This window comes from Saccopteryx bilineata, chromosome 5 (assembly GCF_036850765.1).
Source record: "Saccopteryx bilineata isolate mSacBil1 chromosome 5, mSacBil1_pri_phased_curated, whole genome shotgun sequence".
NCBI classification, from domain to species: Eukaryota; Metazoa; Chordata; class Mammalia; order Chiroptera; family Emballonuridae; genus Saccopteryx; species Saccopteryx bilineata.
The window spans coordinates 146786259-146858347 of NC_089494.1; the positions used below are offsets into that span (position 1 = coordinate 146786259).

At 37.2% G+C, this 72089-nt stretch overlaps 1 pseudogene; it reads left to right on the top strand.

Moving 5' to 3' along the window:
• The first annotated feature begins 14190 nt into the window (after positions 1-14190).
• LOC136306565 (patched domain-containing protein 3-like) lies at positions 14191-41688 on the top strand (annotated as a pseudogene).
• Positions 41689-72089: the final 30401 nt, after the last annotated feature.

The following is a 72089-nucleotide window of genomic DNA, read 5'->3' on the forward strand; positions in this document are numbered from 1 at the left end:
CACATCAACAAAAGAAAAAACAAACAATATAAGCATATCAATTGATGCAAAAAAAAAAACATTCAATAAAGATACAATACCCCTTTATGTTTAAAACAATCAATGAAATGGGTATAGAAGGGAAGAACCTCAATATAATAAAGGTTATGTATGATAAAGCATCAGCTAATGCCATACTAAATAGTAAAACAGAAAGTTTTTTCTTTAAAATCAGGAACAAGGTTGCCTACTCTCTCCATTCCTATTTAACATAGTGCTGGAAGTTTGAGACAGAACAATCAGGCAAGGGAAAGAAATAAAAAGCATTTATATTGGGGGAAAAAGTAAAGGTATTACTTTTTGTAGATGACATAATCTTCTATATAAAAAACCCCCAAAGACTATACTGGAAAACTATTAAAAACAATAAGCTAATACAGTAAAGTCACAGGACACAAAAGCAATATACAAAAGTCTATTGCTTTTCTATACACCAATCATGGAACTTCAGAAAATGAACTCAAGGAAATAATTCCTTTTACAATTGCAACAAAAACAATTACATACCTAAGAATAAACTTAATAAAGGGTGTGAAGGATCTATATACTGAAAACTGCAAAGTACTAATAAAAGAAATTGAAAAAGATTCAATAAAATAGTAAAATATTCATGTTCACCAATTGGAAAGATTAATATAGTTAAAATGCCATATTACCTGAAGCAATATACAAATTTGTTGCAATCTGCATCAAAACACCAATGTCTTTTTTTTTAAAGAAATAGAACAAAAAAAAAATCACCAGGTTTGTGTGGAACCATAGAAAACCCCAAATAGCCAAAGCAATCCTGAGGAAATAAATGAAGCTGAAGGTATTAAACTACCTGACTTCAAATTATATAATAGAGCCACAATAATCAAAACAGCACGCTATTGGCAGAAATACAGACCAACGGAACAGAATTGAGAACCCAGAAATAAAACCGCATATATATGGACAAATAATCTTTGACAAAGGAGACAAAAACACACAATGGAAAAACAAACGTCTCTTCAATTAATGGTGCTGTGAGAATTGAAAAGCCATATTCAAAATAATAAAAATTAACTACACAAAAATTTATCCTCCTGAAGAAAAATTAACTCAAAATGGATCAAAGAGCTAAATATAAGATATGAAATAATAAATAACATAGAAGAAAGCATAGGTGCTAACCTCATGGATGATGGCCATAGAGAACAATTTATAAATTTGACCTCAAAAGCAAGAGAAGTAAAGGCAATGATAAAAGAATAAAAGAATGGGACTATATCAAACTAAAAAGTGTTTGCATGGCAAAAAAAAAAAAAACAACAACAAAAAAACTGACAACAAAACAAATAGGCAGCTTACTAAATGGGAGATGATATTTGCAAACAGCCCCAATAAGGGGTTAATATTCAAAGTACATCAAGAGCTCACAAAGCTCGGCAACAAACAAGCAAACAATCCAATTAAAAAAAAGGAAAGGACCTGAACAGACAATTCTCTCAAGAAGACATACAAATGGCCAAGAGATATATGAAAAGAGTCTCATCTTTACTAGCTATTGGAGAAATGCAAATGGAAACTACAATGAGATACCATCTCACACCTGTTAGATCAGCTATTATCAATAAGACAGGTAATAACAAGTGTTGAAGAGGCTGTGGAGAATAAAGAACCCTCATTCACTGCTGGTGTCCCTCAATAGAGGATTGGATAAAGAAGATGTGGTACATATATACAATGGAAGACTACTCAACCATAAGAAATGATGGCATGTTGCCATTTATGACAACATGGATGGAACTTGAGAATAGTATACTAAGTGAAATAAGTAAATCAGAAAAAGCTAAGAACTGTATGATTTCACACATAAGTGGGATATAAAACTGAAACTCATGAATATAGATAAAAGTGAAGTGGTTACCAGGGCAGGGGTCATAGGAAGAGGAGGTGGGGGGAAGTTAGTAAAGAGGAACAATATATGGGGATGAAAAATGATTTGACTTTGGGTGATGGGTACACAACATAAATCAACAGTTCAAGTGCTATAGAGATGTTTACCTGAATCCTATGTACTCATAGTGACCAATGTCACCCTGTTAAATTTAATTTTCTAAATTAAATATTTTTAAAAAGGAAAAAAATTCACATGCATTGTGATTAATGGTAAACAATTACAATGTTATGTAAACAGTCAGTAAATACATTTTTACTATTTCTTTTATAACATATAATTTTTCTTTATAATTTGTGCATATTCTTGTTTTGCTCTGAGGCAATCTTCATTTGAATCTAATAAAACTGTCTTGCACAATAAAATCTATAGCATTTATAATTAACATCAGCACCATCTGTCAAGAAAATGAAAGAACTATATTCTTTATCTTAAATAAATGTTAAGATGAAGAAAAACAATGACAATACACAACACAAGAATACTAGAAATATAGTTTGTCCGTGGTTTCACACTGAATTGCTATTGTGGCTGGGTCTCAGAGCTTCTGGTTTTCTCGTCCTTCATTCATTTTTTCAACAACCATGTGCTAAGGTTGTCTGACAAGCACAGGAGTTACAAGATGAAGATGACACACTCCACCCCTAAACAGCCATACACTATAAACTGAAAAGACAGGGGAACCAGCAATTTCTACTCAGAGTCATATGTACCATGACAGATATAAAATGGGGCACTGTTGGGATACACAGGATGGACATCCCAGTTTTGTGTCAATATTGTCAGTTTTTTGGTGAAGGTGACTTGTAAGTTGATACTTGAAGGACAAAAAAGGAGTATGCCTGGAAGAGAAATAAGCAGACACCCAGACTAGAGGTGAGGGGACATCTATGCTATAGAAGTAGTCCGGTGCAGTGAGATGCTAGAGCAGAGGGGAGAGGAGGAGAGGTAGCAGAGAGGAGGATGACTAATTTGGCAACAACTACATGGATTTCACTGGTTTTACTCCATGAGAAGGTGTTTGGAAGTTTTTCCTGGGTATTCAAGGCAAACCAATGACAAAGTCAATGACTATAGATTTAAACATTACCCCTCAGTTGACAGCTACAGGAATAATAACTGCCAGCCTAAGTGTAACTAGATGAGTCTGGTTATTAGGTCTGTGTCACTAGCAAGAACTCGGGAGGCAGTGGAGCCCAGTTTTCTGACCAGAGCTCCGTGTGCAGGTTTAGAGTTCGCAGGCGTGGTGGAGGGGAGGAGACAGCAGAAATGAAAAGAGATCCATGGACTTTTGAGATTTCTTTTAAAAGCTATGGAATATGATGAATAAATTCACAATAACTGTATCTTCCTTATGAATGTTTGTGCTTTCATATTTTTCATTTATTATGTGTAAGAAAGTATTTAATACCATATCTGTTATCCAACATGGAAATGGATACAATTTACTATCTAAAGTTTATATCAGAAATCATGCCCTCTAAATTTAATTTTTAAGTTATGGAAACATGCCTTCTTTTACTCTTCTAGTTAGAATTTTTTGAAATTCCTGCTGCATCTGAAGTTAAGTCAAATATCATTTGTGGTGTTTAAGTTAAACAAGAGACTTATTATAAGAATTAGATATGACTTATGAAATGTGTCATTTAAAAAACACTTTTATAGTCTAGACCTAACTTGAGAACTGTGTAAATAGAAAAAATAAAATAAAACAAAATCATTTCCTATTATATTAACTTTAGATAATAGAGAACATATACATGTAATGCTATTTAAAATAATTTGATAAAAAATACAATTAATATTGGTCTACTGAATAAACATACCTTCAGGAAAGTGATGTTTGATCCCCTGGTTCAAACAAGTTAAAACAAGTCAAGTCATATTTCACACCAAATGCATTGCTTTGCAATTATTAGACAAACTGCGCTATATAAAAGTTTAATTAGTTCTTTTACTTTAATAGAATTTTCCTTAAAATGAGCTTTCTATTGTTATACATTTAGAAAATTAAAATGTTAAGGTTTATTCAATGCTATTAATTTTTCAATCTAAAATAACAAAAGTGGCACTGTCAAAATGTCATGTGAAAATTCCATTGTCAAAAAAAATCTAAAACTATTTTGCTGTCTGTATTATGACTGAAACACTTCTTTGTTCATGTGGACACAAAGGTTTCAGAAAATCTTTGATTTGAGGAACAAAAAAACTGTAAGTCCTTAATTATAACTTTATTTGCTTTCTAGTAATTTAAACTAACTTTGGAAACAGTCAACTACTTACAATTACAGTCTACTTAATTATGAAACGTGGGAGTACTACAAGTTATATGGCAAGTGTCCTGATCTAGAGTGTTCTTACTTAAACCATTCTTATAAAAGGTATCCTCTTAAACACTGAGACAAGGTTTAAATAGTATACTAAACGCAAAATGCTGTGGTAATAATGATAATGTGACATCTAGTGTCTGCAAATTTTAGGTGTGAAGACAAACTTGTGGGATAACATGTTCCCCAGCATTTCCAGAGACTGCTCTCCGTAACACTTTTATAAACAATAGCATGACAGGCAGGCCTTATAAAATGAACAATGTGACAACAACGTTACAGGCAGGCCTTGTAAGATAAATAACTCAATATCAGATAAAGAGAGAGGCCTTTATTAAATCAACTTAATATTACAATTAACAAACAATATATATAAGGTCTACCAGAAAGTTCTGTCCGTTTCTATCACAAGTTTTGACACGTAAGTACGTTTTTTTGGCGCATGTGTGCCTCTCTATTTCTATCACTTAATGTATACATACTGACATAGCAAATTAACTAAAACAAAGTTGATTCATGTTAGTCTTATGTGTGAAGCGATAGTGTACCCATGGCTACTGATAAAGTTCATTTACGCCACTGTAATTTTTACGAATTTCAACAAGGAAGAAATGCTACAGAAGCATGTCTGTTGCATCCACCATATTCCCCGGACTTAGCACCCTCCAGCTATCACTTGTTTTTGTCCTTATAAAATTTTTTGAAGGGCAAAAAATTCAAAAATAAAGATACCAAACAAGCACGGGTTCAATTTTTCACATCAAAAGATAAAACATTTTTCAAAAATGGGATATACAAATTGCCCTCATGCTGGCAAGAAATCATTAATAATAATGGCAATTATATTATTTAATAAAATTTATTGACAGTAAGAAAAATTTGTATTTTGTTTTATTCCAAAAATGAACAGAACTTTCCGGTAGACCTTATATAAAGTAAATCACATTTTTATACAACTTGAATGAAGAAACTTCCAAAGTAACATTACTATCATTCTCCCCAAAAGCTCTTGTTCTAAATGTTTACTGCTGTGACTTTTATGTTATTTCTAGGAAAGGACTGTATTCAGTCAGTGGAAGTACCTTGAAATCTAACATTAATAAGGAGAATACACCTTCAGTTTTACTTATGTTCTTCCATTTATCAAAAATGTAAAAAGGTGAAAACATTATACACAAAAAAACAATGAATCAACAACTTTTAATTCAAAGGATTTATAATTAGAAAGATTTTCTCATCACTGGAAGTCTCCCAGCGGTGGCCCATGGGAACCCGTCTCCCCGGGGGACTCCTGCAGGATCCAAGGACTTCGGTCTCCATCGCCCCTGCAGCTAGGCAGCGCTGTTCGTCTCTGGTCTGTATAATACTGTTTCATGCAAAAATAAAAAATAAAAGTCTTCTCTTTGAAAATAAAATTTTAAGGTATGAAAATCACTAATTTAGTCCAAGCACCTAATTTTACATAAAAGGCATCAAAGGCTCAGAAAGATTACAGATTGCCTGAGGTCACAAAACCAGTGAGCTTGTAGGGCAGAAATGGGATTTATGTCTTCTTATTTCCCCACATTCAGAAAAAATACATAAATTTTTAACTATAAATCAGAGAACATGAGTATGTACAATTTTGTGATATGGCTCAATAATGTTTAGGCATAAGACACAAAATTAGTAGCTTTCTAACTAAATTATGTTTTAAAGTCATAAATAAAAATGAAGGGACAGAAATTAATATAACCCTTATCAGAAGGAGTTAATACACAATTTAGAAAGTACACATTCTTTGTAAACCACAGGACAAGAAACTTGGAGAAAATCTTTTAGTTAAGTAAGTTGAAATTGAGAAAATACTTCCTTAAAAGAACAATTCATTCCCTTCAAATAAAACGTGGTTTACCAAAATCAATCAACAAATGAATTATTTGAGATGTGGGTTATCTATAGCAACATTTAAAACATAAAACAGATTTCTTTTTACCTTTAGCATAATTCTTTCTGTCCAACCTCTCTCAGCCTTAGTTGGTGTGCACGAAAGACATGAGCTTAATTTTAGTTATGATTTAAACGCAATCAGAAGTTATAGGAGTACCTTCATTTCTCTGTCCTTCAGTTTCCACAGGAGGATTAGGCTGTCCGTACCTTCCTCAGGAGAGGAGAGGAGGTTTACCTGATGAGTGAATTTGAGAGAAGGAACTAAGAATGCTTACCAGGTTCCAAACCTCTCCTTTGAAAAGCCCACAGCACCGTGAATTCGGGTCTGCTTTCCTCTGTACAGTAAGCAGCCTGCCCCGGGACAGGGGCCAAGCATTTCTTTCCTCTGCTGACGACACCTGTGCACAGAAGTGCCTCCCTTGGGATAAGTGTTCGGAAGCCCACTGTGGCCGCACTTGTAAACCTCATCCTCTAATGCATCACAATGTGCTGATAACCAGGCTAGTAAGTTCATCTCCATCTGCCTGACTCCTGTGTTCTCATCTCAGAAGGGGAGGAGAGGAGTCATTTATCATCTACCCCACCCACCTAGGCTCCAACAAAAGAGAGACTGCATAACACTTACAGAAGCGCTTTCTCTTCCTTCCTGGTATACTTAATGTTTGTTGTTCAAAACAACCCCCACTTTTATGAGGGGAAAAGTTACATTTTAGAAAGAGAAATATAGTGAAGCCAATAACAACAGCAAAGCAAATACAAATATATGTTCATTCACTCAACACTCATTTATTGACAGGCTACCCTTAAATTATATTGGAGATTACGGGTTCAAAAATGATGTTGCCTTCTCTTTTCAACACCAATTGGATAAACACAAACTGCACAAACATACACTCTTTCAGATTTAATATATTTTCAGTAGCTATTGATAATTTCAAATTAAAGTTTAATACCATTCTTATTTTACATGTTATAGAAATAAATGTAATATAGAATATAATAAAATAAAGTACATTTTCCCACTTGAACCACTGTATCCAAGTGTAATTTATCCAAGTGTAAATAGGTTAAATGTTAGAAGAAAATACTTATCAGTTTGTAAATATTAAAAACATGTATTTTGCTGCAGAGAAACAAATCAAGGAAATAGTTGTTGGTCCAGGAGCTAAAAAGTTAAGACCAAAAAAATGAATGAAGAAAATTGTTGAGCAATTATCTGTATCCTTCAGAAGATAAAATGACTACAGGGCATTCGTCTAAGTGGACAAAGTGAAGTGGGGACATGAGGAATTATATAGAGCATATCATTGCTATAATAAACAAGTTTCATAAACTCTGTCTCCGCCTTAGGAGAAAGCAGCATACCAGCTGGGACAGTGAGATTCAAGTTAATATTCCGAGTAGAGAAGCACTGTCTTGGGGATGAAATGTGAGGCCGGCTTTCAGTCAGGAGGAAGTGTGACTCACCATTCTGTTGAGACACAATGTTCTGTCTGCCATGTACAGTTTCAAGTCTTAGGAATATTAACTGTTTTAGCTTTCATGTATTTGTGTAGAAACAGTTGCTAAACTGAATATTCATTTGAGAAATGTAAAAATAATACTGAAATAAATCCTTATCAATTTTCTGAAAAGAAATTGATAAAAAGTCCAAAATTAGTCAATGTCAAATTGAGTCTTCCTCTTCATTTAACACTGATTTAAAGGCATTAATTGAGAAAGTAGCATGTCATGCTTTGTTAGGAAGATGAATACTGAAACACACTTCAACATAAAAAATTTTGAAACCAGAGAAATTTCATCTGTTATAAAATTGTCTGGCACAAATTTCTAAAGTTTTCAGTTCTAAGAAAAAAAATCCTATGTGCAAGAAAATCTAGTGTTCTATCTGTTCAAGCCATTTTAACTTCTCTATTTTATGATAACATTATTAAATAACAGTTGAATAAAATGGTAAAGCTTCTTCTGATGTACAGGACAAACTTCCCAGATTTAAATTAGAATGAAAACTAAAGGTAAAAATTAGCAAAACAGGTATGTAGGAACCTACAGCATTACAATGGAATCAGTGGGAAAGGCTAAACTTCATGTCACAGTGAGAGAGGCAATAAATCTAAATAATCTGAAAGTGAAAAGAACTGATTAGATTAGATTAGATTAGATTTAACTATTAGATTAGAGCCATACTTTACTATAATCATTGTCCTTACGGTTAGAAAAGCAATGCTGAGGAAAGTCGACTTTCAGTTGGACAGGAATATTTGAACAGGAAGAGTTCAAAATGTTAAAATCTTGCAAATAAAGGGGATTAATGAACAAATTGAATATTAATGCTATCTTTAATGTTTTAGTCTCTAGAATCATAGTTTATAAATCTGTAGAATTCAGTTGTTCTGTAACGCCCCATCCCCAAACCTACCCCTTTCTACCTTTGTAAACAGCATGTTACCAATTCTCATAGAAATATTATACATTTTTCTAGTAGCCATAAGTAAATGCCTACAACTCTAAAAAAATGAAAATAAAATAAAATAAAAATTATATTTTATTTTAATAACCTAAGGTTATGTTAATAACACTAGAAGTCACCATCTTTCTGTAGGTCTAAGAATTCTGGAAACAACACCGCATAGTGAGTCTTTCCAGGCATTCTGTAGGGATTTGGGTGACTGTCTCTGGATCTTGACAGAGTGGTGCTCCTACTCTCTCTAAATAAGTCTAGCAGGATCTGTGAGCCAATACCCCACAGAGAACTGTGTATAAATTGGAACTACAACATTGTTTAAAATAAACTATTTTCTTTCAATTTATCTAGACATTCTAAAAAGTAAACACCTCATTCCTCTAAATAATATTAAAGAAAATATGTCCAGAGACATCTCCCCTTCTTTATTCTGTAAAATGAGATGGTACCTGATTTTTCTGGTGAGAACTAATGAGAACATTTCAAAGTTGACTCATGTTTAGCAATTTACAGTATTCTTGTGCCCAGTAGTCCAGCTTCGTGAATTTGAAGTACTTAGACCCTATTTGGCCAAAAGCACTGTCAAAAATCCTCAGCTTTGCTCTTCTATGGTGCTACAATGAAGCCAAATGAAAAAACAAAGCTAAACGGCTTATTTATCACACGCCTGTGCTGTTTTTCTCTGCATCAAGGAGACTAAAAACATTATCAAAGCCACAAACTGATGTGTGCTGACTGAAACAGGTATTTTAGTGAGTGGCGTCCGCATCATAGTGAAGTGGGACAGCCCTGCGTATCTCCCTCTAAATCAGTAACTAGTGAGATATCTAGAAGCCAACAAAGGTTCCTCTGCTCAACACACTAAAAGGTCCACACACCAGTAGTTGCAAAGGTGGATGTACTGGATTGTGCAGGAGAGGCAGGCTGGGGCAGAAAACAAGGACAGGCCCAGAGCTGCAGTTCTCCAAGGATGAGGCTGAACCTACAGCCCCAGCAGACCAGCAGCAGTGGAGGAGCCAGGGCGTAGTCCCCACACCACAGCGCAGCAGCGTCCCCTCCCCCAATCCAGATCCGTCCCCAGCTGCAGCAGTGCTCACACCAGCAGGGACCAGTAGCAGAAGCAGAGACAAGTCTCCAGCCTCCAGGACACACAGCACTGTGCTGCCAGGGGCCTTAGGCATGAGGGGCTCACGGACTGGCTTCCCTCAACTGGCCACACCCCCTACCACTGTGATGGTACCCTGAAACCCAGGCGACCCAGATACAGCACCAGTGCCCACCAACCTGGTCACCCAGGCCACCATTCCCTTGTCCAGGGCTAAGCCTCCCATACCTGCATTCATCCCTCTCCACCATCAAGCTTAAGTAGTAAAAGTAAGAGAAAGCAAATACTGTGCTACAGCACCACCTACTGGAAAGCAAAACAGAAACCTCAAATTATCAGCCTGAAGAATTTGAAAAGCAAAATGTCCCTAAATAAGAGACAAGTTCACTACTACAAATGTGTCAGCAGAGGAACAACCCATCGAGCAGCAGGGACCACCAAGGTAACACAGAAAGAAAATGACAATTCTCCAGAGAGAACTCAAAGTGACAGAAGATGATGTTCTAAACGACAGAGATATCAAAATGCCAGTCATGAAGATCAAAGAGACACAAGAAAACTCAAAAGGCAGTACAATAAGCTCAGAAATAAAATTAATGAACAGAGGGAGTGCTTTTACCAAGGAAATGAAAATTATAAAAAAGAACCAAAGAGCCTGACCAGGCAGTGGCACAGTGGATAGAACATCAGAATGGGATGCAGGACCCAGGTTCAAAACCTGGAGGTCACTGACTTGAGCGCAGGCTCACCAGCTTGAGCATGGGGTTGCTGGCTTGAGCGTGGGATCATAGATATGACCCCATGGTCACTGACTTTAGCCTAAAGGTTGCTAGCTTGAAGCCCAAGGTCACTGGCTTGAGCCTAAAGGTCACTGGCTTGAGCCTAAGGTTGCTGGCTTGAGCAAGGGGCCACTCGCTCTGCTGTAGCCCTCAGTCAAGGCACATATGAAAAAGCAAGTAATGAATTAAGGAGCCACAACAAAGAGCTGCAACAAAGAATTGATGCTTTTCATCTGTCTTCCTTCCTGTCTGTCTGTCCCTATCTGTCCTTCTTTCTTTCTCTCTCTCTGTAAAAAAAAAGAACCAAAGAGAAATTCTGGAGCTAAAAAACTCAATAAATAAGATGAGGGATGCATATTAATAACAATGATACACAATGAAAGATAGTTGCTATTTCAAGATTTCCCATCATTACCATCTTAGTCATCAATCATTCAAGTGCTGGCAAGACTAGTGACCTTCATTTTAAAAATAAAATATTAAAAAAATTGTTAACAATAAAAATTCAAATTTTTGCTTAATTTAACTATTTAGAAAACATACAATTGCTCAGCAAGATATTTTATAAAAATTGAAATAAAAATGCTGTAAATAATATAATTAAGAATGTTTTCTCATGTAAAAAGATAAAAATTTTCCAATAAAAACAGAAATTTATCCTTTAAGTGTTACAAGTTTTATTCATAAAAAGGATTTATCTTAGTTTCATTTAAATAACAAAGATGTCAATCATTCACTTATACTTAGGGGTGGAAAAATCAGCGTCGAGAAAAAATTTTAAATTGTTATGAACCACCACCAAACTAAAATCTATTAGAAAGCAAGCCAAAGCATCTCAAAGTATTCCATTGGTTATTAGAAATTATATATATTATATTCATTTTATTTTTATATTAACTATACATAACAAATACATATAGTACTTATCTGTTTAAGTTATAGTTATATAGTTTATATATTTAAACATATAATATATAACTATGTAATATGTATAATTAATATAATACAGTTAGTGCTTGACTTACGAGCACAATTGGTTTTGACAGACCAGTCGTAACACGATTTGGTTGTAAGTTGAGTAGGCTATATGTACAGTACTGTGAAATGATGTTATAAAAACCTTTAAGTCATATTTTATCATAATTTTCTTTCATTATTATACTGAGTCTGGGATAACAGTTGAAATGGTGCACACGGAGATGGTAGTGCTGCCGGAAGCTGGTCCACACTGTCATACGCCCAGCTGGGCAACACTTGCGCTGCCAGACGCAGAGCAGTCCTGGCTAGCCATTGTGGTTGTAAAGTCGAATGGCCATAAATTGCATAGGTCGTAAGTCGATCAATACCTGTATGTATAATTAATACAGATTAATATACAATATAAACAAATTATATAATGTATATTTTATATCTAATAATATATAAGATAATATTTAAGTTCTAAAATTTAATTAAATGCCACACTCAAGAAATTTATAATGTCACTTTAGTCACATTTATCAAATAAATTTAACAATAAGTATCTCTTTAAATAAGAGACCCGAGCACTTAAAAATGATTGTGAAATATCTGTCTCCTTTTTGTATTAGTACAAATAATTAAGACTTCTACTTTGTCTGCATTAGTCAATTAACTCAGAATTTCACCAAATTAAAAATAATTATATCAGAAACCTGAAAACTCAAGGAAAAAAATATAATAACTAACCTTGCTCAAGGAAAATAAACTCTCTGGACTTGCACTTGAAGTGAGAATTGTCAAGTTTTCTCTTGGAGCAGAAGTTCTACTGGGAAGAAAACTGGTATTAAGATCTTCCACACAAGGCATCTCCAGGTCAGGCCTCCTCTTAAACGTGCTGAATGGTGTGTTTTGTGGTTTCTACAGGAGAAGGTTGATGTTGGCCTTTGCAAGTTTCCTCTGAGTCCTGTGAAGATTGTAAAACACAAGTGCTCAGTATTTCTTTATTTCTATAGGGTCTTAACTTTTTTGTAAGTGGCCACAATAGTAAATGGAATTTCCCATTAAAAAGTATTTTAGGAGTAAGAAGGCGACGGAGTAGGCGGACAGATGTTCCACTCTCCTCCTCTCAGGACCAAACTGGAGTAATAACTAAGCTTAAGAAAAATCATCCTGAAAAACCAACTCAGGGCTAAATGAAAAGGAGTCTATTACCATGAGTCACAGAAGAAGCCACATTGAGACTGGTAGGAAGAGTGGAGACAAGAAAAGGACTGCCACACTCCCAGGAGCAAGTGTTGGCTGAGGGTCTGAAGAGACAGAGGGAGGTTTGCCCTAAGAAGTATGGGTCCTAAGCCCCAAGCCTAGAGCATCGGGGCCTAGAACATCGGGGCCTAGAAGAGGTGCCCACATGGCATCAGGTGGTGAAAGGAGGTGAGGCTGCTGTCTGTGAGAAAAAGGCAGTAGACCTGTGAGACACACGCACACTCTTAAAGGACCAAAACAGAAGATCTCAATCACAGCCACTTTCCCTGGGCTCTGGCAGAGGGAGGCCTGAGAGTTCTAGAGTCACATGAAGAGAATATGAAATTGTGGGCCTGGAGAGTGACAAGGTTGGGGACAGCCATCAGAGAGCCTTTGCTGAATTATTCTTCAATACCATACTTATCTCTTTCTTGGGTGAAAAAATCTCCTCCATGTGGCATCAGCCTGGGGGAAAGCAACTAGCCCACCTCTCTTGCCCCACTCTATGGAGATCAGGCCTTGCTGAGAAGTGAGCAGCCTTGGCCACAAAGCAGTGGGCTGAAAGTCTCAAGGGTTGAAAGTGACTCAGTAGTCTGTCATTGAAGTTGGAACCCCACCCTCTTTTCTGAGAACATGACTAGTGCTTCTGCCCCATGATAGGTTCGGTATAAATAGTCCAGACTATGGGCAGAACAAATCTCTGGGTTTCAGAGGCCACACCCACTGCACTCCTAGTGGCCACACTCTAACGAGGTTGTGAAGAACTGAGGATAGTCTGACACCTAGGGTCTCGGGGTGGGAATGACACCCATTACCATTCCTAGGGCCTAATTAGCTCTAAGCAGTAAGCAGACATAGGCAACAGGAGGCGGGTCTAAGGGAACCTTGAGTCTTTACTGACTTGCCCACAGGCCTGGAGCTATTAAAAGCCAGCCTAGATGTGCAGTCTGGTATTCCCATGTGCAACTAAGCCCAGCAGAGGCAGTCACAAACTATACATTGCTTATATTCCAAAAAGGTGGGATAGAGCCAGTCACAGGCAGTGTATTACATTGTTCTGCACCACATTCCCCTAAGAGGCCCAGAACCAACACATCCAGTGGCCAGCTACAGACAACATCAAAGACCCAAAAAAGCATTACTGGCAGTATATTCAAAGGGAGAGTTTGGCAGGCACCAAACAAAGCTGAGGTGAATTCTGCTTTCTCTGGTGAGCACCAGCACAGCAGCTTGCACACACTGAATACAAAAGAGCCTTACAGTCACTGGCCCAGGACTTATGTGTGCCCTCCAAGCCACTTTGGTCCACCTGGCAGGTGAACAAGAACCTTGACTTTAGACACATCGCCTTCCCTGTCTACACATTAAATGGTCGGCCCATCTCCCTGGCTGGCACCCTTGGAGGAATCATCTGAGGCAACCAGATGGGAACAAACCAATTAATGCTGGAGGCCAAAGCCATGCACCTGCAATATTACCAGAAGACAGGAGGAGAGGATAATGAGTACAGCAAGACGTGGCTGATCAACTTCCTGAACCAATTTAGCAGTATTGAAGAGAGTCTGCCCTTAAAGATCATCCAGCTATGTGGTAGCTGGGCTTAATAGGAAGGCCAGGAGAAAGTGAGAGAGATAAGCCTTATTCCAAGGACCGCAGATAGCAATAAGATGCCCAGAGTAGTTGATGGAGTCCTTGAATTGAAGCTGAGAGTGTACTACTATATTTAATACTTAACCCAACATTCTTAAACTAACACACTGAAGATGCCACAAATCTTAAAGCCTGGGTAATAGTCTGATGGAAACTCAAATCCTAAATCCTCAAGGTAGGTCTGTTCAGTGCAGCATTGATCTTCAGGTTTAGTTTTGGGAATTGGTTTTCTAGCCAAATTACTTGGCAATCCTTTAGTTAAAAAGCCTTTGCTCTTTCCAGGAGCCCACTAAAATTTGATTGAAGTTCACTTGAACAACAACAGCAACAACAAAACCTTTGAGCAAAAGCTCCATTGTGATATTTAAAAAGATAACTAACTCAACACTTTTTACAAGTAAATTATAGCATAGTGCCAGGCATATGTTAACTATTCAGTGATTGTTGGGCCAGCAAAACTACTAATACTTTTGAATAGCCTGGGGAAAGTGAGACACCCATTGGAAAAAGCCTTTGAATACCAGGACTTTCTAAAATAATATTTATGCAATTAAAATAGTAAAAGATAACAGCCTAATAATTTATTTAGTTTTTAGTGATTTCACAGTTTTATATAAAATTTAGATATTGTATATTCAGAAGTTTTAAACATTGGCATTTGTAAGAAACTTTGGAAAGAGATTTGTGGAAAGGAACAAATTTATATTTGTTATTCTAAAATTACAATTCATATTTTGACCTTTTAATGAATTTGAACGTGTTTATTTTTCATCAATAACTTAGTTTCAATAGTGTTTGCAAATATTATAAAAACTCACTTGCAAATATTATAATTAAAGGTTATTTATCTGAGTAATTTTTTTGTGGCAGGTGATCTATTTTACATCACTTTCTAGAGGAGTGGAATTTGAAACAACTTCTAAGACAGTGATCCCTTTGTTTTATGTGGTATAAGTTCTAATCATATTATTTGCGATTATATCATGCTATAGGTAAAACACTTTTATTCGCCTTTTACATATTTTAAAAAATATTTTATTGTGGTAAAATATATATAAAACATAAAATGTAATTTTAACAATTTTGAGTGTATAATTTAGTAGTGTTAATGATTTTGACATTGTGCAATTGTCGCATCTGTTTCCAAATATTTTCCATCACCCCAAATGGAAATACTGTAACCATTAAACAATAACACCCCATTGCCTCCTCTTATTCCTGATAAACCTTTAATCTACTTTCTGTCTCTATGAATTTGCCTATTCTAGAGATTTCATAAGTGAAATTATGTAATATTTGTTCTTTTGTGACTGACTTACATCACTTAGCACAATGTTTTTAAGGTTCATTCATGTTATACAATGTATGAAAACTTATTTTCTTTTTATGGTTAAATAATATTCTATTGCATGCATATATCACATTTTATTTATCCACATATCTGTTCATGGGCACTTGGAATGTTTATACCTTTTGGCTATTATGAATAATGGTGAAATAAACATTAGTGTACAAATATCTGTTTGAGCCCATTTTTAATTCTTTTCAGTACATACCTAGAAATGGAATTGGTGGGTTGCATGATAATTCTGTTAGGTTGCTGAAGATCTGCCAAACTTTTCCACAGAGGGTACACCATTTATACTCTACCAGCAACTCTCTATTTTCTCACCAACACTCCTTATTGTCTATTTTATTGATTAAAGTCATTCTACTAGGTGTAAAGTGGTATCTCATTGTGGTTTTGATTCAAATTTCCCTTATTACTAATGATGATTATCTTTTGATGTGTTTATTGGCTATTTGTGTATCTTCTTTAGAGAAATGTCTACTTCAGTTCTTTGCCCATTTTTTTATTTTTAAATTGTTTGCCCATTTTTTAATTGGGTGTTTTTGTTGTTGAGTATTATTGTTAATGAATAATTTATATATTCTTGATATTAAACCTTTGACAGATAGAAATGAGTTGCAAATATTCTACTACTCAGTGGATCATCTCTTCACTTTCTTGACAATGTCCTCTAATGCATAGAAGTTTTTAATTTTGATAAAATTTAATTTATCTATTTTTCTTTTGCTACTTGTGTTTTTGGTGCTATATCTAAGAGTCCTTTGACAACTGCAAGGTAATGCACATTTACTCTCTTTTCTTCTGAAAGTTTATGGTTTTAGCTCTTATATTTAGGTTGTTAATCAATTTTTAATTATTTCATATATAGAATAAAGTAGGGGTTCAGCTTCATTCTTGCACATGTGGAAATCTGCTTGTGCAAAAAATGTTCAATGATGAAAATAATCAGTTGGCTGGTATTGTGTATGGATTTATTTGTGTACTCTTAATTTTATCTCATTGGTCTATATTCCCATCTATATGCCAGTACCACACCATTCTCATTATTGTAGCTTTGTCAAAAGATTTTAAATCTGGAAATTGCAGTCCTCCAACTTTCTTCCCTTTTTCAAGATTATTTTGGAAATCTAGGGCCCCTTACTATTTCATACAAATTTGAAGGCAACCTTTTCCATTTATGAATAGAAAAAAAAGGCCATTGAATTTCGATGAAGATTGTATTGAATCTGTAACTGCTTTAGATGAGACTGACATTTTAATAATATTAAGTCTTCCCACCCAGGTAAGAAAATGTTTCCATTCATTTGGCTCTTGTTTTGTTTCTTTCATCAATGTTTTGTAGTTTTCAGTGTACAAGCCTTTTTCCTCTTGGGTTAAATGTATTCCTAAGTATTCTTCTAGACACTGTTTAAATTTAATCACTTTTGTAATTTCCTTTTGTGATTTTTCATTGCACATGAATAAACACAACTGATTTTTATATGTTGATCTTGTATCCTGTAGCTTTTCTGAATTTGTTTAATAACTACATTTTTTGTAGATTCTTTGGAATTATCAAATACAGGATCAGGTAATCTGGGCAAAGGTTAGTTACTCTTTCCTTTTCCATTTTTATTTCTTTTCTTCCTTCTTTTCTTCCTTCCTTAATTCCTTCCTTCCTTTCTTCCTTCCATCTAACTGCTGGCTATCAACACAATGTTGAATATCGCTGGTGACAATGGATATCCTTATCCTGCTGCTGATCTTAGAGGGAAGCTTTCAGTTTTTCACCACTGACTATGATGTTAGCTGCGCAGTTTTTATAAATGCCCTTATCATTTTGAGGAAGTTCTCCTCTATTCCTTATTATTGAGTGTTTTCCTTCTAATTATGATTATGTGTTGGATTTTGTCAAATGTCTTTTTTGCATCTATTGAGATGATCCTGTGTTTTTTATCTTTTGTTGTACTAGTGTGGTGTATTACATTGATTAATTTTCTTACGTTGAACTACTCTTGCATTCCTGGGGAAAATTTCACTTGGTCATGGTGTATAATCCTTTTAATATGCTATTGAATTGAGTTTACTAGAATTTTGTTAAAGATTTTTGCGTCTATATTCATAAAAGATATTAATTTGTCTTTATTTGGCATTGATAGCAGTATAATGCTGGCCTCATAGAATGAATTAAGAATTGTTCTGTTTTTTTTCAATATTTTGGAAGAATTTGGGTGTTAATTCTTCTTTACATGTTTGGCAAAATTCACAGGTGAAGCCATCTTGTTCTGTACTTTTCTTTGCTGGGAGGTTTTTTTATTACTGATTTACTCTTTTTATTTGTATCATGTTTGTTGAGATTTTCTATTTCCTCTTGAGTCAGTTTAGATCACTGTGTATTTCTAGGAATCTGTGCATTCCGGCAAGGGTCCCCAAACTTTTTACACAGGGGGCCAGTTCACTGTCCCTTAGACCATTGGAGGGCTCCCACATACAGTGCTCCTCTCACTGACCACCAATGAGAGAGTTGCCCCTTCTGGAAGTGCGGCGGGAGCTGGATAAATGGCCTTAGGGGGCCAAATTGTGGCCCGCGGGCCGTAGTTTGGGGACGCCTGATACAGTATCTAATTTGTTGCCATAAGTTATTTATAGTATTCTCTTATAATCTTTTTTATTTCTATAAGGTCAATAATAATGTACTCCTTTTCATATCTTATTTAGTTATTTCTATCTTTTTTTCTTTGTCACTCTAGATATAGGTTTGTCATTTTTGTTGACCTTTTTAAGTAACCAACATTAAGTTTTGTTGGTTCTTTCTATTTTTTTCTATTCTCAATTTTATTTATCTCTGTTCTAATCTTTATCATTTCTTTTCTTCTATTAACTTTGGTCTTGGTTATCTCTTCTCTTTATAGTTTCACAAGGTGATTTGAGATCTTTTTATTGTTTAATGCAGCTATAAATTTATCTATGAACACTGATGTGGCTATATTTTATAATTTATGCTATGTTTTTACTTGCCATAATATTTTTTAATTTCCCTTGATATTTCTTCTTTCACCAATTGACTGTTGAATAGTGTGCTGTTTAATTTCCATGTTTTGTGTATTTTCCAGTTTTCCCTTTAATATTGATTTGTAACTTCCATTATTAGTTGAAAAGACACTTTGTATAATTTCAATATTTTAAAATTTTCTGACTTGTTTTGCAACCTAACATATGGTCTGTCCCACAGAATGTTTCATGTGCACTTGAGAATAATGTCTATTGTTGGATTGAGTGTTCTATACATTTCTGTGGAGTCTAATTGATTTATTGTATTATTCATTCCTTCTATTTCTTTATGCATTATCTGCCTAGATGTTTTATCTGTCATTGAAAGGGGTGCATTGAATTCTCCAACTATTATTGTAGAACTATTTCTCTGATAAATTTGTCCCTTTATCAATAATATTCTTCTTTGTCTTTTAAGTTTTTGAAATAAATTCTATTTTGTCTGATATCAGTATAGACATTGTGCTCTTTTTTTATTACTATTTGTACAAAATATCTTTTTTGAATCTATTTATGTCTTTGGATCTAAAGTGAGTCTCTTGTAAACAGCATATAGTTGAATTATGCTATGTTATTCATTCCACCAATCTCATGTCTCTTGACTGGAGAGTTTAATTACTTATATTTAAAATAATTGCAAACAAAAACTTAAGTTTTGCTATTTTTCCCCACATATCTTGAAGTTTTTTGTTTTTCATTTCATTCATTATGCACTCTTTTATGTTTAGTTTATATATTTCTAGTGAGCTGTTTTAAATATATTCTTATTTCTTTGTTTTAGTTCATACATTTTTATTAATTTTAATGGAGTGACATTGATAAATCAGGGTACATATGTTCAGAGAAAACATCTCCAGGTTATTTTGACATTCGATTATGTTGCATACCCATCACCCAAAGTCAAATTGTCCTCCGTCACCTTCTATCTGTTTTTCTTTGTGCCTCTCCACTCCCCCCACCCCCTCCCCCTCCTCCCCCTACCCCAGACCTTGATAACATTATACGGGCTGAAATAAGTAAATCAGAAAAAACTAAAAACTATATGATTCCATACATAAGTGGAACATAAAAATGAGACTCAGAGACATGGACAATTATTTTCTTAATTCTTATTGTAATGATTTTTAGAGATTTTCTTTGTGGCATATGAAATCCTAAATTTAAAAGAATCTAGGCCCTGGCCAGTTGGCTCAGTGGTAGAGCGTCGACCTGGCGTGCAGGAGTCCCGGGTTCGATTCCTGGCCAGGGCACACAGGAGCGGCGCCCATTTGCTTCTCCACCCCTCTCCCTCTCCTTCCTCTCTGTCTCTCTCTTCCCCTCCCGCAGCCGAGGCTCCATTGGAGCAAAGATGGCCCGGGCGCTGGGGATGGCTCTGTGGCCTCTGCCTCAGGTGCTAGAATGGCTCTGGATGCAACAGAGCGACGTCCCAGAGGGGCAAAGCATCACCCCCTGGTGGGCATGCTGGGTGGATCCCGGTCGGGCGCATGCAGGAGTCTGTCTGACTGCCTCCCCATTTCCAGCTTCGGAAAAATGAAAAAAAAAAAAAAAAGAATCTATATTAAATTGACACCTGGTACCAACTTAAAAAAACATACAAATGTTCTTTCCATACATCTCTGTACTCCCCCCACCATGTTTTTGTTGTCACAAATTATATATTTATACTCGTATGCCCTTTAACATATATTTATAATTACATTTATGTATTTCTCTTTTAAATTCTGTAGGAAATAAAATGTAGAGTTACAAACCCAAAATACAATAATACTTGGTTTTATATTTGTCCATGTACTTACTTTTACTGGAGAACTGTATTTTTTCATATGACTTAGAGTTAATTTTTATTGTTCTTTTATTTCTCCCTAGGGATTCCCTTTAGCACTTTTTATAGGGCATGCCTAGTGGTAACAAACTTGGCTCTTTTTTATCCTGGAAGATCTTAATTTCTTTTTTTTTTCATGGGAGAGAGATGGAGAGAAGAACAAACAGGAACAGACAGGAAAGGAGAGAGATGAGAAGCATCAACTCAGTTGTTGCACCTTGACTGTTCACTAAGTGCTTTCTCATGTGTGCCTTGACTAGGGGGCTCCAGCTAAGCCCATGAACCTTGCTCAGGCAAGCAACCTTGAGCTCAAGCCAGCAACCTTGGGCTCAAGCTAGTGACCTTGGGCTCAAGCTAGTGACCTTGGGTTTCTAGCTAGCAACCTTGGGCTTCAAGTCAGCGACCTCTGGGCTCAAACCAGTGACCATGGGGTCATATCTATGATCCCAAGTCAGTGACCCCACACTCAATCTGGTGAGCCCATGCTCAGGCCGGATAAGCCAGTGCTCAAGCTGGTGCGCAAGCAGGCCACCTTGGGGTTTCAAAACTGGGTCCTCAGCATCCCAGGTTGATGATCTATCCACTGCACCACTGCCTGATCAGTCTCTACTTGACTTGAAGGACAGTTTTGCTGAATACAAGATTTTCAGCTGGTGGTTTTCTTTTTTTAACACTTTAAGTATCAATCAACTATACCTTGGCCTTTATGGTTTCTGATGAGTAATCAGCTTTTTTGCTTATTATGGATCCTTTGTATGTGGTGAGTTGTTTCATTCTTGTTGCTTTCTAGATTCTCTCTTTATCTTTTAACAGTTTCACATTATAATGTGTCTCAGTCTAGATCTTTTTTACTTCATTCTATTTGAAGTTTACACAGCTCCTCAGAAAAAAGCTGAGAAAATCTTAAGCTTTCCCTGGGGCTGATCCCTGGCTAATTCTTCTATCAAATTTGGGAAGGTTTCAGCCATTATTTCTTCAAATATTTTTCCTGCCTCTTTTCCTTTTTCTGAGGCTCCCATATTGTATATTTTGTGCTTGCTGATATCCCACAACACTCTGAGGTTCTTTTCACTTTTCTTCATTCTTTTTTTTCCCTGCCTAAACTCAATAATTTCAATTATCCTGTCTTCAAGATCCCTGATTCTTCTGCCTGCTAAAACTGCTGTTGAACACCTCTTCTGCTTTGATTTTTAAGTTACTGTGTTTTTTAATTAACAAATATGTTTGGATCCTTTTTTTAAAAAATGTCTTTTTATTTCTATTGCCATTTGGTTCATAGACTGTTTTCATTATTTTCTTGTCAATGCTGCTTTCCTTTAGCTCTCTGAGCATGCTTGAGACAGTGTTTTATAGTCTTTATAGTCTTTCTCTAGTAAGTTCAATCTCTCTTTCCTCAAGGACGATATCTGTTCATTGCTTTCGTTCCTTTGTCTGAGTTATACTGTCTCATATTATTTCTGTATGCCACAAGATTTCTTTTGTTTTTGTTGAAAACTGGACATTTCACCATTAAAATGTGGTAACTAGAAATCAGATTCCCCACTTTTCCAGGGATTTCTGTGGTTTGCTTGCTTGTTTAAGGCTATAGTAATCTTCTTAGTGACTGTTCCAAAATTACTGCAAGCGCTGTATTCTTTGTTTATATGGTTACTGACATCTCTGTTCCTTAGCTTTTGTTTTTCTAATATTTTGACAGAGATTTTCTTGGGTGCCAGAAGCTCTCCTAGTCTTTGAAAAATATTTGTGTGCTTGGAACTTCTTTGAACACTTAGCCAGGCTTACACTGTGCCTGGGGATCAGCCTCAGGGGGAAGTTTAGGGTTTTCTCAGGGCTTTTTTTTCCCCTAAGTGTATACTTGCTCTGAGTGACTTTCTAAAATCCTCAATGTATACTGGTGCTTTTGAACATCCTACATTCTTAGAGAAATACTCCCCACCTTTTGCTTTAGGTAGTCTTTTGTATATTTGAGCTGTAATCTTTTACATATATGAAGGTTAATTCAACTCATGGTGTTTCTAGCTTTCTCACCTTGAGTTTTGAGTTAGAGAAAACAGAGAAGTGCCTTGCATCAGTCCTCCTTGTAACTGCTAAACAGGTTAGAACAGACATTTAAATATTTTACATATAAAGTCTTTGCTCTGTCCATAAATGCAAATAGTACCATACTAGTTACATGGCTGTTGCTGTTCTTTAAGACTATTGCTCCTTTAAGACTCTGGCCATTTTAATACACCTGTCACTATAAGGTAACTTGTACCATACCAGAGAGGGGGTGAGATAGGGCATGTAAATCTTCCTGTTTTGAAATGTACCCCTTTTATTTTTCACTGTTTTTCCTAGTTTCTAGAATAGGTTCTGAAGATTTATGCTTGTTTGTCTATGTTTATGTGGGAGATGAGAATTTGAAAACTCTCACTCCATCTTTTGCTACTAAACTTTTACTTTTTAAACTTGATATTTAAAAAAAAATTACCCATTAGGAACAGTATGCACCCAAATGGAATAGTAAAAAGAAAATTTACCAGTCCTGATTGATTTGGCATATGTTTTTTACCTGACATATTATAGTAATTATGACTAACTGTTCCATTTGGAAAAAGATCTTCTAACAGAATTAAGAAACAAGTTTTTATTTCTACTATAAATTTAAACAGGTGCTTCTAGTTATATAAAAAAAAATTAAATTGACTTGGGTGTCCCGATTGTACTTATGTGGGGTTTATCTTGTTAAGTACTTAAAAATTGTTATTTTGGAATGACATAAGGGTACTTTGAGCTCTTATGATCAGTAAGCTAAAATGTCAGCAAACAATAGAATTTACATGTAGAAGGAATCATAAAGGTTATATTTCAAAGTTTCTCAAGACAGAGTTTCAGAGAGAGCATGGATGGACCTTGATAACATTATACGGAGTGAAATAAGTAAATCAGAAAAAAAAACTGAGATGAATCCATACATAGAAGGGACATAAAAATGAGACTCAGAGACATGAACAAGAATGTGATGGCAACAGAGGCGGGGGGTTGGCGGAGGGGGGGTGGGGTGAAGAAGGAGAGAGGGGTTAGGGGAGGGGAGGGGCACAAAGAAAACCAGATAGAAGGTGACAGAAGACAATTTAACTTTGCGGGAGGGGTATACAGCACAATCAAATGTCAAAATAATCTAGAGATATTTTCTCTCAACATATGTACCCTGATTTATCAATGTCACTGCATTAAATTTAATAAAAAAAAAAAACAAAAAACCACATATTGTAAAGATTAGTCCTATTAAATTAAAGATCTGGGGCTTAAATCTGAGAATATACATTTCAGATTTTTTTCCTAATTGATTCTTATGAGTAAATACGTTTGGGAACAATTTATACAATATAATTCTCTGGATTTAAGGCAGAGAAACATAAGTCCCCAGTAGATAAAGAAACTTAAACACAGTGGGTACCTCTTTAGAACCAATAAACTCATTTACATCTTAACTTTGTTGTTCTGAAAAGGAAAACTACATTCCTTAGCAAACAAACAAACAAAAAATAAACAAATAAAGGAAAGAAAGGAAAAAGGAGGAAAGCAAGAAGGATGATGGAAGAAAAGAAGGAGAGAAGGAAAGAAGGAAGAAAGGAAGGAGGAAGGAGGAAGGAGGAAAGGAAGGGGAAAAAAGAAAACAAAACTCAGTATTAGTAATATAAAGAATTTTTTAAAATGAGTATGTGGTCTACCAATGACTGGATTGACAAAACTTTTCTACTAGGTATTTGTTTTTAAAGATACAAATTTGTATAACTTCTTCTGCATCTTTCAAATAATTGGGACAGTAATGCAGAAAATTTTGTATTGAAGGCAACTATAAAGTGATTTATATTTGTCTTTGAAAACTTTTTAATGCTTATGTGACTAACATTTTAAATACACAGGATTCATGAGGTACAAACACAAAGCCACTTTATATTTTCCCTCATTCTCTTATCTAGAGCATGCTTTTGGGAAAACCCTTAATAGGGAATAAAGGATTGCCACTCTATTCTATTACTTTTCCTTTTCTTCTTTATCTTAAGCCAGTTCCTGGGTTGGAGTATGTCCAAAGAGAAGAGTATAAAGATTTTTTTTTTTTTGCACAACAATTCTTAAGTCACAGATGCTACCATGATGGTCTCTCATACATGCCTTCTCTGAGCTTAAATATACAACTAATTCTTCTGTGAGTGACATTGCACATTCCTTGGACATCTCTTGCCCGTACTTCTTTTTTATCACTGAGAATCTTTTATCTCTTTTCTGGATAGGGCCTTCTAGAGAGTCCCTCAGATGTTCGCATCCTACCTGTATCACACACACTTTAAAAAAATTCTTTTTAATTGAGAGAGAGAAAAAAACATTGATTTGTTGTTCCACTTATTTATGCATTCACTGGTTGATTCCTGTCTGTGTCCTGACCGGGGATAGAACCTGAAACCTTAGTATACTGGGACTATGCTCTAACCAAGCTACCCTGCCAGGGCATCACACACACTTATATTAAATATATGTTTTTTCTTGCATCCATGCACTTACCTAGGCAGATCTTTATTCAAATACATTTTGGGGTTCCATATATATTCCCCTGAAGTGAAGTTATTTGAACAAGACTAAAACTTTTTAAAAAGTTTATGCTCCAAATTGAACTTTATTCTATAGTATTAGTGTTATGTATATTGATTATTTCAAAAGTTTCTGACATTTTGGAAATGACAAAACTTACACCAAATTTATGATAAAATCTGGAAAATCTGTCCCTTTCTAAATCCACTGTAAACTATTCCTTACTTATGGCCCCTGTCAAGAAAGATGTGAATTCCTCATCAGGTATATAGATTGTTATCTAAATGTTATTACTTCTAATTTAGTCCTTTCCTGCTAAGTGAATAAAAATTTCAGAAAATTGACCATTTTGCTGCCAGTGATGCCCAAATCTGCCTGAGCATTGGAATCATATCAGGGAATTTTTAGACACATTGATTATGCAGCTGTACTACAACCATATTGAATCAGAATTTACAGAGCTGGGGTCCAGGAAATCTAAAGTTCTAAAATTCTCCTAGGTCATTTGGAAAACGGCTTAAACGGGTCCTTCTTGGGGACTGGCATATCTGCAAGTATATTCACCCAACTCCTACAGTGTTCTATGTTCAAATTCTTTCATTGTCTACCAAACATTAAAATAAAGGTCATTTTAAAAGTCAACACAACCAGTCAATGTTACTGTAGCCAATAATATACATCTCTTTCTCAATCCTCTGAAAAACTTTCACCAAAAATCCAAAAATTTAAAAGAGAAAATGGAAAAAACATAAGTAACATTTATCCACATTATCCTTTCTGATTTTAATGTTCATCTTTGTTACTCTTTTAAAAAAAATTTTAGCAAGGGAGAGGGAAAGGGAGAGTGGAACAGACAGTGACAGACAGAAAGACAGATATGAAGCATCAACTTGTTGTAGCACTTTATTTGTTCATTGATTGCTTTCTCTTATGTGCCTTGACTGGGGGGTTCCAGCTGAGCCAGTGACCCTTGCTCAAGCCAGCAACCTTGAGTGCAAGTCAGCAACCTTGGGCTCAAGCTAGCTACCTTGGGCTTCAAGCTAGTGACCTTGGGCTTCAAGTCAGTAAACTTTGGGCTCAAGCCAGTGACCCCACTCTCAAGCTTATGAGCCCATGCTCAAGCCGGTGCTCAAGCAGGATACCTTGGGGTTTCAAACCTTGGTCTTTAGTATCTCAGGTTGATGCTCTATCCACTGTGCCACTGCTGGTCAGGCCTTTGTTACTTTCTTATCTTAAACTTTTATAAACCAACAATGTTGTTTTAAAAAGTTTCATTTTAATGAAAATTTATTTGTAATTTATTTGTAACAAAAAATTTACTTTTATTCCTGGAATTTGTGAATTTAGTGTTGATTTTAGGCCCTGAATTTAATTCATAGCACCAGTAGGTTGAGAAATATTAAAATACAGATTTCTGGCCAAGACAGCGAGTAGGTAAATGTGGTATTCTCATTCTCCAACAACCATGTCAAAATTACTTTTGAACTACAGAACAACCATCATTCAGAATCTGAAATCACATTGAAAAGAAGTCCTATAACTGAGGATTATTAAAAAAAAAGTCACCTTGAGAGTAGTAGAAGGGACAGAGATGAGGAAATGGGCTGGTCCTATACCCACATGTGGTGGTTAAAATTGGGAGGTATACCTTGGCTGCAGAAATTCACTCTGAGGAGCAAGAGTTCCCAGCTCCACAGCAGACTCCCCACCCAGGGTTTCGGTGCTGGGAAGAGAAGTCCTCATAATTTCTGGCTGTGAAAACCAGATAGGATTGAGGCTGAGTGACACAAAAAAAACTACTGGAGTTGCAGGCAATTCCTCTTAAAGGGCCTGTGCATGGACTTACTCAGACTCACTCGCTCTGAGCTCCAGTGCTGAGGCAGCAGCTCAAAGGCTCCAGAAATATACAGGGGAAAACTGAGTTATCCAGTGAAGGCTGCAGGGGCAGCTTTATCTCAGACAGAAGTGTTGGCAGAGGCCATTGTTCCTTTGCTGATTCCTCCTCCACAGAGCCAGCAGGTGGGTGCCATATGAGGATCCATTAACCTGGCTCACAATGTTATCCTCTTCTGATTTACTAAGACCCCACTACCCCCAAGTTATAGATACACCCAAACAATTTCGAGTGTTTTTTTTTCCATAAAACAACCTGTCTTGGCTGATGCTGTGAATTTTCTTCAGTCAGGGCACAGGTAGCTGCCATTGGCCTGAACTTTTTGGGAGGCCCCTGATGGCCAGCTTCAGACCATGCTGGAGCAGCACCCAACCACCTCCATGAGCAATACACCAGAGACCTGCTAAAGTGAGTCTTGCTCAGTGGAGTCAGTTCCTTCATAGCAGATTGGCCTGGGGGGTGTCAATTCCTCCCATTGGTATGCCAATAGCAATCAAAACTCAACTACAACAAGATAGTACATACAGCTCACTCAGAGTAGTACCCAGGTCTAGTGAATAGGGAGGTTTCCCACTGGGCCCTACAAAACAGTCTACAATGACGAGGAGATGTAGCAGGTCTGCCTAATGCATAGAAAACACAAGGAGGCTACTAAAATGAGGAGACAAAGAAATATGTCCCAAATGAAAGAACAGAATAAAAACTCCAGAAAAAGAACTAAAATGAAGACAAACAATTTACAGATGCAGAGTTCAAAACACTGCTTATAAGGATGCTCAATGAACTTAGGGGAAATATAGATGAACTTAGTGAAAACTTCAACAGAGTTGAAGTTTAAAGAATCATAAAAAAATGCATCAGAAATGAAGACAAGTTACATGAAATCAGCAGTAAAGTAGATGAAGCAGATGACCAAATCAGTGATTTGGAAGACAATCTAGTAGAAAACATCTAATAACAATAGCAAAAAGGAAAAAATATCCAAAAGACAAAACAAGGAAAGTTTAAAAGGAGAAGTTCAAGTGTAACATTTGCATCATGAGGGTGCCAGAAGGAGAAAAGAAAAAGCAAGTAATTGAAAACCTATGTATTTGAAAAAATGAGAAGAAATAAAAAAAACCCACAGAGAAAACAGAAACTTTTTCTAATCTGGTATAGGGAATAGACATACAAGTCCAAGAAGCACAGAGTCCCAAACAAGATGACTACAAAGAGGCCCACACAAAGACATATCATAATTAAAATACCAAAGGTTAAAGACAAAGAGCATCTTAAAAGCAGAAGGAGAAAGGCAGTTACCTATAAGAGAGCTCCCATTAAGATTGTAAGGTGATTTCTCAAAGAAACTTTGAGGGCCAAAAGGGACTGGCACAAAATATTTAGTGATGGCAAGCAAGGGCCTATAGCTAAAATTATTCTACCCAGAAAAACTACCACTTTGATTCTAAGGACAGATAAAAAGCATCCCAGATAAGAAAAAGCTGAAGGAGTTCATCAAAACCAATTCAGTATTACAAGAAATGTTAAAGGGTCTTTTTTGAGAAAGAAAAAAATAAGAAAAAATATGAATAATAAAATGGTAATAAACACATAACTATTGATAATTACTTGAAATGCAAGTGAATTAAACACTTCCTTGAAAGACATATGGTAGCTGAATGGATAAAAAGACAAGACCCTTACATATGCTGTTTACAAATGACTAATTTCAGATTGAAAGACACACACAGACTTAAGTAAAGGGATAAAAAAAGACATTTCAAGAACATAGAAACAAACAAAAAGCTTGGGTAGCAAACAAAACAGACTTTAAAACAAAGGTTATAACAAAAGACAAAGAAGGACCTAGCAATTCCCCTTGTGAGTATTCTTCTGATGAAACTCAAAACACTAATTCAAAAATATATGTGCATCCATATGACCACTGCTGCATTACCTACAACAGGAAAAATATCGCAGCAACCTAACTATACATCAATAGCCATATAAAAGAAAAAGAATAGAATCTTGCTATGTGCAACAGCACAGATGGACTTAGAAAGTAAGTCAAGTCAGACCCAGAAAGACAGATGCCATGATTTCACTTATACGTAGAATCTGAAAATAAATGAATTAGCAAAACAGAAACAGACTCATAGATACAGAGAATATTTTGATGATTGCCAAATGGGAGGGGAGTTAAAGGCATGGGAAAATAAACTTAAAGGATTAAGTACAAATTGAGAGTTACAGAATAGACTTGGGAATATTAAGTACAGCATAAGAAATATAGTCAATAATACAGCAGTAGCTATGTATGGTGTCAGATGAGTTCTAGATTTATTGAGGTGATCACTTTGTAAGTTATATAAATGTCAGATCACTTGGATTCTACAATCTGAAACTAATATAATATTGTATGCTATGGACCAGCGCAGCTCGTAATTCTGGGTCTTGAGGGAGAATGGTGCAGAATTAAGAAAATAGACTCATTGAGAAAATAGTATGGGATCAGGAGGCCTCTTCAATGCTGATGGCAATATCCAAGTGCCTCATAGCCCCAGTTTGCTTTATTATATAGCCATATGCAAATCAAAGAAGTCCTTTATACAGAGTTACACATCTGAGGCTAAAACAGGAACTCTCCCAAGGAATAAACGGGAATCCCCCTACCATGCATAAGTGAAATCAACCAACATCTTGAACAAACAAAGAGTGAGAGGAAGGGCATGTAAATTGCTTCCAGCCACTTAAGCAAGCAAGTGAAGTGAGTGCAAATACTCAGCATCATAGCCAATATGGAGGTGGAGGGGGGAGAACTTAGCCTTTTGCTAAGCCTCGAATTTACAAAGGATTTTTGCCACTTGCAGTCTACAACAATTGTACATTAGTACAATTAAAATTAACAATCTGTAGCATTTTAGTGTAACTATGAGGTTCTGAAATAGCCAGTAGATCAGCATTTGACTAGCTATGTAGTAATCACCTAGGGAAGTTTGGTAAAAGTAAAGACTTCCAACTTTTCTGCATCCTCTTTTTTCCCAGTTGGCTTTCATAGTGCATGGGAATTAAAGGTCTCCATTAGGCAGATAGGGAATTATTGCCCAAGAGGTTTCTCAATACATGTCCAAGTCAACAATGTTATAAATTGACGGATTTTCAGTATGGAAGTTATCACTACAAGTTCCATTTTTTCCTCCAAATTTACAGGTGCAACTGTGCATGAAACAAAATGTGTGTTGGAGTCTTCAGAGTGACTTCTATTGCCTTGGCAGTGGTGAGTGGCTTTGACCTGATGTTGTACTGTGGGGTGCCATTTGTGACCATAGTTGCAAATTCACCATTTCTTGTTCTAGGTAAGTAAAACAAAATGTAAGGCTACACATTATGTATGTGGGGGTGTAGGATAGATAAGATGCTTATGTCAGATAAGGGAAAATAACTATAGTTAGGTGGTTCTACAGATCCAAAATGAAGTGTCAGAAAAAGAAAAATCAAAATGAATTATATATCTTTAGAGTTGGAAAAATCTAATACTTCAAACGGAAATATAAGGAACATGGACAGGTAGTACAGACTACACATACACACAACACATGCACACATCAAAAATCAAAAATATAAGTCACTGAAAATATAAGAAAAATAATTCCATCTCTCAATCAGGGATTCTAATGAAACTAAGAATGAGACACCTTGTTTTCTTACTAGGTTAATGAATATTAGCAAAATTGAAGGCTTGGGGAAAAGTTATGTGAAAATGAACACTCATACTTCACTGGAAGAAAATTTTGAAATGATACTTTTAGCACAACTTTGCAACAAATCAAAAAGCTTAAAAATATCTTTGACCTATCAATTCCACTTCTAGAAATTTGTCTTATTAATTGGACAAGTGCTCAAATGTAGAACAAGTATGTTCATTCAATGTGATTTAGAATAGAAAAATATTGAAAACAACCTCATCCCACATCAACATGGGATTGGTCAATTCAATATAGCATATTAAAATTTTAGAATAAATTTTAATCTAAAAAGAAGTAGATATAGAATATTAAATAAAAATACTAGTTATGAAGTAAGATGCTTGAAATAAGAGTGGTACAGTTACATCTGTATATTTGTATAGAACAAATTCTGGATAGATAAACATCAAAATGTTAGCAGAAATTACCCCTGAAGAGAGAAATTACAGTTATTTAAGTTTTTCTTTGAATGTTCCTAAAATTTCAGAATTTATTTTATAATAGCATAAGAAAACAAAGATGTTTATATTTTGGAAAGTAAGCAACTTGGAAAAAATAATATTCGGTTTCCTGGGGGAGATGAGCAGATGAGCTGTAGACTGGATGTTATTTATTCTAGTTCCTCAGGGCACATCTTCCTCATATACACCCACATTTAATCACTCAGTGTCCCCAACAGCTGTAAATAACTATAGTTAAAGTGTGTATAACTGACTGATTTAATATAAACCATTTTTATATAGTCTATGCATAGGAGTATGAGTGTATGTTTGTGAGTGTGTGTGATTGCAGCAAATCAAGAACTATGTGCAGGTTATTTCTTATCAATGTTCTATAAGTAATAAAGCCATTTTTTTAAATATCTAATAGTAAATATCAGTGAGTTCATTCTTGGTTCTTAGTACTTTTGATTCTTTCCTTTTGTCCAGGTGAGTATAACTGAAATCTTCAAAAGAGGTAGCTGTGGGAGTTGATGACAGAGTACATAAATTAATGTCAATTTAGATTCTCTACTTTGCTTATAACTATAGAACATCTGAATTAGAAGCAAAGTTGAAGTTCCTAGTATCCTCCCATGCAATCCATAGGGACAATCCCCCAAAATTTAAATTAAGATTAACGTTTTAGTTCTAAGTATTGACTATATCAGTACACATGGAAACAAAGGTGTGCATGAGTGAAAGCAGAGTCAGCTCTGGCAGAAAATTTTGAAGAGATATTTATCTACAACAGGCTCATGCTATTCTTTCTAATCCCTTTTTCTTTGTAGTCCTTCTTTCCCAGTCTTTAGAAGATTTCAAAGTCTGCTTTATTTCAAATTGATCATGAAATGTCTTTGTGTAAAAGAACTAATTAAATAGTAGGCATTAGTATCTAAAGGATCCTTGAGATTTACTTTGGTACATATTTCTGGTATCAAGAGAACTTCCATTTTAATGAGATAAGGCCTTAAACTGGCCAAGTGAAGTTTAAATAATAGCATTCTAGCTATCAAAAACAAAGCAGCAGTAAAACTGTGTGTGTGTGTGTGTGTGTATAATCATACCACATTGATAGCTAGATGCTTACTGTGGAATACTTAAGTTTAACTTATATTTTAAGCAACAGAATGTTGGCTTAATGTGTTTGTGCATTAGTGTGAAATGGCTTATGAGAGAAAGTGGTCTCACATAAACTAGAAAAATCAAAAATGCATTGCTAATGCTGCTTTGACTAATATCCAGTTACCCAGGTTTCCTGACTCATTGTTGAAACACCCTAAATAAAGACTTAGAAGTAGAATATACTGTGCTGCATGCAAAGAATAGGAGAATGTACAAAACACAGTTATTACAAAAGAAGGAGTGATGAGTTCTGTTGTGGATTCAGAGACAGAGAAAGAATCAGAGAAAGCAGTATGAAAGCACAGATTGGGCAAGATAAATAAGACCTTAAGAGGTGAACAAAAAAATTTGGTTGATCTGTTTAATTTTTAATGGATATTAATATTTATGAAAATTGTTTCTTTTTTTAACAGTTGTTGGGATTGATGATATGTTTATCATGATTTCTGCCTGGCACAAGACCAACTTCACAGATAGCTTAAAACAATGACTGTCTAGTGCAGCAGTTCTCAACCTGTGGGTCGCAACCCCTGCGGGGGTCGAATGACCAAAACACAGGGGTCGCCTAAAGCCATCGGAAAATACATATTAATTATTATTAATTATACAATACATTTTTAAATAAAATATGTATTTCCAATGGCTTTAGGCAACCCTTGTGTTTTGGTCGTTCAACCCCTGCTGGGGTCGCGACCCACAGGTTGAGAACCGCTGGTCTAGTGTCTATTAAAAAGTTGCAGTGGCCATTACAATCACCACCACCACTAACATCCTGGCTTTCTATACAGGGGTTATGTCATCCTTCAGGGCCGTACAGTACGTTCACATTTATACAGAAGCAACACAGCTCTTTTGTTACTTTTAGTGCATCATGGAGCACTATGGAGCAATTATGGCTCTGGATGGTAAAAGAGAAGCAGTCTGTCTACATTGGTTAAAAAAGCCAGATATACTTGACCAGAAATGTTCCTCATTAAAAAGATGCTTCTGTCTCCCATTTGATTCTCTTCCAGGTGAAGAGTAAGCTGATATCCATCCAATGAATGTGTTCTTTAGAGACCATTTAGGGCTTTTTCTCACAAATACTAAGTCCCAGATTTTTGTAGTTCTTTTATACATTTTTTATGTTATAAGTAGTATATATGCCTGTTTCCAAGTGCAGGAAGGTTTAGATCTTCGAAATTTGGAAAGTGATAATTCCTACATTATACCATATTTTAATGTAGAGAAAAAACATTTTTCAGATTATGGCTCTAGGGTTATGGTTATTGTTACCAAAACTGTTGACTACTGGGATAAAGATGCTAGGCAAATATTGGAAAAACGTCTGACAGATTTTATTATTATTATTAATTTTAATGCAGTGATATTGATAAATCAGGGTACATATGTTAAGAGAAAACATCTCCAGATAACTTTGACATTTGATTATGTTGCAAAGCTCGCACTCAAAGTCAAATTGTCTTCCAACACCTATCTGGTTTTGTGTCCCTCCCTTCCTTCCCCTCCTTCCTCACCTCCCCCATTACCATCACATTCTTGTCCATGTCTCTGAGTCTCATTTTTATGCCCCATCTGTGTATGGATTCATATAGTTCTTAGTTTTTTCTGATTTATTTATTTCACTTCGTATAATGTTATCAAGGTCCATCCTTGATAACATTGTAAATAATCCAATGTCATAATTTCTTATGGCTGAGTAGTATTCCATAGTATATATGTACCAAAGCTTTTTGATTCAATCTTCCACTGATGAACACTTGGGCTATTTCAAGATCTTTGCTATTGTGAACAATGCTGCCACAAACATGAGGGTGCATTTCTCCTTTTGGAACAGTTCTATGGTATTCCTAAAAGTGGGTTGGTTGGATCCAAAGAAAGTTCGATTTTTAATTTTTTGAAAAATCTCCATACTGTTTTCCACAGTGGCTGCACCAGTCTGCATTCCCACCAGCAGTGCAGGAGGGTTCCCTTTTCTCCACATCCTCGCCAGCATTTAGTCTGTGTTGTTTTGTTGATGAATGCCATTCTGACTGGTGTGAGGTGATATATCATTGTGGTTTTAATTTGCATTTCTCTAATGATTAGTGATGTTGAGTATTTTTTCATATGCCTATTGACCATCTGTATGTCCTCTTTGGAGAAGTGTCTATTCATTTCTTCTGCCCATTGTTTGATTGGATTGTTTGTCTTCCTGGTGTTGAGATTTACAAGTTCTTTATAAATTTTGATATTAACCCCTTATCACACATATTGTCAAATATGTTCTCCCATTGTGTAGTTTGTCTTTTTATTCTGCTCTTATTGTCTTTAGCTGTGCAACAGCTTTTTAGCTTCATATAGTCCCATTTGTTTATCCTATCTTTTATTTCACTTGCCTGTGGAGATAAATTGGCAAATAAATTGCTGCGAGAGATGTCAGAGAGCTTACTGCCTATGTTTACTTCTAAGATGTTTATGGTTTCAAGGCTTACATTTAAGTCTTTTATCCAATTTGAGTTTATTTTCTGAATGGTGTAGGTTGGTGGTCTAGTTTCATTTTTTTGAAGGTAGCTGTCCAATTTTCCCAATACCATTTATTAAAGAGGCTGTCTTTACTCCATTGTATGCCTTTACCTCTTTTGTCAAATATCAGTTGTCCATAGAGCTGTGGGTTTATCTCTGGGTTTTCTGTTCTGTTCCATTGATCTATATGCCTGTTCTTATGCCAGTACCAGGCTGTTTTGAGTACAATGACCTTGTAGTATAACTTGATACCAGAAAGGGTGATACCTCCCACTTTATTCTTCTTTTTTAAGATTGCTTAGGCTATTTGTGTTCTCTTTTGGTTCCATATAAATATGTGGAATATGAGGGGAAGGAAGGGAGGGACACAAAACCAGATAGAAGGTGTCGGAAGACAATTTGACTTTGAGTGAGAGGTATGCAACATAATCAAATGTCAAAATAATCTATATCTTTAAAGTATGTCATTGGTATTTTAATTGGTATTGCATTGAATTTATAAATTGCTTTGGGTAATACAGACATTTTAATGATGTTTATTCTTCTTAACCATGAGCATGGTATATGCTTCCACTTGTTTGTATCTTCCTTGATTTCTTTTATCAATGTTTTATAATTTTTTGAGTATAAGTCTTTAGACTCCTTGGTTAAATTTACTCCTAGGTACTTTATTTTTTTGGTTGTAATAGTGAAAGAAATTGTTTCCTTAATTTCCATTTCTGACTGTTCATTGTTGGTGTATAAAAATGCTTCTGATTTCTTAGTATTAATTTTATATCCTGCCACTTTGCTGAATTCAGGTCCAGTAGTTTTTTGATTGAGACTTTAGGGTTTTTTATATACAATATCATATCATTTGCAAATAATAATAGTTTTAATTATTTTCCAATTTGAATGCCTTTTCTTTCTTCTTCTTGTCTGATTGCTGTGTCTAGGACTTCCAGGACTATGTTGAATAAGAGTGGTGAAAGGGGGAAACCCTGCTTTTTCTTCCTGATCTTAAGGGGATTGCTTCTAATTTTTGCCCATTGAGTATGATGTTGGCTGTGGGTTTGTCATAGATGACTTTTATCATGTTGAGGTATGTTCCCTGTATTCCCACTTTGCTGAGAATTTTGAACATGAATGAATGCTGAATTTTTTCAAATACTTTTTCTGTATCTATTGAAATTATCATGTTTTTTTTGTCCTTTCTTTTGTTTATGTGATGAATCACATTGATTGATCTGTGAATATTGTACCAGCCTTGCCTCCCCAGAATAAATCCCACTTGATCATGGTATATGATTTTTTCCATATATTGTTGGATCCGGTTTGCTAACATTTTGTTGAAAATTTCAGCATCTAATTTATCAGGGATATTGGCCTATAGTTTTCTTTCTTTGTATTGTCTTTGCCTGGTTTTGGAATCATAATTATGCTCGCTTCATAGAAGGAGCTTGGAAGTCTTCCTTCCTCTTGAATTTTTTGAAATAGCTTGAAAAGGATAGAAGTTAGTTCTTCTTTGAATATTTGGTAGAATTCACTTGTGAAGCTATCAGGCCCCGGACTTTTCTTTTTTGGGAGCTTTTTGATAACTATCGATCTCATTTGGTGTAATCGGTCTTCTTAGGTTTTCTGATTCTTCCAGATTGATTTTGGGAAGATTGGATGTTTCAAGGAATTTGTCCATTTCATCTAGATTGTCTAGTTTTTTGGCATATAGTTCTTCATAGTATTTTCTTACTATTTTGTATTTCTGTTGTGTCAGTTGTTATTCCTCCACTCTCATTTCTAATTTTTTTTATTTTAGTCCTCTTTTTTTCTTGGTGAGTCTAGTTAAAGGTTCATCAATCTTATTTACCTTTTCAAAGAACCAGATCCTAGTTTCATTGATCCTCTGTATTGTTTCCTTAGCCTGTATATCATTTATTTCCACTCTGATCTTTATTATTTCTTTCCTTCTACTACATTTGAGTTTCACTTGCTGTTCTTTTTCTAGTTATTTTAGATGCAGAGTTAAGTTGTTTATTTGAGCTTTTTCTAGTTTCTTAAAATGTGCCTGTAGTGCTATGAACTTCCCTCTCAGTACTGCTTTTGCTGTGTCCCATAAATTTTGAGTTCTTGTATGCTCATTACATTCGTTTCTAGGATTTTTTTTACTTCTTCTTTGATCTCAGTTTTAATCCATTCATTATTTAAAAACCTGCTATTTAGTTTCCATGTGTTTGAGCATTTTTGAGCTTTTCTGTTGTGGTTGATTTCTAGTTTCATGCCACTGTGATCAGAGAAAATGCTTGATATGATTTCAAATCTTCTTAAATTTGTTGAGACAACTTTCATGCCCTAACATGTGGTCTATCCTAGAGAATGTACCATGAGCACTTGAAAAGAATTTATATTCTGCTGCTTTAGGGTGAAAGGTTCTAAAAATATCTATTAAATCCAGTTGATTTAGTGTGGCCTTTAAGTCTGCTGTTTCTTTGTTAATTTTCTTTCTTGAGGATCTATCTAGTGATGTTAGTGAGGTATTGAAATCCTCTATATAGTATTGCTGTTGATCTCACCCTTTATATCCATCAAAGTCTGCTTTATATATTTAGGTGCTCCTATATTAGGTGTGTAGATATTTATAATAGTTATATCTTCCTGTTGGATTGCTCCCTTTATCATTATGTAGTGGCCTTCTTTATCTCTTACTAAAATGAACTTTGTTTTAAAGTTCATTTTGTCTGATATAAGTATTGCTACCCCAGCTTTTTTAAATTTCCATTTGCATGATATTATTTTTTCATCCTTTTACCTTCAGTTTATGTGCATCTTTTGTTTGAAGGTGTGTCTCTTGTAGACAGCATAAGTATGGGTCTGTTTTCTTATCCCTGCAGCTACCCTAGGTCTTGATAAAATCATTTAATTCATTTACATTTAAGGTTATTATTATTTTTTTCTTTTTATTTCTATTTATAAAATAGAACAATCAAGATTCATAGTTTCTAAATAACCAAACACCACACAACTAAATCACTTAGCATTTACTTTTTGCTCAGGATCAAAATCTGTTGGGTTCTGGGAAGAATTTTCTGGAGAAATTTAAACACTTTTTATTTCAATATAGAACACATGAACCACATATAGATGTCTTATAAATGTGATTCATTTTGATGGAAAATTATGTCCCAGTAGCCCTGATTAATGGTTTCTTTAAATTAAAATATTAGATACACACACATATATATTCTCACATATATGTTTCTACATTTGAAGCTAATTTGAATTAGTGATGTCTAATCTAAAAATATAGATCTATAATCTAAATTTTAAAGTATAAATCTACTATTTTGAATTCTTTTTTCTCCCTTTATAGAACAAAGAGTCTGCCTACAATTTTATAGTGTGCATTTGTATTAATATTTAACTTATGCACAGATAACATGTATTTAATAATGGGAAATTATAAATTATCATTTGTTTATTACACAGACTCTTGATTGAGAAATATTCTGAGCTTTGAAAAGATATCAAAGCTTCATAATTATAATGTGTTTTATTTATTTATTTATTTATTTTAAATAATTTTATTTTTTTAATGGGGTGATATCAATAAATCAGGATACATATATTCAAAAATAACATGTCCAGGTTATCTTGTCCTTCAATTCTGTTGCATACCCATCACCCAAAGTCAGATTGTCTTCTGTCACCTTCTATCTAGTTTTCTTTGTGCCCCTCCCCCTCCCCCTTTCCCTCTCCCTTTCTCCCCTCCCCCCCCATAACCACCACACTCTTATCTATGTCTCTTAGTTTCACTCTTATGTCCCACCTACATATGGAATAATGCAGTTCCTGGTTTTTTCTGATTTACTTATTTCGCTTCGTATCATGTTATCAAGATCCCACCATTTTGCTGTAAATGTTTCGATGTCATCATTTCTTATGGCTGAGTAGTATTCCATAGTGTATATGTGCCACATCTTTATCCAGTCTTCTATTGATGGGTTTTTTGGTTGTTTCCATGTCCTGGCCACTGTGAACAATGCTGCAATAAACATGGGGCTGCATGTGTCTTTGCGTATCAATGTTTCTGAGTTTTGGGGGTATATACCCAGTACAGGGATTGCTGGGTCATAAGGTAGTTCTATTTTCAGTTTTTTGAGGAACCACCATACTTTCTTCCATAATGGTTGTACTACTTTACATTCCCACCAACAGTGTATGAGGGTTCCTTTTTCTCCACAGCCTCTCCAACATTTGCTATTACCTGTCTTGTTAATAATAGCTAATCTAACAGGTGTGAGGTGGTATCTCATTGCCATTTTGATTTGCATTTCTCTAATAACTAAAGAAGATGAGCATCTTTTCATATATCTGATGGCCATTTGTATTTCTTACTGGGAGAAGTGTCTGTTCATGTCCTCTTCTCATTTTTTTATTGGATTGTTTGTTTGTTTGTTGAGTTTTATGAGTTTTTTGGATATTAGGCCCTTATCTGAGCTGTTGTTTGAAAATATCATTTTCCATTTAGTTGGCTTTCTGTTTATTTTGTTATCAGTTTCTCTTGCTGAGCAAAAACTTCTTAGTCTGATGTAGTCCCATTCATTAATTTTTGTCTTCACTTCTCTTGCCTGTGGAGTCAAATTCATAAAATGCTCTTTAAAACCCAGGTCCATGAGTTGAGTACCTATGTCTTCTTCTATGTACTTTTTTGTTTCAGGTCTTATGTTTAGATCTTTGATCCATTTTGAGTTAATTTTAGTACAGGGGGACAAACTGTAGTCCAGTTTCATTCTTTTGCATGTGCCTTTCCAGTTTTCCCAGCACCATTTATTAAAGAGGCTTTTGTTTCTCCATTGTGTGTTGTTGGCCCCTTTATCAAAAATTATTTGACTATATATATGTGGTTTTATTTCTGGACTTTCTATTCTGTTCCATTGGTTTGAGTGTCTATTTTTCAGCCAATACCATGCTGTTTTGATTGTTGAGGCCCTATAATATAGTTTGAAGTCAGGTATTGTAATGCCCCCAGCTTCATTCTTTTTCTTTAGGATTGCTTTGGCTATTCGGGGTTTTTTATAGTTCCATATAAATCTGATGATTTTTTGTTCCATTTATTTAAAAAATGACATTGGAATTTTGATGGAAATTGCATTAAATTTGTATATTACTTTGGGTAATATGGCCATCTTAATTATATTTATTCTTCCTAACCAAGAACAAGGAATATTCTTCCATCTCATTATATCTTTTTCGATTTCCCTTAACAATGGTTTATAGTTTTCATTATATAAGTCCTTTACATTCTTTGTTATGTTTATTCCTAAGTATTTTATTTTTTTTGTTGCAATCGTGAAGGGGATTATTCTTTTGAGTTCGTTTTCAAATGTTTCATTGTTGGCATATAGAAAAGCTATTGACTTCTGTATGTTAATTTTGTATCCTGTGACCTTATTGTATTGGCTTATTGTTTCTAGTAGTCTTTTTGTGGATTCTTTGGGGTTTTCAATGTATAGGATCATATCATCTGCAAAAAGTGATACCTTTACTTCTTCTTTTCTGATATGGATGCCTTTTAGTTCTTTGTCTTGTCTGATTGCTCTGGCTAGAATCTCTAGTACTACATTAAATAAGAGTGGAGAGAGTGGACAACCCTGTCTTGTTCCTGATTTAAGGGGGAAAGCCTTCAGTTTAGTGCCAGCCAAAAAATGTAAAGGAAAAAAAAAGTCACCTACAAGGGGAGGCAGGGGAATGGCCTCACACAGACAACACTGAATGCCAGAAGACAGTGAAGCAAAGTCTCTTATGTTTTCTTAGCAAATAACAGAAATATATCGTCAAATACACAAAATACAGGTAGATGTAAATTAGTCCTTATTTAAAGAAACCTTCTTGGCAATTCAGTTCAATTAATAAAACAAAATTAAAAACTCAGAAATTGGGAAGTCATGGTAAAGAGCTTACAGAAAGTATTATAACCATTAAAAATAGTACACATATAAACAACCACAATAATTTTGGCTACAGAATATGATGTAAACTTAATAAATTATAACAGCATAAAAAACAATGAAATATTTAACCAAAATCAGGAGTTGAAGGGAGAACGGAAACTTCTCTAAATTCAGTTTAGAAAGTCCAAGGTTGAAATATCGTGAAATAAATAAGTGTATTTAAAATTCATTAAAATTTTTGATAAACATTTATTGGCATATATTATGTCTAGGTTTTGCTCTAAGTACTAAAGACACAAAAGAGCTAATGTGATGTTTGATAGATCATACGGTAGCTGGTACTGTATTTGTAACTATCATCTTCCACTATCCATTCATATTCCCTTTGCCTCAGCAAGCACCTCAGCCGATTATGATTCTTCATCTGGTAGAGCAACCCAAACCTTTATCCCTGAAGGGTCTGGGCCATTACTAGTTCTGCCTGAATTGGGTTGCGGTAGTTTTCCACTGCCTTTATTAAGGGCCCTGTCCTATTAAGAGGTACCCTTATGGATCCCTTGTACTTTGGACATACTCTTCTCAAACTCTATTGTGTAGCAGCAGCCCAATTACCCCTTGGTAATCAGGATCAATCACTCCAGCCTGTACTGTGACTCCCTCTAGGTCTGTCAATTCAGAGGCCTGAGGAGCTCAAAGCAGTTGGGTGGAATCATGTCGTGTCTCCAAGTGAAAGTATACTTCCTTTTAGAACTAAGACCACCAGAGCAGCAAAACATAAGGTCATGGGTATAGGAAGAAAAGTTTTTGCTAGTGGATCAGTAGAGATAATTCCGGACCTGTGAATCCTGGCTATGGGAGAAATGGCACCACATACTGATTTATAGACATATATCATCCAAAAGAACATTGCCCCAGCCCTGCAAGGTATTGCTACCTAGCTATAACAGATTGTTCAAAAAGATATTCCACCATTTTATCAGCCAGCTGCTTACTGGATGAGGGAGAACATGGAAAAACCTGTGAATAAGATGAAGTCTTGTCACCAAGATGTGACACATATCACTTCCCTTTATATTCTGTAGTTGATTACTGATCACATGGCCACACATGTAGGCCAAAGGGACTAAAATATATAGTCTTTGAATGGGCAGCCATATTTCAACTTGAATTACATATTATGGAAAGGTAGCACAATTTCTGGTTGACAGCAAGCCCTCAATGTCATTGACTTTTAATTGCTTATATTACATTGAAAGAAATTTCAACTGAAGCCTGGCCTGTGATGGCGCAATGGATAAAGTGTTAGCCTGGAATGCTGAGGTCACTGGTTCAAAACCCTGGGCTTGCCCAGTCAAGGCACATATGGCTGTCCTCTCTCTCTCTCTCTCTCTCTCTCTCTCTCTCTTTCCTTTCTAACATGAATAAATTAAATATTAAAAAATTTTTTTAAATCCAATTCAATAAATATTTAAATGTAAAAAAGATAATTACGACAGAAACAGAAAAGTTTGTGTATTATGACAAATCTAGAACTCATAGAACTTAATTTAACTATTCACATAAACCATGGCAATCAGCAAAATGGGGGAGGAGGAACCTGTGACTCAAAACACAGGAAAAAGTAACCATTTCTTTAACATTTGAATGGCTCCTATAAATCAAGATGAAAATACTAATGATCCAAAAGGAAAATTGGCAAAAGATATAATAGTTTACCCTAATAAGAAATATGTTAATTTTAAGAAATGTTAAAAATAAAACCAAAATAAGATACTAATGACACAAATTGAACATGTTCCTGGCATTCTGTGATAGGTTGTAGCAAAACTGCTTATGATATAATTTTTATGGATATTAATTATCAATAGCTCTAGAAACTTAAAAGGAGAATCCCTTAGCCCAGTAAAACCACTTATAAAGAGTTACCTTGCAGATATAGCTCTGGTGTACTAAATAAAAGACATTCGTTCACTTAGCACTGTTTATAACAGCAGAGGACTAAACCCATACATCTATCAAAAACCTAATTTCCTGTGTCACCCATACATAGGAAAGTTATAGAGCAGTTAAAAAAATAAGATGAATCTACATGCACCTATATGTTAAGATCTTCTGACATAGTAGGTGAAAAATATAATTTTCACACATAAATAAAACAATATTTATTAACAGGACATATCTGTATGTATTTTGATATGCCTGTAAATTTGGAAAAAATGGTTTGTCAGGATAAACACCCACTTTTTAAAACTCCCTTTTAAAAGAGGAACAGAAGAAAAGTTTAAGGTTGGGTTTTGGAGGGTAGTTTTGTTTTTTCACTTTTCATTATAACATTTTATAAGAAAAATGTTATGTATGTATTACATTTGTAGTGAATAAAAAATAACTAAATTAGGTAAAACCAGGTTCACAAAAGCCTTGAGATGATCCCCAGAAAAGGAAAAGCTGCCACTCAAAATGCATGTAGTATCTGTGCCATTTGTATGTGTATCTGTATGCCTGTCAACTAGCCGAAATCTCACAATAACTCGAGGCTCATGTAGGATAGGCACACATACTATTTGCATTTAAAGTGATTATTTTTTTAGTGTTATGTTACTACAGCCTTTATGTTTTATTTTTTTACATCATAAAATAAGAAAAATATCCCTATTCTAGTAATCAAATTATTCCCGTAAATTCTTTTAAAAAAAGGAAGAAATGGCCCTGGCCATTTGGCTTAATGGTAGAGTGTTGGCCCAATGTGTGGATGTCCTGGGTTTGATTCTCAGTCAGAGCATACAAGAGAAATACCCTCTGTTTCTCCACCCCTCCCCCTCTTGCTTTTCTCTCTCTCTCTCTCTCCTTCTTCCCCTCCTCTAGTCATGGCTCAATTGAAACAAGTTGGCCCCTGGCACAGAGGAAGGCTCCATGGTGTCAGGTCAGGTGCTAAGAAGAGCTGAAGTAACACCCCAGATGAGCAGAGCATCACCCCCTGGTGGGCTTGCAGGGTGGATCCCGGTGGGGGCACATGCGAGTCTGTCTCTGACTCCCCTCCTCTCACTGAATAAAAAACAAAAAAACAGGGAGGAACAAAAAACAAAACAAAAATTTTTAAATGTGAGAATTTTATTAAAGATATTTATCTTATACAACAAGAATAAAATCAATTTGCACTGCTGGTCCAGCATCCAGTTACAATAATATTAAAGTATAATATATTGTATATTTGCAGGTGGGGCCATTTCTCTTTTCACATTGGTCTGAGGACAATGCCACAGTGCACCTCTATCAGAATATTGGCTTGGCAGCTGCATGTGGAGGATACATTTTTATTGTTAATCAATGTCATTCAATTTTGAACCTTGATGAGATAAGTACCACTGGGCTTCAGATGAGATCTCATTTCAATTGGTGAGCAAACTATTAGGTTTTAATCATGAGGTAGATCAAGAACTGGAACATCAGTCAGATGAATTAATACAGACCATGAAGGCCCTCTCTTGCCACTGATCCAGCACAAGGAAATTTCTGTCACATTTCATTATCACTCCTAGGCCAGGCTGCCGGTAGCCTTTGGAGAATGATTTCTTAGTGGAGGCTAGAGCTCCCGTCACCTGCATGGCTGGCCAGTCCTCCTGCAGCACGGTCCCCTGGTCTGCCATGGACTTATATATACTGCTCACAAAAATTAGGGGATATTTCAAAATGAATATGAAGCTATAAAATATCCCCTAACTTTTGTGAGCATTTACATATACCTCATGAATCTTATGTGATTAAGTTCCACAAAAATTCAATAGTTTTCCTTCTGCAACTAACATCTTACCTGTCAATGATTACAGGATCTGACAGTGTCTTGTTCCTATTGCTACGACTTTTCTTGTCACAGCACTGACTGTGCATGATCTTGTGGGTCAGCAGCACATGACAGATCTCCAAGTTCTTGATCTGGCTCTAATGGACGATGGCCTGTTTGGTAATTGAATCAATGAGGTGAACATACAGATCCTGTTCTGTTCTGACTCCATTGCTGTACAACAGCTGGAGTTTACAGTGAATGTCATTATTGCTTTTCCCCTTCTTGGGGCTCTCTCTCCACAAAGTACACAAAAGTGGTCTTCTGGATCTCTACTCTGCCTATAGTACAGTGCCAGCACTGAGGAGAAAAATTTGGATTTCCCGAGGTCAAAGTGCATCTGCACCAGCCCTACGCTGCTGTAGGCAGCCTTATTGGTGTCCACCACCCTCATCAGGTGCATCCGTGAGCACCCCGGGTTCATGCTGCTGCCCAGCGCCTCTTCATTCCAGGTCGTCCCTCCATGCAGATTATTCTCCTGAACTCCAAACATAAAAAGTGCTGGCGGTGGCTGCAGCTCCCAGCCGAGAGTGCTTCTGCAAACAAAAATCAGGGTCCACAGCTGTGGCCCATCGGGAGCTGGCAGGACACACACACCGGTGGATCTCCAGAAAGTAGGTGAAGCAGGATGTGAGGCCTGGCGCTAGCTGTTGTTGGCAGATGCGCATGGCGCACTCCTCACACTGTCACCCTAACCAGGCGGCGTCTGTGACTATAGGACTCTGCGGGGTCATCACTTCTGGCACGGTCCACTTGGTTCAGAGACAAACAAACGGGGCAGTGAGTGCCACAGCGTAGTCCCCACACAGGCAGATGAACGCACACACAAGATAGCCCTCTCTTCCGGAGGAGTCTACATTAGAAGCTCCAGGGAGCAGTGCTGCCAGCGACTAAAGTGTTTTCTCTATAAACTGAACTCCTGAGTGGACAGGCCCACCACAGACACATTTGAGGCCCATCAGGCTACGGGTCACCATGTGTTCAATGGAACCTCCAGCATTTAGGTGCAAGTGGCCTTTGCTCAGACGACTTTAAGAATTTCTCCAGGAAACCGTTGGCAAAGGTAGAAATAGGCGCTCTTCCAGCAGCTACTTTCCGTTCTTCTCTGGTGTTTGAGGCGGGGCCTTTTCTTTGTGGAAATGAATCTTAGTCCTTTAAAGGCTGTCCCAGAGGCGCAGACCAAGCCTTCAGTAGAGCAAGAAGCAGACAGAGAGTCCATGCCAGATTTTTAAAAGCAAGCAGGGCCTGGGTCACACCTGGATGTAAAGTCAGGAACAGAAGCCTGAGCAGAGCCCAGCTCAGGGTAGCACACAAAGCCACTGGGAACATCGGGCCAGGAGTCACATTCTCATCTGGTGTCAGTGAGGGGGCATTCATCTGCCCGCATCACAGACAGCCCTTAGTTGAAGTGTCTCATAGGCACCGCTGCCACACCAACTGTCTGGAGGCTCCACTCTCCTGGGCCTTCCAATGGCTGGAGTGGGAGGTAGGTTTGCACCTCTGGGTCTTCCTGCTGATGCTCATACTGCTGACCATCGTTTTCAGCACTGGCTTTATTTCCATGCCCAAGGATAAAGAGGTGAACCTCGAGGAGCCGTACACCTCAATTGGGAGCCCAGCAAAGTGAGCGACACTTTGTGCAGGAACATTTCACTTCTGATGACAGTAATCATTTCTCCGTGTCCAGGAAGAGCACTGAGATCAATTTCGCTTCTATTCCAGTGGTCTCCAACACTGCCTCCTTGCTGGAACAAGAAATCTTATCAGAAGTTAGCAAACTGGACGATATGGTACAGGCTCTGTATGCAACAGAAGTAAATGGAACCCAGATTCTCTACAACCATGTGAGTGCTAGGAACCAGGGCTTATGTGTGCCCTCCAGGCCACTTCAGTCTGCCTGGCAGGTGAACAAGAACCTGGACTTTACACACATCGCCTTCCCTGTCTACACATTAAATGGTCGGCCCATCTCCCTGGCTGGCACCCTTGGAGGAATCGTCTTAGGCAACCAGATGGGAACAAACCAATTAATGCTGGAGGCCAAAGCCATACAGCTGCAATATTACCTGAAGACAGGAGGAGAGGATAATGAGTACAGCAAGATGTGCTGAACCACTTCCTAAACCAATTTAGCAGTATTGAAGACAATCAGCCCTTGAAGATAATCCAGGTATTTGGCAGCTGGGCTTGATAGAGAGTCCAGGAGAAAGTGGGAGAGATAAGCCTTATTTTAAGGACCACAGATAGCAGTAAGACTCCCAGAGTAGTTGATGGAGTCCTTGAATTGAAGCTGGGACTGCACTACTCTACTTAGTACTTAACCCAGCATTCTTAAACTAACACACTGAAGATAGCTGTTGTTGGCTGGTGCACATGGCACGCTCCTCATTGTGTCACCCTAGCCAGGTTGCGTCTGTGACTACAGGACACTGCAGGATCATTGGTTCTGGCACGGTCCACTTGGTCCAGAGACTAACAAATGGGACAGTGAGTGCTGCAGCGCAGTCCCCACGCAAGTGGGCCTGGGCGGCTTGCGGCAGGCAGAGGCACACAAAAGTCAGCCCTCTCTTACAGAAGAGCCTACATTCCAAGCCCCTGGGAGAAGCGCTGCCAGACTGACTGAAGTGTTTTCTCTATGAACTGAACTCCTGAGTGGACAGGCCTGCCACAGACACATTTGAGGCCAGCCATGCTACGGGTCACCATGTGCTCCTCAATGGAACCTCAGCATTCAGGCATGAGCGGCCCTTGCTCACATGACATAGTTTTTCTCCAGGAAATCGTTGGCCAAGGTGAAAATAGGCTCTCGTCCAGCAGCTACTTTCCATTCTGCTCTGGTGTTTAAGAAAGTAACCTTTCTCTTTCGGAAATGAGTCCCAATTCCTTAAAGGCTGTCCCAGAGGTACAGACCAAGCCCTCAGCAGAGCAAGAAGCAGAGTCCATGCCTGAATTTCAAAAGCCAGCTGGGCTTGGGCCAGCCCCAGATATGGTGTCAAGTCAGGGAGAGGAGCCTGATCAGAGCCCGGCTTCAGGGTAGCACACAAAGCCACTGGGAACACCAGGACAGGAGTCACATTCTCGCCCGATGTCAGTGAGGGGGCATTCATCTTTGCCTGCATAGTACACAACCCTTAGTTGAAGTGTCTCATAGGCACTGCTGCCACACCAACTGTCTGAAGGCTCTGCTCTCCCAGGCCTCCCAATGGCTGGGTGAGAGGTAGATTTGCACCTCTGGGTCTTCTTATTGATGCCCACACTGCTGACCATCATTCTCAGCACTGCTTTTATTTCTGTGCCCAAGGATAAAGAGGTGAACCTCAAGGAGCCATACACCTCAATTGGGAGCCCAGCAAAGTGAGCAACGCTTTGTGCAGGAACATTTCACCTCTGATGACAGTAATCATTTCTCCGTGTCCAGGAAGAGCCCTGAGATCAATTTCACTTCTATTTCAGTGGTCTCCAACACTGCCTCCTTGCTGGAACAAGAAATCTTTTTTTTTTTTAATTTTTTTAAATTTATTTTTATTTTTTGTATTTTTCTGAAGCTGGAAACAGGGAGACAGTCAGACAGACTCCCCCATGTGCCCTACCGGGATCCACCCGGCACGCCCACCAGGGGGCGACGCTCTGACCATCCGGGGCGTCACTCTGTCACTACCAGAGCCACTCTAGCGCCTGGGGCAGAGGCCAAGGAGCCATCCCCAGCGCCCGGGCCATCTTTGCTCCAATGGAGCCTCGGCTGCGGGAGGAGAAGAGAGAGACAGAGAGGAAGGAGAGGGGGAGGGGTGGAGAAGCAGATGGGCACTTCTCCTGTGTGCCCTGACCGGGAATCGAACCCGGGACTTCCGCACTCCAGGCCGATACTCTACCACTGAGCCAACTGGCCAGGGCCTGGAACAAGAAATCTTATCAGAAGTTAGCAAACTGGACGATGTGGTGCAGGCTCTGTATGCAACAGAGGTAAATGGAATCCAGATTCTCTATAACCATATGTGTGCTAGGGACAGGCCTGGATACCCTGTGCAACTGGGCTAAGTTTCACAGGTGAAAGGAAGAAAGGCTTAGAGCTCAGTCATTAAAAATGTGAGTTCTTTGAAGCCTGTTGTTGGAGCCAGATGAGAGGCTTAGCCACCATCTGCAGGCAGGGTCACAATAAGCCCCAGTGGAAGACCCTCTCAATTCTTCCTCCACGAGACCAGGGGCTCCTCAGATAAAACAATTCTGCAGAGTGGATACCTGTCCTCACCAAACCTTAACCTGCTTGCTGCTCACCTCTCTGGGGAGAAATAATATTGAAGTAGTCAGTAGTGGCTGGTGGATTAGGCTCTGGATTAGAGGTCATTTTCCCTATACTGAGCTCCTGGACTGAAAAGACCTCTGAAGTAGAGTGTCCCACTAACACTGTTACCCCCTAACAACTGGTGGAGAGGCTGTTGGACTGAGGCTAGTCTGCACCCACTATACAGTCGCTCTACAGAGGACTCTGTGGGAAGACCAGCTACCTGCAAGAGGAGGTTGAGCAGCTGAAAAGTGGAGGCAAATCTTATGGAACTTGGATCCTGTTATGGAGCTGCTCTCAGCAATAAGAAAAAAGAAGTCGATCCTTATACGCAGTTGGCACCTCCCTCACACTCCCAGATACATAAAATGCAGACATAAAAAAGTGAAAAAGTGGTAATTTCAAACAGATAGCTCATGGTGGGCTACAGTGCCTGACATCAACCAATGTCTGAACCCCATGCAAGAGGACTCAGAACCAACACACCCAGTAGTGCGTGGCAGACCATACTAATGTTAGACTCAACTAACCACACAAGCAGCACAACCAAAGGAGGACTTCAGCAGGCATCAGACCCTGCTGAGAATAATAATGCCACAGAGGACAGAAAGAGCCAGCCAGCCTGAAGGGTTAACTCTACCCACAAAAGGGCCAAGAGCATCCAAGACTCACATACAACAGGAGAGTAAATATAATTCTCAAAAATCATTCCAAGAGCAAAGAGCTCAGGTGGCCCAGAGGTTAGTACCACAGAGTCCACCTTCCTCATAAAAATGTCACGACAAATTTTGGAGCCAGAGCAGAGCTATCTAATACACAGACAAAATGCAAAGACAAGAAAGTATGACCCAAATTAATCAACAAGAGAAATTCCCAGAAAATAAATTAAATGAAATAGAAGCAACCAAACTGCCAGATGCAGAGTTTAAAATAATGGTTATTAGAATGCTCAAGGATCTTAGAGTAAGAATGGATGATCACAATAAGAATGTAAATAAAGAGATAGTAAACTTTAAAGAGGACACTATAACCATATAAAAGAACTAGTCAGAAATGGTGAATATAATATCTGAAATGAAGGAATCAACAGCAAGTTGAATGAAGTGGAGGACCAAATCAGTGATTTAGAGGAAAGATAAATGTAAGCAGAGAAGCAAAGCAGCACAAAGAAAAGAGGCTCAGGACGGCTGATGAAACTCTAAGAGGCCTCTGCAACAACATGAAGCAAACCAACATCTGCATCACAGGGGTTCCTAAAGGAGAAAAGAAAAAACAAGGAAGGAGAATTAGTTTGAAGAAATCATACCTGAAAACTTCCCTAAAATGATGAAGGAAAAAGTCATGCAAGTTAAAGAAGCACACAGAGTTCCATTGAAGATCAATCTGAAAAGGCCCATACCAAGACACATAATAATTAAAATGCCAAAGTTAAGAGACAAAAAAAAAAAGAATCCTAAAAGCTACAAGAGAAAAGCAATTAATTACTTACAAAAGAGCCCCCATAATGCTGATGTCTAACTTCTCAAAAGAAACATGTCAGGCCAGAAGGGCTTGGCAATAAATATTCAAAGTGACACAAAACAAGACCCTACCATGAAGACTACTTTATCTAGCAATGCTATTATGTAAAATTGAAGGTGAAATAAGGAGCTTCTCAGACAAAAAAAAAAAAAAAAAGTTAATTACCACCAAGCCAGTAATGCAAGAAATGTTAATGGGCCTGCTATAAGAAGAAAGGAAAAAGTAAACTGAGAGGAGAATTAGAAGTTTAAAAAATAAAATGGTATCAAATAACTACATATTAATAATAACATTAAGTGTAAATGAATTAAATGTTTCAATCAAAAGACATAGACTAGTTGAATGGATAACAAAATATGCTTAATGCCCTGGCCAGTTAGCTTAGTTGATTAAGAGCATTGTCCCAAAACAAGGTTGTGGCTTCAATCCCCGGTTAGGGTACACATGGGAAGCAACCAATGATAACACATCTGAATGGAACAATAAATGAATTCTTCCCTTTCTCCTCTCTGCCCTCTAACATCTCTCTCTGTCTCTCTAAAAATCAATTAATCAATTAAAAAAAATAAGCCCTGGCCAAAATTGCTCTGTCCTTTGGAGCATTGTTCTAGAGCACAGGGTGCTGGACCGATTTCCTGGTCAAGGCACATACAGGAGCAGCTTGATGTTATTGTCTCTCTCTCCCTGCCAGAAAAGAGTGAGGAAGGAAGTAAAGTAGGGAGAGAGGGAGGGAGGGAGTGGAGGAATGAGTGAGGGAGGGAGGGAGGGAGGGAGGAAAGAAGAGAAGAAGGAAAGGAGGAAGGAAGGAAGAGAAGGAAGAAGAGAAAAGGGGAGGGGAGGAGGGAAGGAGGAAATATGATCCATATATATGCTGTCTACAAAAGACTCGGCTCAGAACAAAAGATACTCATAGACTGAAAGTGAAGGGATGGAAAAAATATTACATGCAAATGGAAAAATGAAAAAAAAGCTGGGTTAGCAATACTTACATCTGACAAAATAGTCTTTAAAACAAAAGCTATAATAAAGGACAAAGAAGGTCACTACATAATGATAAAATGAACAATCCAACAAGATATAAATATTGTAAATATTTATGCACACAATATAGGAGCACCTGTATATATAAAGTAGATTTTGATGGACAAAAAAGGGGAGATCAACAGCAATACAGTAATAGTAGGAATTTTAATACCTCCCTAACATCAATGGATAGATCCTCCAGACAGAAAATCAGCAAAGAAGCAGTAGCCTTGAATGACACATGAAATCAATGAGGTTTAATAGATATCTTCAGAACATTTCTCCCCAAATGCAGCAGATTACATATTCCTTTCAAGTGCACATAGGTACATTTTCTAGGATAGACCATGTTAGGACACAAAACAAGTCTTGATGAATTTAAGAAAACTGAAATCATATGAAGCTTCTTCTCTGACCATAATGGCATAAAACTAGAAATCAACTACAATTGAAAAACTGAAAAATATTCAAACACTTGGAGGCTAAATGGCATCTTATTAAGTAATGAGTGGGTTAACAATGATATCAAGAAAAGAAATAAAAATTTTCCTTGAAACAAATAAAAATGAACATACAACAACCCAAAATCTATGGGACACAGCAAAAACAGTCCTGAGAAGTAAGTTCATAGCATTACAGGCATACCTCAAGAAGCAAGAAAAAAACTCAAAATAACTATCTACCCTTGAACCTAAAACAACCAGAAAAGGAAAAACAAACAAAGCCCAGAGTAAGTAGAAGGAGGAACATAATAAACACGGGAGTGGAAATAAATGAACTAGAGGCTAAAAAGGAATTTAAAAAAATCAATGAAACCAAAAGCTGGTGCTTTGAAAATGTAAACAAGATTGATGAACCTTCAACCAGACTCAATAAGGAATAAAAGAGAGAGGAACCAAATAAGTAAAATTGAAGCAAAACAGAAATAACAACTGACATCACAGAAATACAAAGGATTAAAAGAAAATACCATGAAAAGAACTATATACTAAAAAATTGAACAACCTGGATGAAATGGATAAGTTTCTAGAAACATACAATCCTACAAAACTGAATCTGGAAGAATCAGAAGACTAGAGCAGAATGATTACAACAAATGAAATGAAAAGACTTCTCAAAAAACTCCCAGAAAAAAAAAAAAAAGTCCTGGACCAAATGGCTTCACAGGTGAATTTACCAAACATTCAAAGAAGTTTTCTCAAGAAATTAAAAATCAAAGTATATATTATATGACACAGCATTTCCAGTCTAGGGAATACATTTGAGAAATCCAAAACATTAATTAGAAAATATATGTGCACCCCTATTTTCATTTCTTCTTTTTAAAGTGAGAGGAGGGGAGAGAGACAGTCTTCTGCATTCACCCTGACCAGTATTCACCCGGCAAGCCCCCTACTAGGAATGCTCTGCACATCTAGGGTTGCTGTTCGGCAACGCAGCCATTTTTAGCATCAGAGGCAGAGGCTCCATGAAGCCATCCTCAGCACTTGGGGCCAATTATCTTGAACCAATTGAGCCACTGGTTGTGGGAGCAGAAGAGAGAGAGAGAAGGCTGAAGAGGATAGATGGAGAAGCAGATGATCACTTCTCCTCTGTGCCTTGACTGGAAATCGAACCCAGGACATCCACACACTGGCTAATGCTCTACCACTGAGCCAACCAACCAAGGCTGCACCTATATTTTCAATGCAGCCTTATTTACAGTAGCTAAGATACAGACGTAACCCAAGCACCCATGACTACACAATTGGATAAAGAAGATTTAGTAAATATTTACAATGAAATACCACTCTGCCCTTTGTTTTTTCTTTCTAGTGAGAGGAGAGGAGGCATAGAGAGACTCCCACATATGCCCTGACTGTGATCCACCCAGCAAGCCCACTCAGGAGAAATGCTCTGCCCATCTGGAGCCCTTCCTCCTTTGCTCAGCCACTGAGCCATCCTCAGCACCCAAGGCCAACTGAGTCGAAACAATCGAGCTATGGCTGCAGGAGGAGGAGAGAGAAAGAGAGAGAGAGAGAGAGAGAGAGAAGTGAGAGGGGGAGAGGTGAAGAAGCAAGTGGTTGCTTCTCCTGTGTGCCCTGACCAGGAATTGAAGCCAGGACATCCACATGCCCAATCGATGCCCTACCACTGAGCCAACTGGCCAGGGCTCACTCTGCCTTAAAAATATAATAGTCTTGGCCCTGGCCAGTTGGCTCAGCGGTAGAGCGTCGGCCTGGCGTGCGGGGGACCCGGGTTCGATTCCCGGCCAGGGCACATAGGAGAAGCACCCATTTGCTTCTCCACCCCTCCCCCTCTCCTTCTTCTCTGTCTCTCTCTTCCCCTCCCGCAGCCGAGGCTCCATTGGAGCAAAGATGGCCCGGGCGCTGGGGATGGCTCCTTGGCCTCTGCCCCAGGTGCTAGAGTGGCTCTGGTCACGGCAGAGTGACGCCCCGGAGGGGCAGAGCATCGGCCCCTGGTGGGCAGAGCGTCACCCGTGGTGGGCGTGCTGGGTGGATCCCGGTCGGGTGCATGCGGGAGTCTGTCTGACTGTGTCTCCCCGTTTCCAGCTTCAGAAAAATACAAAAAAAAAAATAGTCTTAGCACTGATGATATGAATAGACCTACAGAGAATTATGCTAAGTGAGATAAGTCATAAGGAGAAAGATCAATACCATATGACATCATTAATATGTAGAATCTAAAAAACAAAATAAAAAAAACAGAGATTCCTACATACAGTGAAAAAAACTGAAGGGTTATGAGATGAGAAGGGAGTGGGGAGATAACTGGAAGAGGAGAGGAAATATAAAATTACAGAATAGTCACAGAGATGTGAAGTACCACATAGGGAATACAGTCAGTAGTATTGCAATAACAGTATATGGGGCCAGGTGGTACTAGTATTATCAGTGGGATCACTTCATCAGTTATATGACTGCTGAACCAGTATGCTATACATTTGAAACAAATATTAAATAACACTGAATGTCAACATTAACTTAAAAATTAAATGAATAAAAATAAAATGTAGCATTATTTTAATTTACTTGAGGATTATGACAGTATTCTTCATTCAGTTGAAGTAAAGTTCAAAAAACATAAAATTAACCTTTGCAAAGTAAAAAATTCAGTAGCATTTAGAATAATCATCATTTTGAGCAACCATCACCTCTAGGACCAAAACTTCTTCAACGCCTCAAGAGGAAAGCCCAATCCCTTTAAGCACACACTCCTAATACCCCTCACCCTCAGCCCCTGCTGAGCACTAACTACCTTGTTTTCTGTCTCTGTGAATTAACATATTCTGGATATTACATTTTGGTTGCGTCTTCATAATAATATCCTCATCTTCACTCTCTTATTAAATCTTTATTTTCATCTTACCCGTCTTAAATGATTCTTTTCCTTTCATCCCCTTCATCATCTTCATGTTCATCTACCCATTCCTTCTAGTCACTTTCTGATTTTTTCCTTCCATTGCGGCATTAATAAGAACTGTTTATGCCGACCGACCTGCATAACCCTCAGTCCTGTACTTACGGTGCTCTGCCTAGTACACTGTACACCTGTTTTCTATTATAATCTTGAGGCCTTCCATTTCTTTCTAGGAGCCTTTCATTACTATAAGAATCAGAAGCATGGTACACAAAAAAATCACAGGGAAAAACATTTAAAATAAAACTTACCTTTGTGACATCAATGGCTGCTGAAGACATGGGAGAAGCTTTAGCAGAAGGTCTGAGTGGTGACAAGGCAGGTTGAGAACAGCCCACATCTGTAACAGAGAATAAATATGATACATTATTGATTTACTGTTGTCTGTCTGATTAGCCATCAAATAGAGCTAAATAAGAATGCACGAATGAGGTAGGTTTATAAAAGGATTCTTGTAAAATGTTAAATCCTGTTTGCTGCTCTTATAACCATGATTTAATACTACCAATCTGGTGATCACAGTTACATATTCTGTAACAAATCAAGTGCATATAATCAATCCTATGCTCTCCCTCTGGCCAAGCTCTCATCACAGGTGCAAGCCTGTTTGTCTCCAGCTGACACACACCAAGGGCTAGCATTCAGGTAAGAAGGATAAGAATAAGCTCCACCCTGCCCCTCATGCCCCTCTGCTGGGACTTGCAGTTCCAGTTCTCACTAGCTCAAGGCCAAAGAGGACAGCTTGACTGTGGGAAGCTGAGCACACTTGTTATATATAAAACAAAAGACCCTAGTTTATAGTTACTTGCTCGCTTCAATACTATAACAACCGAACAAACTCTGGCTTTCAGCTGTGCCAACTCTGAGAGATACAGGAACTTCATCCACTTCTCTGAACAAACTGTGCTCAGTCCTCTCAGCAAAGAACTCTCAGCCTCTCCTTTCGATTCCTTTGTTCCAGTTTTGTCTATTCCCCTCCTTGCCCTCCTCACAATAACTGTGGCCTGCACCAGAAGGGGGAGATAGGTTTTGAGGATAAGAGCCCCATCTTCTCAGGTGGCTGACACTTGGATAAACCTCTTTCCTTGGCGTCAGCACCTGTGTCGTGTAACTGGTTTTCTTGGTGACAGGCAGCCAGACCTGAGGGCCACTCTCCAGTTTCAACACTTTTCTGATGTGTTGGGAAGGGTTTCAACCACATCTTCATTTTCACTATGAAAATTATTATCCTCATATAAAGTCCTATTTTCTGGTCTTACAATGGCATATTTTGCCTCTACTAAGTAAAACAATGTAAAGAACACATGAAGATACCTGCAACTTCAACTCAGTGAATAACACAAGAACTGATAAACAGCTTACACTTTTCCATGAATGGTTAAATAACAGTGACTAGTTTTGCTAAAGGAGGATTCACAACTATCTAGAAAAAAAATCATATCTTTACATTTCAAATTTTATAACAATGATGATAATATTCACCATTATTATGTGATCTCACACAAAAATTATAGCATTTCATTTACTTACATACATCTCATGGAATGAGGATTATAATATACAGTAAGCCCCCAAACGTTACACCTTTTTACCCCCAGATGAATATTTTTGAATACTATGTAATCCATTACATTATAAGATTTATCCCTAGGTAGTTCTGAGTATTACTGCAAAAAACTGACATTAAGAAATTTAAATTATTTATTTGTTATCTATTGTAATGTGTTTGCATAATTTATATTCACATGAACTATCTCTTGTGGGGGAAAGTATGAGAGTTTAGTTTTCAGTAGTATCTTACTTAAATGTGTTGAAATTTCAAACAGTACAAAAGTGCCTCTATCTGTTTAACAAACAGCTAAAAAGAAATGATTGCTTAAATTAAGCTCTGTCCAAGAAAATAAAAGAATAAATCTGCAGGGTAATGATACATATATGAAATAAAAAGTCACGACCCTAGCTGTTGGCTCAGTGGTAGAGCGTCAGCCCTGTGTGTGGAAGTCCCAGGTTCCATTCCCAGTCAGATCACACAGGAGAAGTGATCATCTGCTTCTCCACCCCTCCACTTCCTCCTTCTCTCTCTCTCTCTCTCTCTCTCTCTCTCTCTCTCTCTCTCTCTCTTTCTCTTCCCCTTCCACAGTCATGGCTCGACTGATTCGAGTACATCATCCTGGACACTGAGGATGGCTCCATGGAGCCTCCACCTCAGGTGCAAAAATAGCTCAGTTGGGGGCATGGCCCAGATAGGCAGAGCATTGTTCCCATACAGGGGATGCCAGGTGGATCCTGATCAGAGCATATGCAGGAGTTTGTCTCTCTCCCGTCCTCTCATTTGGAAAAAGAAGAAGAAAAATAAAAGGTAGAAAGCCATGACCAAAGATACTGACAATAGAGACAGACATGCACAGAAAAAACAGACACTGAAAAAATGTTTCTGCAAGCAAAAAATAAGGCCATGGTAAAATGGGGCAGAAGAGGGGAGGTGGAAAAAGAGAAAGAAACAAAAAAGATTAGTTATAATCAGTTAACCAAGTATAAGCTTAAGAAAAGAATAATGAGAAAGCATAAGTACAACATAATATGAAGACAAAAATATACATGAAACTTCGGTACATATGAATATATATATTTACAATACATCGGTATTCTTAGAAATATACTAAGAACAAAAGTCTATGTTTTATATATTTTATTATATTATTAAAATATATAAAATTCTATAATAAATATATATAAAATATAAAAGCCTCAATTTTATATATTTTACTATGCATTAAAATATATAAAATTCTATAAACTTATATAAATACATTAAATATTAATACATGAAATGTTATAAAATATATTACATACAATATATATGATGTATGAAAATATAAATACGTAAAACAGAGGCTTTTGTTCATACTATATTCTTAATACTACCGATTTGTATTACCTTATAACTATATATTAGTTTTTTATAAACCACTACAATGAAGTTTAATTTTATCACTATAAAATGAGGTATTCGGCCCAGGCCGGTTGGCTCAGTGGTAGAGCATTGGCCTGGCGTGCAGAAGTCCCGGGTTTGATTCCTGGCCAGGGCACACAGGAGAAGCGCCCATCTGCTTCTCCACCCCTCCCCCTCTCCTTCCTCTCTGTCTCTCTCTTCCCCTCCCACAGCCCAACCGAGGCTCCATTGGAGCAAAGATGGCCCGGGCGCTGGGGATGGCTCCTTGGCCTCTGCCCCAGGCACTAGAGTGGCCCTGGTCACAACAGAGCGACGCCCAGGAGGGGCAGAGCATCGCCCCCTGGTGGGCAGAGCATCGCCCCCTGGTGGGCGTGCCGGGTGGATCCCGGTCGGGCGCATGCGGGAGTCTGTCTGACTGTCTTTCCCAGTTTCCAGCTTCAGAAAAATAAAAAATAATAATAATAATAATAAAAATAAAATAAAATGAGATATTCAATTATTTCAACATGGTCATCTATGATGACCTTAAAGCTGTAAATTTTTTCTAGAGAGAGAGAGAAATAATAAAATAAATATTCCTAAAACATCTACTTTCTACTTGGAGAAAGAACTGATAATCAGAATTCTAAGAAGAAATGTATGGTTTGAAAAGATGTATTCAAAGCAATATGAGATAAGGCTAAGAAAATTAAAATTTTAATTTAAAATTATAAGCTCACAATTGAAGTACTAAAAAATCTACTATCAAGCAGTTTCTACTTTATCACATATTTCTCACTTCCTTCTTATTTATGACATATTTTCTCAATATAACTCAAAGATACTTATACGCCCTAAACAGTCAAAGGGAATATTATAGTTAAGCACTGTTTCTAGAAATTCAAATAATTTATTTGAGCCTAATACATTACTTGTAACATTTTATTACTTAGAATTCTAATCTTTTCATTTATTCTATATAAAAATATTAAAAAGTGCTTCTTACATGCAAAACCTTATTCTAGGTGCTCCAAGATATGCACAGTTGTGCTTCCTAATCTCCAGTAGTTTATAGTGATGCATGGAGTTTACAATGAATATTTACATAACTATAATAAGCACTTAAAATTTAAGCTATTGAAAAGTGATACAAGATTTTGGGTAAATACACACACACACACACATATTATATATATATATATTTTTTTAAATATACAACTTTCTTTCTTGGCTTCTGGTCAAGATGGTGGAGTAATTAAATGCTGTGCTCAACCCCTCCCATGACTACAACAAAATTACACTTAAATTGTAGAACAACCACCTTTGAGAACCACCTGAAGACTAGCTGAACAGAACCCCTACAATTGAGAATATCAAGAAGAAACCAAGTCAAGAGTGGTAGGAAAGACAAGACACAAAATGGACTGGTCCTACACCAACATGTGCCAGTTAAGTATTAAGAGGTATAGCTCAGCACCATTGATCTCTCAGTGATTGAGGTATCGCACCCTAAACCAGCTCTGCAGGCCAAAGCACCAGCACTGGAAAGAGGTGTTCCTAAAGCATCTAGCTTTGAAAATCAGTAGGAATCCTATACAGTGAGACATAAAGCTGCTGGAGTCCCAGACATTCCTCTTAAAGAGACCACACACAAACTTACTCACTTGACTGACACACCACTCTCAGCTCCACCACTGGGGCAGCAACTTGAAAAACCTCAGCATATTCAAGGAGGAACTGAATAGCCAGAGCAAGGGCTGGAGGAAAAGCTCTCTTCACCATTTTGTTCCTTTGCTTTTCCCTCCCCACACAAAGCTGGCAGGCACAGATGTCTCCAAATCTGAGGCTCCACCAAACTCCCTGCACCCTGGCGATTTCCTGAACACCCACCACAGCCAGTTCGTGCACAGGAAGAACTTCTCTCTGTGGCTGTTATTCACAAGTTGATGGCCTTCAGCCATGCCCTCGACTTACCTAAAGACCCACAAAGGTCTACAAACTCAAAGCAAGCAGGACTTGGCCTTGGTGTGCCCTGTAACACTTGCTAAGCAGCCCCCTGCCCAGTAGTGGCAGCCAGCCTCAGACCACAGCACAGCACCTCCCAGGATCCTCCAAGCCAAGCGAAGGCAGCTACCAGCACCAGATCAGTTTGAAGCTCCTACTTGGTGTCCATGGGACAGGCATAAGCAGCAGCTGACATTAGACAACACTGGAGCCCTTCCTATGAGAACCAGAACCTACATACCCAGTGACAAGATCCAGACCACAACAGAGAGCCATCTACTTAGCTTCACAAATGGCAAACTCAAAGGGTGGACTCAACAAACACCAGACCTCGCAACAGCAAATCTCACTCTGTGAGGTTGATCTCCCAACACAACAGCTCATCCACTGCAGTCATAACCATTCACCATAACCAGTCACCTGAAGGTCAAGTCCACCCCCTGATGTGGCAACAGCAATCAAGACTCCAGTACAGCAAGAGGGCACACATAACCCAGACAACAGACACCCCTAAAGCACCGAGCTCGGGTGATCAGGGAGACTATGCCACTGGGCCTCACAAAATACCACTATGTAAGGCGATCCTGCCAAGACTGGAACCTAAGCAGTTATACCTAATACACAGATACAAACAGACAGACAGCCAGAATGAAAAGACAAAGAAACATGTCCCAAATGAAAGAACAGAAAAACACTTCAGGGGAAAAAATGGAGGCAAGCAGTCTACTAAATACAGAGTTCAAAACACTAGTGATAAGGATGCACAATGAATTTAAAAGAAGTGAACTCAGTGAGAACTTCAACAAAGACAATAAACATAATAAAAGTCATAAAAGCCATAAAAATGCTTGAAAATGAAGAATATGATATCTGCAATGAAGAATATATTAGATGGAAATAACAGGTAATTACATGAAGCAGATCAGTTCAGTGATTTGGAAGATAAGGTAGTGAAAAACACCCCATCAAAAACAGCATAAATAGAGAGTAATGGCGAGGTAGGAAGCAATACCGATAAATCTCCCCCAAAACTCAACAAGATCTTCAACCAGAAACAGAAAAACCTATCCTTGGAGCCTCCAGATGTTTTGCAATACACCCAAAGGTATGATCGAGTGAAAAATTGGCTAAATATATAACCAAAACCCAAAGGAAATAGGGAGTAAGAAATGCTCTGCCTTCCTCACTAACCTAAACAGGGCGGCTTTCACTGGAAACTGAGAATATAGAAACTAAGGCGGGCAAAGGGGGTGAATAGATCCAGGCCGCTGCACAAACGGCCGAACCAGGCTGTGGCACGGAGATCCAAGCCAAGGAAAACTGTTCCTGTGACAACCCGGGCAATACAGCTAACACTCACGCCAAACCCAGACAAAGAAAGACAAGCGGGGCAGCCATTTTACCTGATCTCCTGGTCGGCGCGTGCAGATAGTGGGCGAGAGATTCCTTCCAAAGCCCTAGGAGTGTGTGCCTGTGTTGTCCCACAGAAAGGCAGAATCAGAGGCATTTGTGTGGGCCAAAAGTGGAATCTCTGGACCGCCCCAGCGCCTTGGGAAAGCAGCACACGGGGAGGGAGTGATAACTAATTCCAACGCTGGAACTTTTCCATACAGGAGGGGGTTTCACTCAGAGGGTGAGGCCGCTGGTCTGATATTCTGGTCTGCGTATGCAGATAGTGAGTGAGAGATTCCTCCGAATCGGCAGTGCCTGCCCGTGTTATCCCACAGAGGGGCAGAGTCAGGGGCCTTTGTGTGGGCCAAAAAGCGGAATCTCAGGCCACCCCAGCGCCCTGAGGGAGCCACGCATGGGAAGGGAGTGAGAGCCAATTCCAACGCTGGAACATGTCTCTGCAGGAGGGGTTTCACTCAGAGGGCAAGACTTCCAGCCTGACATCCTGGTCTGCATGCATGGACGGTGGGCAAGAGACTCCTCCCAGCACCTCAGGAGTGGGAGCCCATGTTATCCCACAGAGAGGCAGAGTCAGGGGCCTCTGTGTGGGCCGAAAGCAGAATCTCAGGCCACCCCAGCGCCTTGAAAAAGCCACACATGGGGACGGAGCGAGAGCCAATTCCAACGCTGGAACTTTTCAGGGCAGGCGGGAGGTTTCACTCAGAGGGCGAGATTTCAGGCCTGACATCCTGGTCTGCGCATGCACATAGTGAGCAAGAGTTTACTCCAAGCGCCCTGGGAGTGGGTGTCCGCCCGTGTTACTGGACAGAGTGGCAGAGGCAGAGGTCTTTGAGTGGGCGGAAAGCCCGCCTGATTATGCTAGCAGCTCTGACTGACTGAGCCTTACCCAGAGCCCTGCACTGAGTGGGAATAGAGTGGGGAGTTGCCAGCTCTTTGAGCCTCTTACTATCCAGGCAGAGGCAGCAGCAACCCCATAGCTGGATTATCAGGCTACTAATTGAGGAAGGAAAGACTAGGAGAAAGGCTCCAGGAACACGGACTCTCTCACTGTCGGAGCCTATAAATGCTAATGAGCCTCGACTGCCAATGAGACTGAAGCACAATACATGACATCGCCATAAAGACTTATCAACTGCAAACCTCTACCTGAGCATGCCAAAGGGGCAGAACCCGGGGTACAGAGTCACCAACCAGGAAGAGGGAGAGAAAAGAAAAAGCAAGAAGATAACCTCTCAAAATCAAGAATAATCTGCAAACTTTATAACCTATCCCATTTTATTATATTTGTTCATTTGTTTCTCTTATCTTCATCCTTGATTTTTTTTTTCCTCCTCCAATTTGGTCGTTTAACTCTCTACCGGTCTTACTCTCTCCTCTCCTTGAACTACACTACCCATAAGTGTTACATCTCCCATTATCTTTTCTTTCCTCTTCCTTTATCTCTATGAGGGTTGCACTCCTAAACCCTTAACTCTCTATCTCTCTCTCCTCTTTTTATTTTTCCTTCTTTTAGTGGTTCCCTCTTTTTTTTCTCTCTCTCTCTTTCTTTTCTCCCTCTATAATAGTTTCTTCCTTTCCCCTTTACGTCTCCTCTCATTCAAACCTCAATAACGAACAAACTGTCTTATCTGGGACTCAAACTTATGTTTGTGGCATTTTGGGGGGTTTTTCCTTCACCTTTTTAACTCACTAGCAGTGTTCCCATCCCTGGCTCTCCATTTTATCAAGCTCTTCTTCCACTAAATACAATAGTAATTTTTTAATTTGTCCCCCCATTTTCCTGTTTCACTCTTATTCCTCTCATCATAACTCTTAGTCAACAAACACCTAAATGCAAATCATTTTATTCTTGATCCAATTTTTTCATTATTTGTTTTTGTGGATCCATACACCCACTTTTTTATTTTTTATTTTATTTTTTATTTTTTTATTTTTTTATTTTTTTTCTTGCCCCTTAATAACTTTTCCCCATTTCAGGCCCTCCATTACAGGCATTGTTTGTTCTATTAAATACAATATAATTCACAGTTCACCACAAGATTTTCTCAAGAAAGAGGGGAGAGGAGAGGAGAGGAAAAAAGGAGGGGGGAAATAATTTCCTTTTTTATTTCAATTTTATTTCATTTTTCTTTATTTCATTATTAATTTTAAAAAAAACAACTTTTTTCAATTTTTTATTTTTTAACTTTTTATTCTTTATTAAATCTCTTTAATACTATCAACAAAACCACCCTCAGATGCCATGAAGGAAGAGAAAATCGAATATCATGGATACAAAAGAAAGAGAGGTAACACAGAGAGATAAGGAAAAATCTATGGAGAAAAATTTAATATATTGGAAACCTTGGAGTGAAATGACAGAGAATTCAAGATAGAAATCCTAAAAATACTCAGAAATATACAAGAAAACACAGAAAGGCAATTTAGGGAGCTCAGAAAACAACTCAATGGACAGAAAGACTATATGTCCAAGGAAATTGAAACTATAAAAATAAATCAAACAGAGATGAAAAACTCAATTCATGAGCTGAAAAACAAGGTAACAAGCTTAGCTAATAAAACAGGCCAGATAGAAGAGAGGATTAGTGAAATAGAAGACAAGCAACTTGAGGCACAACAGAGAGAAGAATAAAGAGACTCAAAAATTTAAAAAAATGAGATAGCCCTACAAGAATTATCTGACTTCATCAGAAAGAATAACATAGGAATAATAGGTATATCAGAGGGAGAAGAGAAAGAAAATGGAATAGAGAACATACTCAAACAAATAATAGATGAGAACTTCCCAAGCCTGTGGAAAGAACTAAAGCCTCAAATTCATGAAGTAAACAGAACGCTGAGTTTTCTTAACCCCAACAAACCTACTCCAAGGCACATCATAATGAAATTGGCACAAACCAATGGCAAAGAAAAAATATTCAAGGCAACCAGGGAAAAGAAGAATACAACATATAAAGGAAGGCCCATTAGATTATCATCAGATTTCTCAGCAGAAACTCTACAAGCTAGAAGAGAGTGGACCCCAATATTTTAAGTCCTGAAAGAGAGGAACTTTCAGCCATGAATACTATACCCATCAAAGCTATCCTTCAAATATGAAGGAGAAATAAAAACATTCACAGATACAGAAAAGATGAGGGAATTTATCATCAGAAAACCCCCACTCCAGGAATTACGAAAGGGGGTTCTCCAATCTGATACAAAGAACAAAAAAAAAAAAACAAAGCCACAAGTAAAAGCTCCAAGAAGAACACAATAAAACCAAATTTAAACTGTGACAACAACAAAAAGAAAGGGGGGAGAAGATGGAGATTAACAGTAGCAAAGGACGATGGAATGCAAAAGTACTCACAAAATAGTGCGCTACAATGAACAGGGTAGAAACCCTTTTCATTACTTAAAGGTAACCACCATTGAAAAAAGCACCACAGAAGCACATGAGATAAAAAAGATAGCAACAGAGGAAAGATGTATGGAATACAACCAAATAAAAACAAAAGATAGAAAAACGAAAGAGAAGGATCAAACAAGACACAAAACTAACAGAAAGCAAGATATAAAATGGCAATAGGGAACTCACAAGTATCAATAATTACACTAAATGTAAACGGATTAAACTCACCAATAAAAAGACACAGAGTAACAGAATGGATTAAAAAAGAAAATCCAACTGTATGCTGTCTACAGGAAACTCATCTAAGTAACAAGCATAAAAACAAATTCAAAGTGAAAGGCTGGAAAACAATACTCCAAGCAAATAACATCCAAAAAAAAAAAGCAGGCGTAACAATACTCATATCTGAGAATGCTGACTACAAGACAGGAAAAGTACTCAGAGACAAAAATGGCCATTTCATAATGACTAAGGGGACACTGAATCAAGAAGACATAACAATTCTTAATATATATGCACCAAACCAAGAAGCACCAAAATATATAAGACAGCTACTTCTTGACCTTAAAACAAAAACTGACAAAAATACAATCATACTTGGAGACCTCAATACACCTCTGACGGCTCTTGATCGGTCATCCAAACAGAGAATCAACAAAGATATAGTGGCCTTAAACAAAACACTAGAGCACCTGGATATGATAGACATCTAGAGGACATTTCATCCCAAAGTGACTGAGTATACATGGATCATTCTCAAGAATTGACCATATGTTGGGCCACAAAAACAACATCAGCAAATTCAGAAAAATCGAAGTTGTACCAAGCATATTTTCTGATCATAAAGCCTTGAAACTAGAATTCAACTGCAAAAAGGAGGGAAAAAATCCCACAAAAATGTGGAAACTAAACAACATACTTTAAAAAAATGAATGGGTCAAAGAAGAAATAAGTGCAGAGATCAAAAGATATATACAGACTAATGAAAATGACAATACGACATATCAGAATCTATGGGATGCAGCAAAAGCAGTGATAAGAGGGAAGTTCATGTCACTTCAGGCATATATGAACAAACAAGAGAGAGCCCAAGTGAACCACTTAACTTCACACCTTAAGGAACTAGAAAAAGAAGAACAAGACAACCCAAAACCAGCCGAAGAAAGGAGATAATAAAAATCAGAGCCGAAATAAATGAAATAGAGAACAGAAAAACTATAGAAAAAATTAATAGAACAAGGAGCTGGTTCTTTGAAAAGATCAACAAAATTGACAAACCCTTGGCAAGACTTACCAAGGAAAATAGAGAAAGAACTCATATAAACAAAATCCAAAATGAAAGAGGAGAAATCACCATGGACACCGTAGATATACAAAGAATTATTGTAAAATACTATGAAAAACTTTATGCCACTAAATTCAACAATCTAGAAGAAATGGATAAATTCCTAGAACAATACAACCTTCCTAGATTGAGTCAAGAAGAAGCAGAAAGCCTACACAGACCTATTAGTAGAGAAGAAATAGAAAAAAACATTAAAAACCTCCCCAAAAACAAAAGTCCAGGCCCTGACGACTATACCAGCGAATTTTATCAAACATTCAAAGAAGACTTGGTTCCTATTCTACTCAAAGTCTTCCAAAAAATTGAAGAAGAAGCAATACTTCCAAACACATTTTATGAGGCCAAAATAACCGTCATACCAAAACCAGGCAAGGATAGCACAAAAAAAGAAAACAAATATCTCTAATGAATACAGATGCTAAAATACTAAACAAAATACTAGCAAATCGAATACAACAACATATTAAAAAAATAATACATCATAATCAAGTGGGATCCATACCAGAATCTCAAGGATGGTTCAACATATGTAAAACGGTTAACGTAATACACCATATCAACAAAACAAAGAACAAAAACCACATGATCTTATCAATAGACGCAGAAAAGGCTTTCGATAAAATACAACACAATTTTATGTTTAAGACACTCAACAAAATGGGTATAGAAGGAAAATATCTCAACATGATAAAGGCCATATATGATAAACCATCAGCTAACATCATATTAAATGGCACTAAACTGAAGGCTTTCCCCCTTAAATCAGGAACAAGACAGGGTTGTCCACTCTCTCCACTCCTATTTAATGTGGTACTAGAGGTTCTAGCCAGAACAATCAGACAAGACAAAGAAATAAAAGCATCCATATAGGAAAAGAAGAAGTAAAGGTAACACTTTTTGCAGATGATATGATCCTATACATCGAAAACCCCAAAGAATCCACAAAAAGACTACTAGAAACAATAAGCCAATACAGTAAGGTCGCAGGATACAAAATTAACATACAGAAGTCAATAGCCTTTCTATATGCCAACAATGAAACAACTGAGATCGAACTCAAAAGCATAATCCCCTTCACAATTGCAACAAAAAAAATAAAATACTTAGGAATAAACATAACAAAGAATGTAAAGGACTTATATAATGAAAACTATAAACCATTGTTAAGAGAAATCGAAAAAGATATAATGAGATGGAAGAATATACCTTGTTCTTGGCTAGGAAGAATAAATATAATCAAGATGGCTATATTACCCAAAGCAATATACAAATTTAATGCAATTCCCATCAAAATTCCAATGACATTTTTAAAAGAAATAGAGCAAAAAATCATTAGATTTATATGGAACTATAAAAACCCCGAATAGCCAAAGCAATCCTAAAGAAAAAGAATGAAGCTGGGGGCATTACAATACCTGACTTCAAACCATATTATAGGGCCAAGACAATCAAAACAGCTTGGTCTTTGCAGAAAAATAGACACTCAGACCAATGGAACAGAATAGAAAGTCCAGAAATAAAACCACATATATATAGTCAAATAATTTTTGATAAAGGGGCCAACAACACACAATGGAGAAAAGAAAGCCTCTTCAATAAATGGTGCTGGGAAAACTGGAAAGCCACATGCAAAAGAATGAAACTGGACTACAGTTTGTCCCCCTGTACTAAAATTAACTCAAAATGGATCAAAGATCTAAACATAAGACCTGAAACAATTAAGTACATAGAAGAAGACATAGGTACTCAACTCATGGACCTGGGTTTTAAAGAGCATTTTATGAATTTGACTCCGATGGCAAGAGAAGTGAAGGCAAAAATTAATGAATGGGACTACATCAGACTAAGAAGTTTTTGCTCAGCAAGAGAAACTGATAACAAAATAAACAGAAAGCCAATTAAATGGGAAATGATATTTTCAAACAACAGCTCAGATAAGGGCCTAATATCCAAAGAACTCATAAAACTCAACAACAAACAAACAAACAATCCAATAAAAAAAATGGGAAGAGGACATGAACAGACACTTCTCCCAGGAGGAAGTACAAATGGCCAACAGATATATGAAAAGATGCTCATCTTCTTTAGTTATTAGAGAAATGCAAATCAAAACTGCAATGAGATACCACCTCACACTTGTTAGATTAGCTATTATTAACAAGACAGATAATAGCAAATGTTGGAGAGGCTGTGGAGAAAAAGGAACCCTCATACACTGTTGGTGGGAATGTAAAGTAGTACAACCATTATGGAAAAAAGTATGGTGGTTCCTCAAAAAACTGAAAATAGAACTACCTTTCTCTACTGGGTATATACCCCCAAAACTCAGAAACATTGATACGTAAAGACACATGCAGCCCCATATTCATTGCAGAATTATTCACAGTGGCCAGGACATGGAAACAACCAAAAAGCCCATCAATAGATGACTGGATAAAGAAGATGTGGCACATATACACTATGGAATACTACTCAGCCATAAGAAATGATGACATCGGATCATTTACAGCAAAATGGTGGGATCTTGATAATATTATACGAAGTGAAATAAGTAAATCAGAAAAAAACAGGAACTGCATTATTCCATATGTAGGTGGGACATAAAAGTGAAACTAAGAGACATTGATAAGAGTGTGGTGGTTATGGGGGGAGGGGGGAAACGGAGAGGGAAAGGGGGAGGGAGAGAGGCACAAAGAAAACTAGATAGAAGATGACAGAGGACAATCTGACTTTGGGTGATGGGTATGCAACATAATTGAAAGACAAGATAACCTGGACTTGTTGATCTTTGAATGTATGTATCCTGATTTATTGATGTCGCCCCATTAAAAAAATAAAATTATTTTAAAAAACAGCATAAATAAATAAATACAAAGATAGTTTACGAAAACTCTGAGATGGCATCATACATAAAACATTCACACCATGTAGATACAAGGCAAATGAGAGAGCGAAATGGATTGAAATACTATTTTAGAAAATAGTAACTAAATTGTCTTTCCTGGCAAAGGAAATAATCATACAAGTCTAGCAAACAGAGAGAGTCCCCCCCAAATGAACCCAAAGAGACCCACAACATGACACATGTTAATTAAAATTACAAGTGTTCAAAGGAAAAAAAGAATCTTAAAACCAGCAAAAACAAAGCAGTTACCTACAAGAAAGTTCCTATTAGACTGTCAGCTGATCTCTCAACAGAAGCCAAAGGGAGTGGTACAAGATATTCAAGTAATGAAAAGCACAGACCCACACCAAGATTACTCTACTCAGAACCATTTAAAATTGAAGGAGATATAAAGACAAGCAAATATTAAAAGTTCATCACTACCAAATCAGTGTTAGAAGAAATGTTACAGAAACTTCTTGGAAAAGAAGTAAAAAACAGGAGTAATAAAATAACAATAAATATATACCTATGAATAATCACTTTAATGTAAATGAATAAAAGCTCAATTCAAAGAGCACAGGGTGGCTGAATAAGTATGAAAACAAGACCCATCATGTGACATAAAACTAAATTTTGCACACAAAAAAGTCAATAGCAAAAAAGAGAGAGAGAGAGAGACAACCTAATGAATGGGGAAACTTATTTGTCAATAATATATTTATTAAAGGGTTAATATACAAAAATATAAAGTATTTATAGAAGTTAGCACCAAAAGGAAAAACAATTCAACTAAACATAGTCAGAGGACCTGTATAGATATTTCTCCAAAGAGACCGAACCCATGGCTAATAGACATGTGAAGAGATAGATACTCAGCATCACTAACCATCAGAGAAGTGCAAATTAAAACCAGTTTGTGATATCATCTCACACCGATCAGAAAGTCTATCAATAAGTCAATAAACAACAATTGTTGGTAAGAAAGGGAACCCTGGTACACTGTGGCTGGGACTGCAAATTGCTGCAGCCACTATGGAAGGTCCACCAAAAATTACAAATACAACTACCATATGACCCAGCAATCCCACTTCTTGGTGTTTATTCAAAGGAAACCAAAATGCTAATTCAAAAAGATGCATTGTCACTGCTGCATTGTTTACAATAGCCAAGATACAGAAGCAATCATAGTGTCCAATGATAGATGACTGGATAAACAAGAAGTCGTACAGACACACAATGGAATATCAACCATTAAAAAGAATGAGGTTTTACCATGTGCGATAACATGCATGGACCTAAGTAAAAAATGAAGGACAAATAATATATGATTTTACTTACATGAGGAATCTAAAGAACAAAGTAAAGGAACTAACAAAAATGAAACAAACTAAAAGATATAGAGAACAAACTGATGGTTGCCAGGTACGAGGGGGTTGGGTAAAAAGCTAAAAAGATTAAGAAACACAGATTGGTAGTCACAAAGAATCGTGGGGATGCAACATGCAGCATAGGAAACGGAGTCAATAGTAACAACTATGTGTGGAGCTGGGGATTCTAGACTTATTACGAAGATCACCTTGTAATTAATATGAATGTCTAACCACTATACTGTATACCTGAAACCAATATAATATCTACTGTAGAATGTAATTAAATTTTAAAAAATTTAAAACAACACCAAAAACAAATTGTCTAAAATTTTACCACATAGAATTAAGAATTTCTACTTCTAGAGCTGGTTATTATTTTAGGCAAAACATTTCTCAATTAAATACATAGTTTTAAAAAGACCTTAATGGGATGATTTAGAACCCAGTGGAATTGCTTTGTAATACCGGTTGTGAAAAACAGTAATTAAAATTCTAAATATACACATTTTATATGATTATTTCAGTTCAAATGTGGGACCCAGGTTAGAAATAGAGTAAAAATTCTCTCCTAACAAATATATGACACCAAAATAAATGCACTAAAAAAAAAACAACCCTATATAATACTTTTGAAACTGAGAAGCATCAGGAGGATTTCATAATAATTACAACAAGTAATTGGATTCATTAAAGAATTCATTTAGGCATAAGCATTGTAAAGCCATGTTGGTATGATTTAAAAGTCACACTAAAATCCTTATCCTTGACCTAATTTCATACTCCCTCTATTGTGGGGAATTTTTCCCCAATATAATTTTTGTATCACTATATATTCTCCAGCCCTTCCTCCCCAGCCAATCCTCAACTTAAGTACTTTAAAGTTAAAAAACAATGCAACACATCATGTTTCTACACAAATGATTTGCTATGACTAGTTTTTCATTACACACATAAAACAATAATTGGTAGACCATTACTAAATTTTAAGCATAGTACACAAAACCTAAATTCAGATAAGAAAAATTAATTTCACAAGAGAATATTTTACCTTGGGTTCCAAATCAAAGTCCTCATCGTCAGATGATGGCCAAGCATCATTCATGTCAAGTTGGATGGAAATGCTTTAGAGTAAAAATAGCCAACAAAAATAAGTGAGTTCATTTATTTTAAAAAAGCAAACAAGAACACTGAGTGAAAGGTGTACTAACTGGATTAAAGAAACTTTCTTGACATAATTAAAATTTGGCCGCTGTTTTAAAATACTTTTAGTTACCTAACTCTGCCCCCACCTCTCCAAGCCTATGAGTCAATGTAGACATACTCTAAATCCTGTAACAAAGGGTGACAGCCCATAAACTGGCAAAGTTTGAAGTTCATCTGTTTTCACCATAAGTCCTGAAGGCTAAATTGAAAATCCAATCATTTGCTGAGATAACTATTGCTTCCTGAACTGGAAAATATCTAATGACCTAAATCCAGGTGTAAAGACAGCCTATTTCATTGCATTTTCTGTCCTTAGTTCAAAGACTGACCAACGTTGGTCAGAAGGGGCTGTCTTTGTTCTTCAGGATGGAAACTTTTTATTAAGGTGACTCTATTTCTTCCTTTTAGCCTAAAGCCAACTGTACAGGGAGTTCCTTGAAATGTTTAAGAGTTAAATATCCAAATGTCAAGAGAACAAATGTATATGATGCCTGCATTCTCAGCCCAGGTCACCATGCTGCAGGCTTTGTAGCAGTCTCCAAACTTTAAATCCTCAGCCTATGAAGGCACAGACTCCAGAAACAAGGATAGGCTCAAATGATCCCAAGTAGTAGCTC